Source organism: Mobula birostris, chromosome 10, assembly GCF_030028105.1.
Source record: "Mobula birostris isolate sMobBir1 chromosome 10, sMobBir1.hap1, whole genome shotgun sequence".
In the NCBI taxonomy this organism is placed as follows: Eukaryota; Metazoa; Chordata; class Chondrichthyes; order Myliobatiformes; family Myliobatidae; genus Mobula; species Mobula birostris.
Window position 1 is genome coordinate 22528816 of NC_092379.1, and position 69264 is coordinate 22598079.

The 69264-nt window shown below is 46.9% G+C and overlaps 1 long non-coding RNA gene across 2 annotated transcripts; it reads right to left on the minus strand.

Annotated features, from left to right (window-relative positions):
• Positions 1-16163: 16163 nt before the first annotated feature.
• Positions 16164-55827, minus strand: LOC140204459 (uncharacterized). 2 transcript variants are annotated; one of them, XR_011887624.1, is made up of 3 exons: positions 55744-55827; positions 54699-54746; positions 16164-16249 (listed from the first exon to the last, which is right to left on the minus strand). It is a non-coding gene; the product is annotated as an uncharacterized lncRNA (long non-coding RNA). The 2 variants fall into 2 exon arrangements; XR_011887623.1 differs by lacking the exon at positions 16164-16249 and adding an exon at positions 51887-51998.
• Between the last annotated feature and the right edge of the window lie 13437 nt (positions 55828-69264).

A 69264-nucleotide genomic window follows, 5' to 3' on the forward strand; every position in this document is an offset into this window, starting at 1 on the left:
GTTCTCTCAAACTATGTTGTGTTTAAACTTAGAAAAAATTAACAGGGTTATTTATGATCCCTCTACTAAATTCGAAAAGACTTGGAGGCCATTTATTCAACATTTCCATATGTTGTAATTTGACCTTTTCCAAACTTATTCCATTTCTTTTTAATATATGTCGAGAGGAGTGGAGTCGACAACACTAATGGTTCCTTTTTTTGATGTTACATAACAGCCCATGTCTTTTCTTCCTTAGTTTAGTTGATTAACACTGTTTAGGTAAGTTTTTCTTTTGCGGTATATTTTTACATATTTCTTTTCCTTTTCCATGATTTTATTTCTATATTTCTTTTGAAAATTATATTTGTATCCTGTATGATTGGGAGGTTTAATACCCATGTGTCAACTGGGTTTATATTTAACTATGTTAATTATAACAATGTAATCCCAATAACTTTGTATCAATACTATGGTATGTTTATCATTATGAAACCAATAAAAAGATTGAAAAAGAAAGATGGCCTACTCCTGCCCCTATGTGTTATGTACGACAGACCCCCTAATAGCCACCAGGACATTGAGAAACAGGTATGTAATCTGATTAAGGAAATGTGTAAAAATAATAGGGTTGTTCTCATGGGCATTTAAAAATTTCCGCATATAAACTGGGACCTTCTTAGTGTAAGGGTTTCAGATGGGGCTGAATTTATTTGGTGCATCCAGGAAGGTTTCTTAAATCAGTATGTGCATGGTCCAATGAAAGTAGGGGCCATACTGTACCTGGTGTTGGGTAATGAGCCTGATCAGGGAACTGATCTTTCAGTGGATGAAGAGTGACCACAGTTGTTACGGACCTCATTCAAACCTGTGGGAATTTTTCAAGATTTTTATACTGAACTTTATAGATCTCTGTGTCCAGTAGATTCTTCTAAAGTGAATGCTTTCTTACGAAAGATTGCTTTTCCTAAAATTTCTGTTCAGGATCAAAAAACTCTTGATGCCCAAATTACTGAAGCCGAAATTTGTAAAGCTATTTTCTCAATGCAGTCTGGTAAGGCCCCTGGACGTGATGGCTATTGTGTAGAATTTTATAAAAAATTTGGAAAATTGCATTCTTCGTATATGTTGGAATTATTTAAGGATTCATTTGTGAAAGGTGATTTACCCTCTACTTTTTATGAGGCTTCTATTTCTTTAATTATTAAAAGGGGAAAAGATCCTACTGATTGTGCCTCATGTGGACCTATTTAATTATTGAATGCCAATGCTAAGATTCTGTCAAAGATAATGGCCAATCGGTTGGAGAATATTTTATGTAAAATTATTTTTAAAGATCAAACAGGCTTTATAAAGGGTCGTTATTCTTTTTCAAATGTTTGGAGATTATTTAACACCATATATTTGTCCTCTTTTAAAACTCCACAATGCGTCGTCTCTTTGGATGCTGAAAAAGCAGTCAATTGAGTCGAATGGAAATATTTATTTAATGTTTCAGACAAATTTGGCTTTTTAAATCTCAAAAAATTTAAACATTGTCGTTTAATTTATCGAAATTAATTTTTTAAGCTTTCTTTGAGTGATCCAATTTTTTTACTTTGGACAAATAAAGGTATTAATTGTTTTTTGGATTTATTTAAAGAAGAGAGACTGTTGTCTTTTGAACAATTAATTGATAAATATTCTCTTTCATGCTCACACTTTTTACAATACCTTCAAGTTAGACATTTCTTACAAAAATATTTCAGTAATTTTCCTTACATATTGGATGCCGACCTGTTGGATACTATTACGAGTATGAACCCTTTGATGAAGGGTTCCATTGGAAGAATTTATAATTTACTATTACAATGGGATAAGCATTCTTTATTTAAGATTAAACAAGATTGGGAAAAGGAACTTAATTTGACTCCTATGACGGAGGATTGGACGCGGATTCTGAAATTGGTTAACTCTTCTTCGACCTGTGCTAGTCATTCACTGATTCAATTTAAAATTGTGCATCGTTACTATTTGACGTAGGAGAGATTGTCTAAAGAGTTTCCTAATGTTGATAGTTATTGCGATAGATGTAAAACTGAGACAGCTACACTGACACGCATGTTTTGGTCCTGTTCTATACTGGAATAGTTCTGGAAGTTTTTTTCTACAATTTCTAAAGCACTTAAAATTAATTTACAACCTAACAAATTAACTGTGCTTTTTGGAATAATCCCTCAAAATATCCACGGTATCTTTTTGTCTGACCAACATGGTACTGCATTTGTTACATTAATAGATAGGAGGGCCATTATGTCGAAGTGGAAGGATACATCGGCTCCCATTTTGTCACAATGGTTCTCTCAAGTGATGCTATGTCTTAGTTTGGAGAAAATTAGAAGTCGAACCTTTGAACCTATGTTTGATTTTCAGAAAAGATGGGGTTCATTTGCACACTGCTATCATTTGAGTTAATTGATAGATTTTCTCCACGATCTAATTGTAAATTTTTGGTACATTTTTTTTCTTGCTGGCAGTTTGATGTTTATCTTTAGAAGCTTTCTGTATGACACATGGCTCCAGGGTTGAACACCTAATGGTTTTTCCTCACTTTTCCTTGCTTAGGGGTTTTATTCTCTTTTCTCATCACCAAAATTTTTTCAATCTTTAAAACAATTTTTTTTTGTAAGACATTGTAAGTGTTGCCTACTTCGATGTACTCTTGTTAATTTTGGACAATAATAAGATTTGAAAAGAAAGAATTGCTGTTTATTGCCAAACATAAAGCCATGGATGAACCAGGAGGTATGTTGTCTGCTGAAGGCTGGATCTGTGTCATTCAAAGCTGGCGACCCGGATCTGTAGCAGAAAACCCGTTGTGACTTATGGAGGCTATTTCAAGGGCAAAGAGACAATTTTGAGCGAGGTTGGTGGCAACATCGGATGTACAACAACGCTGGCAGGGTTTGCAAGACATTACTTTCCACAAAGCAAAACCCAAAAGCATGAATGGCAGCGATGCTTCACTACCAGATGAACTTAACGTCTTCTATGCCCACTTTGAAAGGGAGAATATAACTACAGCTGCAAAGATCCCCGAGATCTCTGTCTCAGAGGCCGATGTTAAACTGTTTTTAAAGAGCGTGAACCCTCTCAAGGCGAAAGGCCCTGATGATCTACCAGGTAAGGCTCTGAAAACTTGTGCCATCCAACTGGTGAGAGTATTCAAGGACATTTTCAACCTCTCACTGCTATGGGAGAAGTTCCCACTTGCTTCAAAAAGGCAACAATTATACCAGTGCCTAAGAAGAATAATGTGAGCTGCTGTTATGACTATCGCCCAGTTACACTCATATCTACAGTGATGAAATGCTTTGAGAGGTCAGTCATGACGAGATTGAACTCCTGCCTCAGCAAGGACCTGGATCCTCCACAGTTTGCCTATTGCCACAATAGATCAACGGCAGACGCAATCTCAATGGCTCTTCACATGGTCTTGGACCACCTGGATAATACAAACACCTATTTCAGAATGCTGTTCATCGACTGTAGCTCAGCATTTAACACCATCATTCCCACAATCCTGACTGATATGTTCCAGCACCTGGCCCTCTGTACCTCCCTCTGCAATTGGATCCTTGACTTCCTAACTAGAAGACCACAATTGGTGATGATATCTCACCTGTGGCCACTCTAAGTCAGATGTTTTGGTCTTGTATAAAGCTAGATAAGTTTTGGAGAGATGTTTTTAAAACGCTACCAAAAGTCTTGGATCTGGACCTACAACCTAATTTACTTACGGCAATCTTTGGCATTATCCCACTGGAAGCAGGAAGTATTCATGTTTCCGCTCAACGTACGATAGCCTTTTCAACTTTATTGGCCAGGAGAGCCATTTTATTGAAGTGGAGGGATTCTAATCCACCTTCTGTCTTTTTTTGGCCTTTCTCCATTATGTCCTGTTTTAGTTTAGAGAAAATAAGTAGTCAGACATTTGATACATCCTTTAAATTTGAGCATATCTGGCGACCTTTTATTCAATATTTTCATTTGATTTGATTTCTTACTCGCCCAATTTTTTTTTTAAGTTTTAGATTTGATCAGAAAGTCTTTCCTTTTTTTTGGTCATATCCTCAGAATGGGCTGCCCAGTCCCTTTTCCCCCCTTTTTTTCTTATAGTTTAGTGGGTTTTTTTCTTCATTTTGAAAATTTAAAGTTTTTTTTCCTCTCTATGAATTGATAAGAGGAGAATTAGTTGTCTTTTTTTAATTATATATATTACATATTTGCTTATTACTATGTTGATTTTGATAATGTCTATTTCATTTTATGTTTGTATTGTTATTGATATATATATATCAGATAAATCTCCTCTTGTTTGTATATAGGCTCTTTTTAAATCAATAAAAAGATTAATAAATAATGAAAGAATATTTCACCTTCGCTGACGATCAGCACTGGTGTAGTTCAGGGGTGTGTGCTTTGCCCACTGCTCTACCTTCTCGATACCCATGACTGTGTGGCTGGGCATAGCTAAAACAGCATCTATAAATTTGCCAGTGACACGACCTTTGTTGGTGGAATATCAGGTGGAGACAAGACAGTGGACTGGAGTGAGATATGCCAACTACTGGAGTGCTGTTGCAGTAACAACCTTGCACTCAACGTCAGTATGATGAAAGAGCTGATTGTGGACTTCAGGAAGGGTAAGACGAAGCAACACATCCCAATCCTCATAGAGGGATTAGAAGTGGGAGAGTGAGTGGTTTCAAGTCCCTGGGTGTCAAGATCGCTGAGAACCTAAGTTGGTCCCAACATATCGATGCAGTTTTACAGAAGGCAAGACAGTGACTGTACTTCATTAGCAGTTTGAAGTGATTTGGTTTGTCAACAAAAACATTCAAAAACCTCGACAGATGTACGGTGGAGAGCATTCTGACAGGCTGCGTCACTGTCTGGTATGGGGAGCTACTGCACTGCACTGAAAGAAGCTGCAGTGGGTCGTAAATCTCCAGCTTGCATACTAGCCTACAAAGTACCCAGGACTTCAAGCAGCGGTGTCTCAGAAAGACAGTGTCCATTACTAAGGACCCCCAGCACCCAGGGCAAGCCCTTTTCTCACTGTTACCATCAGAAGCCTGAAGGTACACACTCAGCGATTCAGGAACAGCTTCTTCCCCTCTGCCATCCGATTCCTAAATGGACATTGAACCCTTGAACACTACATCACTCTTTTAATATATATTATTTCTGTTTTTGCACGATTTTTAATCTCTTCAATACACATATACTGTAATTGATTGATTTTTTTTCTTCTTCTTTTATATTATGTATTGCATTGAACTGCTGCTGCTAAGTTAACAAATTTCACGACACATGCCGGTGATAATAAACCGGATTCTGATTCTGATTGTGATTCTATTTGCAGATAAAGATAGGTGTGGTCCTTGTGGAAGAGTTTTAAATTGAGGTCAAGCTATTTACAAGGGCATTTGGCAGGAACTAATAAGTGTTAATTGGGAACATCTTTTCTCTGGCTGACCACATCAGACATGTGGAGGGTGTTTAAAGAGCAATTGCACAGAGTGCAGGAAAAGGTATGTTCCTGTCAGAAGGAAGGATGAGCATGGAAAGACAAGAAAACATTGGATGTCTCGGGAAGTGATGAATTTAGTCAAGAAGAAAAAGAAAATGTATGTAGAGCTTCAGCAATCAGCACATGAGGAGTATAAAGAAGCCAGAAAGGAACTAAAGAGAATGAAGAAAGCCAGGAGAGGCCACAAAGTGTCCTTGTCAAGTAGGATTAAGGTGAGTCCCAAGGCATTCTCGTGGTAAACCATATATATATGTTGTAACTGGGTTACCTGTCTGGACACGCCCCTCTGCTGACTGTCCATGTGGCTCCTCCCACAGACCCTGAATAAAGGCGATTTCGCCATTGCTCCTCCTCCTCAGTCCAGGGGCAGACACTCAGCATGGAGGTCACATTTTACCATGAATAACAGCCTTTCAGTATTTACACTACTTCCAGTCTTTTGGAGTAATTAAAGGTGCATCAATTTTACTCGCAGTAATTTTAAAGCATGGAACATCCTCTGAGACCCGACAAATTAGATCTCGACCCCCAAACACCTGAAGCTGGAAACGCTTTCGAACTCTGTCTGGCTTGCTTCGAATCACACCTAGAGGCGATTAAAGCAACCGACTCCACAGCGAATCACAGACTTCCACTCTCCAGGGTCAGTCCACGGGTCGACTCGATGATGAGAGACCAGCCGAGCTACGACGGCTCGACAAAACTTGCAGCAGGCAAACAACGTCTACGCATGGCATCGCTTAGCGACTAGCCACCAGCGGCCCGGGGAATCAAGTGCTGAGTTTGTCCGGGCTCTACAGACGCCCGTGCAGGCCAGTGATTGCCAGGGACTGACGGCAGGATAGCAGCACGCAGAGCTCCTAGTGAGAGATGCCTTCGTCATGGGGACCAGGTCAGTGTATGTGCGCCAGCGGCCATTGGAAAAAGCTGATCTTACCTTATGTTCGGCGATCAAGTTGGCCGATACGCTGGAGGCCGCTCTGCACAACTCTGAGGCTCTCCAGGCACGCGATCCCCTGATGGCCTCGTGGGCGCTGCAGACCCCACAACCCACCGGTGAATCGACCTCGGCTGCTGTCAGTCGCGAGTCCGTGAAGTGCTACTTCTGCAAACTCGAGAAGCACCCCCGGAAACGCTGCCCGGCCCGAGAAGCTCCAGCTGCGGAAAGAAGGGCCACTTCGCCAAGGTCTGTAAGTCCAAACTACGAGCGGGATCGAGCAGCGCCGCGTGCGAGACATGGGGGTTGCCATCTTACCTGCACGCCGCCACCCCGTGTGAGACATGGGGGCGGCCATCTTGGTCAGCGCCACCCCCCCAACCACCTACGACCAGCGGGTGCTCACGGGGCACCCCACCGCGCCGGACCAAGACAGCGACTCAACCCTGGCCTCCATGACCCTTGATCAAAGTGCTCCCCACCAGCTCGCAAGGTCAATGATGGACATCCTGGTGGAGGGGCGCAGGACAAGCTGCCTGTTTGACATGGGCAGCACGGAGAGTTTTATACGGCCGGTAAGTCAGAGGATTGCCATGGCTTCCGGGTCGCATATAACAGACATCTGGGGGGCGTTGTGTAGCGACGCTAGTGGTGCAGGGCACAGAATATGGAGACTTTACGTTACTGGTCATGCCTCAACTGTGTGCCCCTGTGCTATTGGGGCTCGACTTCCAGAGCCACCTGAAAAGCGTGACAATGGAGTATGATGGGCCCCTCCCACCAATCACTGTCGTAAATCCCCAATTTTGTAGGGATACGTCACATACCCCGCTACTGACCACCCCGACACACTGACCCGCACATCCCACCCAACACCATGCCAACTGCCGCACTACCAACACCACTTGCGGCCTCTCCACCCTCAAGATCCCTCCCCCACCGCTGTTCGCCAACCTGACCCCTGACTGTAAACCTGTGGCAACTAAAAGCAGGAGGTACAGCGCGGGGGACAGAGCCTTCATTAAGTCGGAGGTGCAGCGGCTGTTCAGGGAGGGGGTCATTGATGCAAGCACAAGTCCTTGGAGGGTGCAGGTGGTCGTTGTTCAGAACGGGGAGAAAAATAGGATGGTCGTGGACTATAGCCAGACCATCAATAGGTTCACGCAGCTTGATACGTACCCTCTACCCCGCATCACGGATATGGTCAATCAGATAGCACAGTACAAGGTGTACTCAACCATAGACCTAAAATCCCCTAAAATCCGCTTACCACCAGCTCCCCATCCACTGGGGGACACCCTTACACCGCCTTCGAGGCGGACGGCAGGCTTTATCACTTCCTGCGCATCCCCTTCGGTGTCACAAATGGTGTATCTGCCTTCCAGAGGAAAATGGACCAAATGGTGGACCAGTGCCAACTGAAGACCACGTTCCCATGTCTGGATAACATCACCATCTGCGGTCACGACCAGCAGGATTACAACCACAATCTCCGAAAATTTCTCCAAGCAGCCAAAGCTTTCAATCTCACCTATAACAAGGACAAGTGTGTGTTTGGGTCCACCCGACTTGCTATCCTTGGGTGTGTCGTGGAGAATGGAGTCATTGGCCCTGACCCTGACCGTATGCGCCCCCTGTTGGAACTCCCCCTTCCCAACACCCTCAGAGCCCTCAAAAGGTGCCTGGGCTTCTTTTCATATTACGCCCAACGGGTCTCTAACGACGCAGACAAGGCCCGCCCCCTGGTCAAGTCCACCACATTCCCCCTCTCAGCCGAGGCCCCCGCGGCCTTCAGCCGCATAAAAGGGGACATTGTCAAAGCAGCAATGCATGCGGTGGATGAGGCCATTCCCTTCCAAGTAGAGAGTGACGCCTCCGACTTCGCACTGGCTGCTACCCTCAACCAGGCGGGAAGACCGGTGGCATTCTTCTCCCGTACCCTTCAAGGCCATGAAATTCAGCACTCCGCGGTGGAGAAAGAGGCCCAGGCCATAGTGGAAACTATTAGGCACTGGAGGCACTATCTCGCCGGCAAAATGTTCACCCTGCTAACTGACCAGCGCTCAGTCACATTCATGTTTAATAACCAACAGCCAGGCAAAATCAAAAATGATAAAATTCTGAGGTGGAGAATCGAACTCTCCACCTTCAACTATGACATCATGTACAGGCCTGGGAAGCTCAACGAGCCCTCCGATGCCCTATCCTGGGGAACGTCCGCCAGCGCGCAGATCGACCGGCTATACGCCCTACATGTAGATGTTTGCCACCCGGGGGTCTCCCGGCTTTTCCACTTCGTGAAAGCCCGGAACCTGCCTTACTCCCTTGAGGAGATCAGGATGATGACCGGGGACAGCCAAGTCTGCACAGAGTGCAAAGCACACTTCTACCAACCCAAAAAGGCACCACTCATCAAGGTCACCTGCCCTTTGAGTGACTAAGTGTTGACTTTAAGGGCCCCCTTCCCTCCACTGACCGCAATGTGTACTTTCTTAACATAATCGACGAGTACTTGCGGTTCCCCTTCGCCATCCCCTGCCCCAACACCACAACCATGTCAGTTATAAAAGCCCTGCACAAGCTCTTCACTCTGTACGGATACCCATGCTATATCCACAGTGACAGGGAGTCCTCGTTTATGAGTGACGAGCTGCGCCAATATCTACCGGCTAGGGGAATTGCAACCAGTAGGACCACGAGCTATAATCCCCGGAGGAATGGACAGGTGGAGAAGTGGAAGGCCACACTCTTAGCCCTCAGGTCAAAGGGACTGCCGGTCTCCCGCTGGCAGGAGGTCCTTCCCGAGGCACTCCACTCCATCCGCTCCCTGTTATGCACGTCCACCAATGCCACCCCTCATGAGCGGCTCTTTTCTTTTCCCAGAAAGTCGACCACTGGGACCACCATATCAACTTGGCTGACGTCCCTGGGACCAGTGCTGCTCTGGAAACATGCGAGAAGGAATAAATACTCCCCGATCGTTGAGAGGGCTCACTTACTTCATGCGAACCCCCAGTATGTCTATGTGGTTCTATCTGATGGGCGGGAGGACACGGTCTCCATCCATGACCTGGCGCCCGCAGGAGTCGATATTTCTTATGGTGGGGGAGCCTAAGAACAGAGGTCACAGCCTCAGAATAGAGGAACATCCATTTAGAACAGATATGTGCAGGAATCTCTTTCACCAGAGAGTGGTGAATCTGTGGAATTCATTGCCACAGACAGCTGTGGCAGCCAAGTTATTGGCTTTATTTAAGGAAGAGAATCATAGACTCTTAATTACTCAGAGCATGATGGGATACTGGGAGAAGGCAGGTGATTGGGACTCAGGGGAAATGGATCATCCATGATGAAATGCTGGAATAGACTCGATGGGCCAAATAGTCTGCTTCTGTTCCTATATCTTAACTTATGGTCTTACACAGGACCTAAAACATTCGCCTAACTATAGATCACCTGAAAGGTCTGAACTGGTATTCGGATTCTTGTTTTGGGGTGACCTTGGAGAATACTGACAGACACCTCTGAATGGGGTTCCATCTCCAAGAATGAGGACAGATCATCTGTTATTTAATTCTCCTGTCCTTTCAAGTTAAGGTCGGTGTTTCAACTTGTCACACAGAATATCATACTGTCTTGTCTATATTTCAAGTTCAACAGTGACCAGCAGATACATTGAACAGAGAACATAGAAATCTACAGCACGTTACAGGCCCTTCAGCCCACAATGTTATGTTGACCACTTAACCTACTCTCGAACCTGCCTAAAGTTTCCTGACCGCATAGCCCTCCATTTTTCTAAGCTCTATGTACCTATGTACCAAAGAACACAATCAGGCTCATAAGGCACGACTACCCGCTTGACAGGCCATGCTGACTATCCCTAATCAGATTATGTCTCTCCAAATGCTCATAAATGCTGCCTCTCAGGATGTTCTCCAACAACTTACCCAACACTGTAGAAAGACCCACTGGTCTATGATTTCCTGGATTATTTCTACTCCATTTCTTGAACACGGAAACAACATTCATAATCCTCCAAACCTCCAGTACTTAGGCGGAAACAGGCGAGGCGAGGGAGGTTTGGCATTCATTTTCTGTTGTTATTTGAGAAGAGGGGCAGTATGAGTGTGAGGGCAGTTTGCTGTTCTCGGTGTCGGATGTGGGAGGCCCTGGAGTCTACAAGCCTCCCGGACGTCTACATCTGCGCCAAGTGCATCGAGATGCAGCTCCTAAAGGACCGCATTACGGAACTGGAGCTGCAGCTCGATGACCTTCGTCTGGTCAGGGAGAGTGAGGAGGTGATAGAGAGGAGTTGCAGGCAGGTGGTCACGCCGGGGCCACGGGAGGCAGACAAGTGGGTCACGGTTAGGAGGGGGAAGGGGAAGAGTCAGGTAATAGAGAGTACCCTGGTGGCTGTGCCCCTTAACAACAGGTACTCCTGTTTGAGTACTGTTGGGGGGGACAGCTTACCCGGGGGAAGCGACAGTGGCCGTGCCTCCGGCACAGAGTCTGGCCCTGTAGCTCAGAAGGGTAGGGCAAGGAAGAGGAAGGCAGTTGTGATAGGGGACTCGATAGTAAAGGGGTCAGATAGGTGATTCTGTGGACGCAGTCCAGAGACCCGGATGGTAGTTTGCCTCCCTGGTGCCAGGGTCCGGGATATTTCTGATCGTGTCCAAGATACCCTGAAGTGAGAGGGTGAGGAGCCAGAGGTCGTGGTACATATAGGTACCAATGACATAGGTAGGAAAAAGGATGAGGTCCTGAAAGGAGAATATAGGAAGCGAGGAAGGGAGTTGAGAAAACGGACCGCAAAGGTAGTAATCTCGGGATTACTGCCTGTGCCACGCGGCAGTGAGAGTAGGAATGCGATGAGGTGGAGGATAAATGCGTGGCTGAGGGATTGGAGCAGGGGGCAGGGATTCAAGTTTTTGGATCATTGGGACCTCTTTTGGCGCAGGCGTGACCTGTACAAAAGGGACGGGTTGCACTTGAATCCGAGGGGGACCAATATCCTGGCAGGAAGATTAGCGGGGCTACTGAGGTGACTTTAAACTAGAATGGTTGGGGGGTGGGAATCAAATTAAAGAGGCTAGGCGTGAGGAGGTTAGTTCACTACAGGGGGATGGGAACCAGTGCAGAGAGGCAGAGGGGTGTAAAGTGAGGGTAGAAACAAAAAGTACTATGGAGAAAAGTAAAAGTGGCAGGCCGACAAATCCAGGGCAAGCATTAAAAAGGGCCACTTTTCAGCATAATTGTATAAGGGCTAAGAGAGTTGTAAAAGAGCGCCTGAAGGCTTTCTGTGTCAATGCAAGGAGCATTCGTAATAAGGTGGATGAATTGAAAGTGCAGATTGTTATTAATGATTATGATATAGTTGGGATCACAGAGACGTGGCTCCAGGGTGACCAGGGATGGGAGCTCAACGTTCAGGGATATTCAATATTCAGGAGGGATAGACATGAAGGAAGGGGAGGTGGGGTGGCGTTGCTGGTTAAAGAAGAGATTAACGCAATAGAAAGGAAGGACATAAGCCAGGAAGATGTGGAATCGATATGGGTAGAGCTGCGTAACACTAAGGGGCAGAAGACGCTGGTGGGAGTTGTGTACAGGCCACCTAACAGTAGTAGTGAGGTCGGAGATGGTATTAAACAGGAAATTAGAAATGTGTGCAATAAAGGAACAGCAGTTATAATGGGTGACTTCAATCTACATGTAGATTGGGTGAACCAAATTGGTAAAGGTGCTGAGGAAGAGGATTTCTTGGAATGTATGCAGGATGGTTTTTTGGACCAACATGTCGAGGAACCGACTAGAGAGCAGGCTATTCTGGACTGGGTTTTGAGCAATGAGGAAGGGTTAATTAGCAATCTTGTCCTGAGAGGCCCCTTGGGTAAGAGTGACCATAATATGGTGGAATTCTTCATTAAGATGGAGAGTGACATAGTTAATTCAGAAACAAAGGTTCTGAACTTAAAGAGGGGTAACTTTGAAGGTATGAGACGTGAATTAGCTAAGATAGACTGGCAAATGACACTTAAAGGATTGACGGTGGATATGCAATAGCAAGCATTTAAAGGTTGCATGGATGAACTGCAACAAATGTTCATCCCAGTTTGGCAAAAGAATAAATCAAGGAAGGTAGTGCACCCATGGCTGACAAAACAAATTAGGGATAGTATCAATTCCAAAGAAGCAGCATACAAATTAGCCAGAGAAAGTGGCTCTCCTGAGGACTGGGAGAAATTCAGAGTTCAGCAGAGGAGGACAAAGGGCTTAATTAGGAAGGGGAAAAAAGATTATGAGAGAAAACTGGCAGGCAACATAAAAACGGACTGTAAAAGCTTTTATAGATATGTAAAAAGGAAAAGACTGGTAAAGACAAATGTAGGTCCCCTGCAGACAGAAACAGGTGAGTTGATTATGGGGAGCAAGGACATGGCAGACCAATTGAATAATTACTTTGGTTCTGTCTTCACTAAGGAGGACATAAATAATCTTCCAGAAATAGTAGGGGACAGAGGGTCCAGTGAGATGGAGGAACTGAGCGAAATACATGTTAGTAGGGAAGTGGTGTTAGGTAAATTGAAGGGATTGAAGGCAGATAAATCCCCAGGGCCAGATGGTCTGCATCCCAGGGTGCTTAAGGAAGTAGCCCAAGAAATAGTGGATGCATTAGTGATAATTTTTCAAAACTCGTTAGATTCTGGACTAGTTCCTGAGGATTGGAGGGTGGCTAATGTGACTCCACTTTTTAAAAAAGGAGGGAGAGAGAAACCGGGGAACTATAGACCGGTTAGCCTAATGTCGGTGGTGGGGAAACTGCTGGAGTCAGTTATCAAGGATGTGATAACAGCACATTTGGAAAGTGGTGAAATGATCGGACAAAGTCAGCATGGATTTGTGAAAGGAAAATCATGTCTGACGAATCTCATAGAATTTTTTGAGGATGTAACTAGTAGAGTGGATAGAGGAGAACCAGTGGATGTGGTATATTTGGATTTTCAGAAGGCTTTTGACAAGGTCCCACACAGGAGATTAGTGTGCAAACTTAAAGCACACGGTATTGGGGGTAAGGTATTGGTGTGGGTGGAGAGTTGGTTAGCAGACAGGAAGCAAAGAGTGGCAATAAACGGGACCTTTTCAGAATGGCAGGCGGTGACTAGTGGGGTACCGCAAGGCTCAGTGCTGGGACCCCAGTTGTTTACAATATATATTAATGACTTGGATGAGGGAATTAAATGCAGCATCTCCGAGTTTGCGGATGACACGAAGCTGGGTGGCAGTGTTAGCTGTGAGGAGGATGCAGGGTGACTTGGATAGGTTGGGTGAGTGGGCAAATTCATGGCAGATGCAATTTAATGTGGATAAATGTGAAGTTATCCACTTTGGTGGCAAAAATAGGAAAACAGATTATTATCTGAATGGTGGCCGATTAGGAAAAGGGGAGGTGCAACGTGACCTGGGTGTCATTATACACCAGTCATTGAAAGTGGGCATGCAGGTACAGCAGGCGGTGAAAAAGGCGAATGGTATGCTGGCATTTATAGCGAGAGGATTTGAGTACAGGAGCAGGGAGGTACTACTGCAGTTGTACAAGGCCTTGGTGAGACCGCACCTGGAGTATTGTGTGCAGTTTTGGTCCCCTAATCTGAGGAAAGACATCCTTGACATAGAGGGAGTACAGAGAAGGTTCACCAGATTGATTCCTGGGATGGCAGGACTTTCATATGAAGAAAGAATGGATGAACTGGGCTTGTACTCGTTGGAATTTAGAGGATTGAGGGGTGATCTGATTGAAACGTATAAGATCCTAAAGGGATTGGACAGGCTAGATGCAGGAAGATTGCTCCCGATGTTGGGGAAGTCCGGAACGAGAGGTCACAGTTTGAGGATAGAGGGGAAGCCTTTTAGGACCGAGATTAGGAAAAACTTCTTCACACAGAGAGTGGTGAATCTGTGGAATTCTCTGCCACAGGAAACAGTTGAGGCCAGTTCATTGGCTATATTTAAGAGGGAGTTAGATATGGCCCTTGTGGCTACGGGGGTCAGGGGGTATGGAGAGAAGGCTGGGGCGGGGTTCTGAGTTGGATGATCAGCCATGATCATAATAAATGGCGGTGCAGGCTCGAAGGGCCGAATGGCCTACTCCTGCACCTATTTTCTATGTTTCTATGTTTCTATAACAATGTATTACTGGGCCGTTAATGTGCGATATATGTCCTTTTGGTTACACTGGGTTGATAAAAACGATCGGGCAATTTGGGTAGACTTGGAATTGAAAGCTGTGAAACAGTTTTATTTAACCTCGTTATTGGGAGCTGCTTTACCTATACAATTAGCTAAAGTTGCTAATTTAAATTCATATCCTGTGATTAAGCATTCTTTACAAACTTGGCTCCAGTTCTGCAATTTTTTTAATCTTAAAAAATTTAAACTTTGTAGTTTAATTTATCGAAATTAATTTTTTAAGCTTTCTTTGAGTGATCCAATTTTTTTACTTTGGAAAAATAAAGGTATTAATTCTTTTTCTGGATTTATTTAAAGAAGATAGACTGATGTCTCTTGAACAAATAGTTGATAAATATTCTCTTTCATACTCACAGTTTTTACAATACCTTCAAGTTAGACATTTCTTACAAAAATATTTCAGTAATTTTCCTTACATATTGGACGCCGACCTGTTGGATACTATTACGAGTATGAACCCTTTGATGAAGGGTTCCATTGGAAGAATTTATAATTTATTATTACAATGGGATAAGCATCCTTTATTTAAGATTAAACAAGATTGGGAAAAGGAACTTAATTTGACTCCTATGACGGAGGATTGGACGCGGACTTTGAAATTGGTTAACTCTTCTTCGACCTGTGCTCGTCATTCACTGATTCAATTTAAAATTATACATCGTTAGTATTTGACATAGGAGAGATTGTTTAAAGAGTTTCCTAATGTTGATAGTTAGTGCGATAGATGTAAAACTGAGACAGCTGCACTGACACATATTTTGTTCCTGTTCTATACTGGAATAGTTCTGGAAGTCAGTTTTATTCTACAATTTCTAAAGCACTTAAAATTAATTTACAACCTAACAAATTAACTGTGCTTTTTGGAATAATTCCTCAAAATATCCACAGTATCTCTTTGTCTGACCAACATGTAACTGCATTTGTTACATTAATAGTTAGGAGGGCCATTTTGTTGAAGTGGAAGGAGACATTGGCTCCCATTTTGTCACAATGGTTCTCTGAAGTGATGCTATGCCTTAGTTTAGAGAAAATTAGAAGTCGAACCTTTGAACCTATGTTTGATTTTGAGAAAAGATGGGGTTTATTTGCTCGCTACTATAATTTGAATTAATTGATTGATTTTCTCCACGGTCGAATTGTAAATTTTTGGTAGATTTTTTTTCTTGCTGGCAGGTTGATGTTTATCTTTAGAAGCTTTCTGTCTGACGCGTGGCTCCGGGGTTGGACAGCAGGTGGGTTTTTTTCCTCACTTTTCCTTGCTTAGGGGTTTTTTCCTCTTTCTTTGTCACCAAAATTTTTTCAATCTTTAAAACAATGTTTTCTTTTTCTTAAGACATTGTAAGTGTTGCCTACTTTGACGTAATCTTGGTAATTTTGGATAATAATAATAATAAGATTTGAAAAGAAAGAATTGCTGTTTATTGCCAAACATGAAGCCATGGATGAACCAGGAGGTACGTTGTCTGCTGAAGGCTGGATCTGTGGCATTCAAGGCTGGCGACCCGGATCTGAAGCAGAAAACCTGTTGTGACTTATGGAGGCTATTTCAAGGGCAAAGAGACAATTTTGAGCGAGGTTGGTGGCAACATCGGATGTACAACAACTCTGGCAGGGTTTGCAAGACATTACTTTCCACAAAGCAAAACCCAAATGCATGAATGGCAGCGATGCTTCACTACCAGATGAACTTAGCGTCTTCTATGCCCACTTTGAAAGGGAGAATATAACTACAGCTGCAAAGATCCCCGAGATCTCTGTCTCAGAGGCCGATGTTAAACTGTTTTTAAAGAGGGTGAACCCTCTCAAGGCGAAAGGCCCTGATGATCTACCAGGTAAGGCTCTGAAAACTTGTGCCATCCAACTGGTGAGAGTATTCAAGGACATTTTCAACCTCTCACTGCTATGGGAGAAGTTCCCACTTGCTTCAAAAAGGCAACAATTATACCAGTGCCTAAGAAGAATAATGTGAGCTGCCTTTATGACTATCGCCCAGTTGCACTCATATCTACAGTGATGAAATGCTTTAAGAGGTCAGTCATGACGAGATTGAACTCCTGCCTCAGCAAGGACCTGGATCCTCCACAGTTTGCCTATTGCCACAATAGATCAACGGCAGACGCAATCTCAATGGCTCTTCACACGGTCTTGGACCACCTGGACAATACAAACACCTATTTCAGGATGCTGTTCATCGACTGTAGCTCAGCATTTAACACCATCATTCCCACAATCCTGACTGATATGTTCCAGCACCTGGCCCTCTGTACCTCCCTCTGCAATTGGATCCTTGACTTCCTAACCAGAAGACCACAATTGGTGATAATATCTCACCTGTGGCCCCTTTAAGTCATATGTTTTGGTCTTGTATAAAGCTAGATAACTTTTGGAGAGATGATTTTAAAACACTATATAAAGTCTTGGATCTGGACCTACAACCTAATTTACTTACGGCGATCTTTGGGATCATCCCATCGGAAGCAGGAACTATTCCTGTTTCCGCTCAACGTATGATAGACTTTTCAACTTTATTGGCTAGGAGAACCATTTTATTGAAGTGGAAGGATTCTAATCCACGTACCGTCTTTTTTGGCCTTCCTCCATTATGTCCTGTTTTAGTTTAGAGAAAAGAAGTAGTCGGACATTTGATACATGCTTAAATTTGAGCAAATCTGGCGACCTTTTATTCAATATTTTCATTTGATTTGATTTCTTACTCGCCCAATTTTTTTTTTGAAGTTTTAGATTTGATCAGAAAGTCTTTCCTTTTTTTTTGGTCATATCCTCAGAATGGACTGCCCAGTCCCTTCTTTCCCCCTTTCTTCTTATAGTTTAATGTTTTTTTCCTTCATTTTGAAAATCTAAAGTTTTTTTTCCCTCTATGAATGATAAAAGGAGAATTAGTTGTCTTTTTTTAATTATATATTACATATTTGCTTAATACTATGCATGATTTTGATAATGTCTATTTCACTTTCTGTTTGTATTCTTATTGATATATATATTTTAGAGAAATCTCCTCTTGTTTGCATATAGGCTCTTTTTAAATCAATAAAGAGATTAATAAATAACGAAAGAATATCTCACCTTCGCTGACGATCAGCACTGGTGCAGTTCAGGGGTGTGTGCTTTGCCCACTGCTCTACCTGCTCGATACCCATGACTGTATGGCTGGGCATTGCTAAAGAAGCATCTATAAATGTGCCAGTGACACGACCTTTGTTGGTGGAATATCAGGTGGAGACAAGAGAGTGGACTGGAGTGAGATATGCCAACTACTGGAGCGGTGTCACAGTAACAACCTTGCACTCAGCGTCAGTACGACGAAAGAGCTGATTGTGGACTTCAGGAAGGGTAAGACGAAGCAACACATCCCAATCCTCATAGAGGGATCAGAAGTGGGAGAGTGAGTGGTTTCAAGTCCCTGGGTGTCAAGATCGCTGAGAACCTAAGCTGATTGCAACATATCGATGCAGTTATACAGAAGGCAAGACAGTGACTGTACTTCATTAGCAGTTTGAAGTGATTTGGTATGTCAACAAAAACATTCAAAAACCTCGACAGATGTACGGTGGAGAGCATTCTGACAGACTGCGTCACTGTCTGGTATGGGGAGCTACTGCACTGGACTGAAAGAAGCTGCAGTGGGTCGTAAATCTCCAGCTTGCATACTAGCCTACAAAGTACCCAGGACTTCTTCAAAGAGCAGTGTCTCAGAAAGACAGTGTCCATTACTAGGACCCCCAGCACCCAGGGCAAGCCCTTTTCTCACTGTTACCATCAGAAGCCTGAAGGTACACACTCAGCGATTCAGGAACAGCTTCTTCCCCTCTGCTATCCGATTCCTAAATGGACATTGAACCCATGAACACTACATCACTCTTTTAATATATATTATTTCTGTTTTTGCACGATTTTTAATCTCTTCAACACACATATACTGTAATTGATTGATTTTTTTCTTCTTCTTTTATATCATGTATTGCATTGAACTGCTGCTGCTAAGTTAACAAATTTCACGACACATGCTGGTGATAATAAACCGGATTCTGATTCTGATTGTGATTCTATTTGCAGACAAGGATATGTGTGGTCCTTGTGGAAGAGTTTTAAATTGAGGTCAAGCTATTTACAAGGGCATTTGGCAGGAACTAATAAGTGTTAATTGGGAACATCTTTTCTCTGGCTGACCACATCAGACATGTGGAGGGTGTTTAAAGAGCAATTGCACAGAGTGCAGGAAAGGTATGTTCCTGTCAGAAGGAAGGATGAGGATGGAAATACAAGAAAACATTGGATGTCTCGGGAAGTGATGAATTTAGTCATGAAGAGAAAGAAAATGTATGTTGAGCTTCAGAAATCAGCACATGAGGAGTATAAAGAAGACAGAAAGGAACTAAAGAGAATGAAGAAAGCCAGGAGAGGCCACAAAATGTCCTTGTCAAGTAGGATTAAGGTGAGTCCCAAGGCATTCTTGTAGTAAACCATACATATATGTTGTAACAGGGTTACCTGTCTGGACACACCCCGCTGCTGACTGTCCCTGTGGCTCCTCCCACAGACCCTGAATAAAGGCGATTTCGCCATTGCTCCTCCTCCTCAGTCCAGGGGCAGACACTCAGCATGGAGGTCACATTTTACTGCGAATAAAAGCCTTTTAGTATTTACCCTACTTCCAGTCTTTTGGAGTAATTGAAGGTGCATCAACTTTACTCGCAGTAATTTTAAAGCATGAACCATACCTGAGACCTGACAAGTTAGACCTCGAACCACAAACACCTGAAGCTGGAAACGCTTTCGAACTCTGGCTGGCTTGCTTTGAATCACATCTGGAGGCGATTAAAGCAACCGACTCCACAGCAAATCGCAGAGTTCCACTCTCCAGGGTCAGTCCACAGGTCTATACGATGACCAGAGACCAGCCGAGCTACGACGGCGCGATGAGCGCACTCAAAGGACAATACCTGCGGCTGGTAAACACCGTTTGTGCGCAGCATCACTTAGCGACTCGGCACCAGCAGCCCGGGGAATCAAGTGCTGAGTTTGTCCAGGCACTACAGACGCCCGTGCAGGCCTGCGATTGCCAGGGACTGACGGCAGGACAGCATGCAGAGCTCCTAGTGAGAGACGCCTTCATCACGGGGACCAGGTCAGTGTATGTGCGCCAGCGGCTATTGGAAAAAGCTGATCTTACCTTACGTTTGGCGATCAAGCTCGCTGATACGCTGGAGGCCACTCTGCACAACTCTGAGACTCTGCAGGCACGCGATCCCCTGATGGCCTCGTGGGCGCCGCAGACCCCACAACCCGCCGGTGAATCGACATCGGCTGCTGCCAGTCGCGAGTCCGTGAAGTGCTACTTCTGCAGACTCGAGAAGCAACCCCGGAAACGCTGCCTGGCCCGAGAAGCAACCTGCTCCAGCTGTGGAAAGAAGGGCCACTTAGTCAAGGTCTGTAAGTCCAAACCGCAGGCGGGATCGAGCAGCGCCGCGTGCGAGACATGGGGGTCGCCATCTTACCTGCTGCCATCTTTCCTGCACGCCGCCACCACATGCGAGACATGGGGGTCTCCATCTTGACTGCCGCTGTCTTCCCTGCACGCCGCCACCATGTGTGAGACATGGGGGCGGCCATCTTGGTCTGCACAACCCCCCACCGCCTATGACCAACGGGTGCTCACGGGGTACCCCACCACGCCGGACCAAGACAGCGACTCAACCCTGGCCTCCGTGACCCTCGACCAAAGCGCTCCCCACCAGCTCGCAAGGTCAATGATGGACATCCTGGTGGAGGGGCGCAGGACAAGCTGCCTGTTTGACGCGGGCAGCACGGAGAGTTTTATCCACCCGGACACGGTGCAGCATTGTGGACTTGTGATACGGCCGGTAAGTCAGAGAGTCGCCATGGCTTCCAGGTCGCAAAAACAGACATCCGGTGTGGGGGGGGGGGGGGGGGTTCTGTAGCAACGCTAGTGGTGCAGGGCACAGGATATCAAGACTTTACGTTACTGGTTATGCCTCAACTGTGTGCCCTTGTGTTATTGGGGCTCGACTTCCAGAGCCACCTGAAAAGCGTGACAATGGAGTATGATGGGCCCCTCTCACCAATCACTGTGGTAAATCCTCAGTTTTGTAGAGATATGTCACGTACCCCGCTACTGACCACCCCGACACACCGACCCGCACATCCCACCCAACACCATGCCAACTGCCCCACTACCGACACCACTTGCGGCCTCTCCACCCTCAAGATCTCTCCCCCACTGCTGTTCGCCAACCTGACCCCCGACTGTAAACCTGTGGCAACTAAAAGCAGGAGGTACAGCGCGGGGGACAGAGCCTTCATTAACTTGGAGGTGCAGCGGCTGCTCAGGGAGAGGGTCATTGATGCAAGCACAAGTCCTTGGAGGGCGCAGGTGGTCGTTGTTCAGAACGGGGAGAAAAATAGGATGGTCGTGGACTATAGCCAGACCATCAATAGGTTCACGCAGCTCGACGCGTACCCTCTACCCCGCATCGCGGATATGGTCAATCAGATAGCACAGTACAAGGTGTACTCGACCATAGACCTAAAATCCGCTTACCACCAGCTCCCCATCCACCGGGTGGACTGCCCTTACACCGCCTTCGAGGCGGACGGCAGGCTTTATCACTTCCTGTGCATCCCCTTCGGTGTCATGAATGGTGTATCTGCCTTCCAGAGGGAAATGGACCGGATGATGGACCAGTGCCAGCTGAAGGACACATTCCCATATCTGGATAACATCACCATCTGCGGTCACGACCGGCAGGATCACGACAACAACCTCCAAAAATTTCTCCAAGCAGCCAAAGCTTTCAATCTCACCTATAACAAGGACAAGTGTGTGTTTGGGACCACCCGACTTGCTATTCTTGAGTGTGTCGTGGAGAGCGGAGTCATTGGCCCTGACCCCAACCGTATGCGCCCCCTGTTGGAACTCCCTCTTCCCACCTCAAAAGGTGCCTGGGCTTCTTTTCATATTATGCCCAATGGGTCTCTAACTACGCAGACAAGGCCTGCCCCCTGGTCAAGTCCACCACATTCCCCCTCTCAGCCGAGGCCCGCGCAGCCTTCAGCCGCATAAAAGGGGACATTGTCAAAGCAGCAATGCATGCGGTGGATGAGGCCATTCCCTTCCAAGTAGAGAGTGACGCCTCCGACTTCGCACTGGCTGCTACCCTCAACCAGGCGGGAAAACTGGTGGAATTCTTCTCCCGTACCCTTCAAGGCCCTGAAATTTGGCACTCCACGGTGGAGAAAGAGGCCCAGGCCATAGTGGAAGCTATTAGGCACTGGAGGCACTATCTCGCCGGCAAGAAGTTCACCCTGCTAACTGACCAGAGCTCAGTCGCATTCATGTTTAATAACCAACAGCCAGGCAAAATCAAAAATGATAAAATTCTGAGGTGGAGAATCGAACTCTCCACCTTCAACTATGACATCATGTACCGGCCTGGGAAGCTCAACGAGCCCTCCCATGCCCTATCCCAGAGAGCATGCGCCAGCGCGCTTATCGACGGCTATACACCCTGCATGTAGATCATTGCCACACGGGGTCACCCAGCTTTTCCACTTCGTGAAAGCCCGGTACCTACCTTACTCCCTTGAGGAGATCAGGACGATGACCAGGGACTGCCAAGTCTGCACGGAGTGCAAACCGCACTTCTACCGACCCGAAAAGGCACATCTAATCAAGGCCACCCGCCCTTTGGGTGACTGAATATTGACTTCAAGGGCCCCCTTCCCTCCACCGACCTCAATGTGTACTTTCTTAACGTTATCAACGAGCACTCGCGGTTCCCCTTCACCATCCCCTGCCCCGACACCACTATCACGTCAGCTGTAAAAGCCCTGCGCAAGCTCTTCACTCTTTTCGGATACCCGTGCTGTATCCACAGTGACAGGGGGTCCTCGTTTATGAGTGACGAGCTGCGCCAATACCTACTGGCTAGGGAAATGGCAACTAGTAGGACCACGAGCTATAATCCCCGGGGGAATGGACAGGTAGAGAAGGAGAATGGCACAGTGTGGAAAGCCACATTCTTAGCCCTCAGGTCAAAGGGACTGCCGGTCTCCCGCTGGCAGGAGGTCCTTCCCGAGACACTCCACTCCATCCGCTCCCTGTTATGCACGTCCACCAATGCCACCCCTCATGAGCGGCTCTTTTCTTTTCCCAGAAAGTCGACCACTGGGACCACCCTACCAACTTGGCTGATGGCCCCGGGGCCAGTGCTGCTCCGGACACATGCGAGGAGCAATAAATACTCCCAGATGGTCGAGAGGGCTCACTTATTTCATGCGAACCCCCAGTATGCGATGTGGTTTTACCTGATGGGCGGGAGGACACGGTCTCCATCTGCGACCTGGTGCCCGCAGGAGCACCGGGCCCCGACCCTGAACACTCCGTGGTGACTATTAACCCCGTATCCACCGATATCTGTACCCACCGGACACCGCGCACTCCAAGCCCCACACAGACACCACACGACACTCCCATACCGGACGTGACGCACACGCACGAGGGATTACCAACACCTAACGTGCTGACACCTCAAGTCAGGCCGGAGCCAGCACAACCGCCGTCGCCAGTGCAATCACCACCGGTGCTACGTAGATCACAGCGACGGACTCGACCGCCTGACAGACTTGACCTGTAAATATGCTTTTTTAAAATATTGTCAGTCACTTCACCCCACAGGACTCTTTTTTAAAATAAAAAGGAGGAGTGAATGTGGTAAAACATATATATGTTGTAACTGGGTTAACAGTCTCGACACGCCCCTCTGCTGACTGCCCCTGTGGCTCCTCCCGCAGACCCCTGAATAAAGGTGATTTCACCTTGCTCCTCCCCCTCAGTCCAGGGGCAGACACTCAGCATGGAAGTCGTATTTTACTGCGAATAAAAGCCTTTCAGTATTTACCCTACTTCAGTCTCTTGGAGTTATTGAAGGTGCTTCATTATCCTAATTCTCCGCACCCCATGTCCAATCAAACTGTGGGTACAGGAGCTTCTCCATTCCATGCACAATCTCCCTTTAATGTCTCAGCTGAAAGCAGTACCTCTGTCCCTCTGTACGACAGTGAACAGCCAAGTCAGCCTGAATTTCTGTTCTCACATCACTGAAAAGTGACTCAACAGCATCGGTGCCCTGGAACAGAACTCACTGTGGAGACCAAAGCCTTTGGCCTGCTCGGTGTTTAGCTGAAGGAAACTTTGTGCATCCAGCAGCATCCCCCATCAGAGAGTGTGGAGCTGTTGGTACAAGTACAGGTGACTCAGAACTGGAGATCGACCATGTACATGTTTTAATCTGATGTCAGAACAGAAACAACTTAACAATGGAATTTCCATAGAAACAATTCAATATTGCGATGTAACTACATAAAATAATAAACAGTAATAAAGTCATGAAATATTATTAACACTAAATTTAAAAATCAATCCCAATCTTGTGGGATCTATCTGAAAACAATACAGTGATGGATCCATCATGATACAACATAACCGTGGATGACTTTTCGTTATTCGTTCATGGGATGTGAGTAGAACAACATTTCTTTCCCATCCCAACTGCTCTTGAACTGGGTGGATCACTGGGCCATTTCACAGTGCAGTTAAAGGTCAATTACATTACTGAGAGCCTGGAGATATATACAGGCCAGACCAGGTAAGTCAGCAGATTCCATTCCCTGAAACACATCAGTCATGCATTTAGACACCAATTCATTTCTCAAAGCCAGAGTTACATGTTTAAAAAACTGACTTTAACATTCCAGCTGCCATGATGCGATCTGACTTTACATATTTTCATCACCAACTCGGCCTATTGATTAAATTCTCAGTAACTCTCACTCGCATGGTACCATATCTGTTGCTCTGCAGCCAGACTCTCTCCCACTCTCACGTTTCAGCCATCTGCAAAGCCAGGAAGTGCAACAACTGAGGACCTTACCTTGCCACTGGCCTCTGCTCCCCTCTGGGAATGTTGGCTCCCGACCCTGGCCTGCCTCTCCTTCTTGCCCTCTGTGAGTACGTGCTGCCAGTCCTCCAGTATAATTTACACTCTTCACTGCTCACAGCAACAGCTTAGTCTTCTGCTTCCTGTTTGTGTCTCTGCTTCTCTCTCTCTCCCAGCTAATGGCTCTGACAGTCTGTTTGTACAAAGTACAGGCTGCTTGTCAGAGCCAGCTTCTGTCCCCGTGTGCTATGGGGCGGGAGGGAGGAATGCGGCAAAAAATAGGAGCTTTGAAAAGTCTTAAATGAGCTTTGAGAAGGTGGAAAGAGAGAGAGAAAGGTCAGTTTGAGAGAAAAATGCAAGGAAGGGAATGAAGGGAGAGATCACAGAGTAAAAGGGAGAGACCCTCCACGGCCAATGTACTGGACTAATATACAAATCCAAGCCACGTTCCTCACTTCCTGCTCTGCAACCTGTGTTTTAGCACTGGGAATCTCCCCCACTATCTGAATGTGTGTGTGTGTGTGTCCAAAACCGTATCCAATTATATTTTCACACAACACTGAATTAGGGGGCATTTCCCTGGAGATGGACTGAGAATTGTTCCTTTGAATCTTATCCTGGTCCAAATGACTGCTGATACCTGGATGAAGAAGTCATCTCACTGATAGGAATTGATCCCATATTCCTGAATATTGGATGACAGGTGACACTGAAATAGACGGTATTGTGGGCAGTGAAAAAGGTTAGCAACAATTACAGCGGGATCTTGATCAGCTGAGTAGGTGGACTGAGGAATTGCAAATAGAGTACAATTCAGATGAGGATGTCTCTGAGTGATGGCAGAACATTCTCAGTGGGGAGGCTGAGCAGATAGAAGTGGTTGCACACATTGGTTCAAATGACAATAGGCAGAAAAATGGATGTGCTGCTGTGGAGTGAAAATAGGGAGTTGGAGAACAGGTTAAGATGTAAGACTCCATCAGTGATAATCTCTGGATAATTCCCAATGCCGTGTGCTGGGGAGGTTAAAAATTTAACACATTGTACATTAGTACATTGCTGAGACCTTGCACAGGGAGCAGGAATTCAGTTCTCCGCCCTTTCAGATGTTTTCTGGGGTCTGTTCGGATAATTTTGGGCCTTAATTTAAGAAGGGTTGCAAAAAAAAAATGCTAGGAACTATGGACCGTGAACCCAATATCAATGGTAGGAAGTTAATATAATTAAGCAAAATTCAGTGGAAAGTTAGATTGGGAAGATTTTAAAAACCAGGAGAAGTAAACGAAAAAGATCTTAATGAAGCAAAAGATGGAATATGAAAATAAGCTAGCCAATAATATTAAAGAGGATACCAAAAGTGTCTTCAGATACATAGAGTGTAAAAGAGAGGTGAGAGTGGATATCAGACCACTGGAAAACAATGCTGGAGAGGTAGTAATGGGGACAAGGAAATGGTGGACAAACTGGACAAGTATTTTGCATCAGTCGTCACTGTGGAAGAGACAAGCAGTATTGTGGAAGTTCGAGAGTGTCGGGAGCAGAAGTGAGTGAAGCTGCCATTACTAGGGAGAAGGTTCTTGAGAATCTGAAAGGTCTGAATGTAAATAATTCAACTGGACCGATGGTGTACACCCCCGGGTTCTGAAAGAGGTGGCTGAAGGGATTGTGGAGATATCAGTGATGATCTTTCAGGAATCACTAGATTCTGAAATGGTTCCGAAAGCATGGAAAATGGTAAATGTCACTCCACTCTTCAAGAAGGGAGAGAGGCAGAAGAAAGGAAATTATAGGCCAGTTGGTCTGACCTCAGTGGTTGGGAAGATGTTGGAGTTGATTCGTTTTGGAGTACATGGAGGCACATGATAAAATAGGCACAGTCAGCATGGTTTCCTCAAGTGAAAATCTTGCCTGGCAAATCTGCTGGAATTCTTCAAAGAAATACAAAGCGGAAAAGACAGAGGAGAATTAGTGGATGAAGTGCACTTGGATTTTCAGAAGGCCTTTGACAAGGTTCCACATGTGAGGCTGTTTAAAACGTTACGAGCCCATGGTATTTCAGGAAAGATATTAGCATGGATAAAGTGGCTGATTGGCAGGAGGCAAAGAGTGGGAAGAGGAGCTTTTTCTGGTTGGCTGTCGGTGACTAGTGGTGTTCTGCAGGGTTCTGTGTTGGGACTGTTTCATTGAACATATAATGTTGATGACTTGGATGACGGAATTGATGGCTTTGTTGCAAAGTTAGCAGATGATATGAAGATAGGTGAAGGGGCAGGTAGTTTTGAGGAAGTAGAGAGGCTACATAAGGATTTAGTCAGATTAGGAGAATGAACATTCAATATTAACCTTCCTTTTAAAATTGTAAGAAAACAATTTACATATTTGGGTGTAACAATCCCAAAGAATTATAAAGATCTGTTCAAAGAAAATTTTCTAACCTCAATGATTTATGTGAAAAAGACACTTTCTAATTGGTTGCCTCTCTCTTTATCATTGATTGGTCAAATTAATTCTATTAAAATGAATATTTTACCTACATTTATATACCTTTTTCTAGTTGCACCTGTTTTTATTCCTAAGTCTTTTTTTGATTCTTTAGATTCAATTCTTTCTTCTTATATATGGAAGAACAGAAAACCTCGATTAAATAAAGCGCATCTTCAAAAAATTAAAAAGAATGGAGGCCTTGCTCTGCCCAATTTTAGGTCATATTATTGGGCAATTAACATACGAAAGCTCACGTTCTGGTTATATTATATTGATTGTGAGGATTGTCCAATATGGGTCTTTTTTGGAAGCCAGCTCTGTTGCAAAATTTTCTATTATCTCTCTTCTTCGATACTCTCTTCCTTTATCTTTAAATAAATTAACTAACAGTTTGGTGGTTAAACACACTTTGAGGATCTGGCTACAGTTTAAAAAACATTTAAGTTTATTGAGATTTTCTCTTTCTAGTCCTATTTTTTTCTAATTTTTTTTAACCATCTACAACCGATCTGTATTTTAGAGAATGGGATAGATTAGGCATTAAACGATTTCAGGATCTGTTTGTTGGAGGGTATTTTTCTTCTTTTGAGCAGCTCTCAGGGAAATATAACATCAAATACCCACTTTTTTCAATATCTACAGATTAGAGATTTTTTAAGATCTAAACTACATACATTTCCCACCAGCCCGGAAAAGAACATAATAGACGTAATTTTTAACTTGAAACCTTTTGATACTGGCTCAATATCTTATATTTATGGTCTGTTGTTGGGACTGAGAATGGCTCCTTTAGACAAAATTAAAGAAAGATTGGAAAAAGGATTTACAGACTTCATTATCTGATGAGATCTGGAGGGCTGTTTTCAAAATAGTTAACTCTTCATCATTACGTGCTCATCATTCCCTCCCACAATTTAAAGTGGTACAGAGGGCTCATATGTCTAAAGACAAGCTCTCTCGTTTTTTTGCAGATATATCTCCTTATCGTGACAGATGTAATAATGGAGAGGCTTCATTAATTCAGATGTTTTTGTCATATTCAAGCCTTGAAAAATGTTGGAAAGATGTATTCCAAACTTTTTCTGTACTTTTTAAAGTTAATTTTAAACCCAATCCTTTGACTGCCTTATTTGGTATCGTTGAAGAAAGACTATAATTTTGGAGCCTTCTCATTTGAGGGTACTGGCTTTTATTTCTCATATGGCTAGGAGGGCGATCTTGCTTAAATGGAAGGAGGTTGCTCCCCCCCACACATGCTCAATGGTTATGCGATATTATGTCATGTTTAAATTTACAGAAGATTCGTTGTTTGATTTCTGATTCTAATCAAGATTTTCAAATGTTATGGGGACCCTTTCTGAACTATTTTGAAAATCTTTGAATTGTTATTGTTATTAAAATATAGATCTGGTCTACTATTATAAAACACTATATCGTACTCTATTTTTTTTGTTTTTTTTTAACCACCCAGCTTTGTCTTGGTAGGGGTTGTAGATCTTTTTATAACATAATTAACTATATTATTGTATTTCATAATTCAATTTATTTAATTTGATTGATCATGAATATGGGAAACCATGATGGTATCAGTGTGATTTATATATAGTGCATTATGTGCTACCTTATACTGATTTATAATAAGTATCCTTATGAATTCTGTATTTATGTATATGAAATTTAATAAAAATATTGGAAAAAGAATGAACGAATAGAAAATAAGTTACCTCAAACTGTCTACCAGGAGGGGGCATCACTTCCCTGGCTATCGATTGACTCATTATAGAGCCCAATGGCCGAGGGTATGAATGACCTCATGTAGCTCTGTTTGCAGCAGCACACTTGTCTTAGTCTATTATTAAAAGTGCTCCTCTGTTTCGCCAAGGTGGCATGCGGAGGGTGAGAAACATTGTCCAGAATTGCCAGGGTTCTCCGATGGGCCCTTTGCTCTACCACAGCCTCCAGTATATCCACTTTGACTCCTATAACAGAGCCAGCCTTTCTAATCAGTTTATTGAGCCTGTTAGCATCACCCATATTGATCTCATTGCCCCAGGACACCACCCCATAGAAGACTGTACTAGCAACAACAGACTGGTCGAACATGTGAAGGAAAGGCCTGCATCCTCCAAAGGATCTCACTCTCCTCAGGAAGTAGAAGTAACTCTGGCCCTTCCTGTGGAAGACATTCGTTTCTACATTATTGACTCTCCACTCATACCCCTGATCCTCGGTTACCCTTGACTGTCCCAGCATAACCCATCCATGAACTGGAGGGAGAGGAGAATCATTGCTTGGTCCAGTCATTGTAAGACAGTTTGTTTGTGGCATGGTATTCCAAGTCCCAGACTCTCCTGTGACCAACGACCAGTAATGGGGCAGCCTCAGACCTTCTGGACACCTAGTCCTGCCCTCAAGGATGTACAAGCTGGTTCCAGCCAGTGGGACTGTGAGAGTCCTGAACACTCTTGAGTCGGGATCCCACAGGAACTAGAGAGAGGGAATCTCTAGTTCAGGAGAGGACCAAAGAGATGCCCAAACAGTCTGGGGAACTTGCAGACAAGTTTAAGGAATCCAGGTGCCAGGTGTCAAGGAAGGGAAAAGACTGCTTTACACTGAACCATGAAACCAATTTCCAGGAGGGAAGGAACCCTCTGTAATGCCTCGCTGCCATTGCCTGAGGATTTAGACGGGGATTTGGACTCCGATTTGGCCCGTTTCCATGAATGATCTTTGAGCATAGGGAGGGGTCTCTGAGGTCGATTGAATCACTCATGCTGCCCAAGGCTCAGGAGTCATTCTCACAGGAAGGTCTGAAGGAGAGAGCAACACCCAAAAGGGTCGAAATCCTTTCATTCCACAAGGAGTTTCAGGAGGTCTTTGGCAAGAGACAGGCCTCATGCCTTCCCCCGCACTGACCCTACCACTGTGCGATTGACCTGCTGCCCATTTCTTTACCCCGCAGAATTGATTGTACCTGCTCTTGGGCCCAGAGAGAAGTGTAATGGAAGACCATATGAAGGAAGGTCTTGCCATGGGCTTCATTCAGCCCTCCACCTCACCTGCCTGCGCAGGCTTCTTCTTCGTACAAAACAAGGGTGGGACCCAGCGGCCGTGCATTGCTTATAAGGGATTAAACTGCATGACAGCCAAAAATCACTACCCACTACCATTCATGAAAACGGCATTCGAGATGCTCCACGGAGCGAGCGTGTTCACAAAACTAGACGTACGGAGTGAATACAATCTGGTCCATATAAGGGAAGGCGATGAGTGTAAAACTGCATTCAGTACACTGATGGGGCACGACGAGTACTTGGTTATGCCCTTCAGCCTTGTGAATGCTGCAGCCATTTACAAATGACATGCTCCAGGATCCTTTCCATAAGTATGCCTTAGTTGACTTGGACGACATCCTTATCTTCCCAAAACCCATGAAGGAGAACGTTGTTTATGAAGGGACATTTTAAAGAGATTTCCAGAGCATGAACTTTATGTCAAGTTGGAGAACTCCGAGTTTCACGTGATGACTGTTTCATTTTCGAGGTTCGTCATCTCCAGTGGCAATCTCAAGGTGGACTCTTTGTTTGGGCATCTCTTTGGTCCTCTCCTGAACTAGAGTTTCCCTCTCTCCGGTTCCTGTGGGATCCCGACTCAAGAGTGTCAGGACCCACACAGTCCCATTTGCTGGAACCGGCTTGTCCATCCTTGAGGGCAGGACTAGGTGTCCAGAAGCTCTAAGGCTGCCCCATTACTGGTTGTTGGTCACAGGAGAGTCCGGGACTTGGAACACCATGCCACAAACAAACTGTCTTACAATGACTGGACCAAGCAATGATTCTCCCCTCCCTCCATTTATTGGATGGGTTATTCTGGGACAGCCAAGGGTACCCAAGGATCAGGGGTATGAGTGGAGAGTCAATAATGTAGAAACTAATGTCTTCCACAAAGAGGGCCAGAGTTACTTCTACTTCCTGAGGAGAGTGAGATCCTTTGGAGGATGCAGGCCTTTCCTTCACATGTTCTACCAGTCTGTTGTTGCCAGTACAGTCTTCTATGGGGTGGTGTCCAGGGGCAATGAGATCAATATGGGTGATACTAACAGGCTCAGTACACTGATGAGAAAGGCTGGCTGTGTTATCGGAGTCCAACTGGATATACTGGAGGCTGTGGTGGAACAAAGGACCCATCGGAGAACCCTGGCAATTCTGGACAATGTTTCTCACCCGCCGCATGCCACCTTGGCTGAACAGAGGAGCACTTTTAGTGGTAGACTAAGACTAGTGTGCTGCTGCAAACAGAGCTACATGAGGTCATTCATACCCTCGGCCATTGGGCTCTATAATGAGTCAACCTATAGCCAGGGAAGTGATGGCTCCCTCCTGATAGACAGTTTGAGGTAACTTATTTTTTATTCTTTCTGCTTTTAATATTTATATCTGTGTACTTGTAATGCTACTGTGACACTGTAATTTCCTTTGGGATCAATAAAGTATCCATCTCTCTATCTGTCCTCATCTGCAAATCCACAGTCTGTCCACAGCTGGATCTGTCCAGAACCTGGAGGACGACCGTCCAAGACATTTGCAGACATGGGTTGACTCAACTCTCGCTGCAGTATGTCGAACCAATGGGCTGTTCTTAAATCCAAAAAATTACCCGCTGCCCTAGTACACTGAAGTCCCCACCTGCCTTAAGTTGTTACCCTGGAAAACTCTGCCTTCAGCACGAACCCAGAATCAGTGGGAAGGGAGTAGTGACTACCAGCATCACTGTCCTCCCGATACTGGACGTCTTAGCTGTCCCAACAGTTGCAGCCTGGGACATACAGCCCGCTGGTGACATACTTCCCTGCAGGTAAACCAGCGATCTCGATTCCGATCCCGGGATCTCTCATCGGCAGAGAGTCTCATGCAACTGAGCTGCACAGGTTCGACTGGATCTTGAGCAGGTGACAGGCTGGTTATGGTCTAAGGCTGGGGAGTGGAACTATGATGTGTAGGAACCGGCCTTGGAGTGGCTCCCTTTGATTTCCTGAAGTGGTCCCACTTTCGCTCTGACAGATAATTATTGAGATGGATGGACTGGTCAATCAGAACTTTTGAGTTCTCTGCTGGCTCTGCTGAGGCGAGGGAATACTTCAGTTCATCTTGGAATTCATGGCGGTGTGACGGCCAAGATCTCCCTGTTCCAACCACTCTCCTGGGCCAAGATCCAAAATTCGACTGTGTAGTCGGCCGTGGACTATACCCCGTGCTGAATCTTCATCAGGCGGCCCAAGGCTCGCAGGCTCCTCTGGGGTGATGAAATACCTTCCTCATGGCGGCCATGAATTCCTCTGAATCCGAGCAGATCTCTGACTGAGTCCCCAGTGCATAGTAGCCCAGGTCAGGGTCTTCCAGTCACGAGAGAGGTAATGAAGGCCACTTTTCCGTGCTCTGAAGGGAACTGAGATGGCTGTAGTTTAAACACTAATGAGTATTGTGTGAGGAAGCTGTGGCAAGAACCTGGGTACCATCGAATCTTTCCAAGGATGGAAGAAGTGCTGGCTCCACAGAAGAAATGACTGGCTCTCCTGAGTGAACTTGGCTTCCTCTTTATGCAAGTTGATGTATGGTTACCTGGAGGTTCTGGATCTCCAGACCTTGTCTGGAAATCACTTCACTGCAGCTGGCCACAGTGCAGGAAAGATTTTGATATCCCACTGGGTCCATGTTGGCTCAATCGTACTGAGATGAGAGTCCTTGATGAGGATGGTTTGGACCAATTGCTGGGGTATGCGAAGCAAGATTTTATACGCTGTATCAAACTAGATTTGGACACAAAGCAAACACGAGATGATATCACTAGTCACCTTACAATTGAGCACCAAAACTAATCAGCTGTTCCTTACAAACAAGAGAAAATCTGCAGATGCTGGAAATCCAAGAAACACACACAAAATTCTGGAGTAACTCAGCAGACCCCTCATCGTGATGAAGGGTCCCAGCCTGAAACGTCAACTATACTCTTTTCCATAGATGCTGCTTGGCCTGCTGAGTTCCTCCAGGATCTCGATGATATTCCATGTGGCATCAAATATCTGTTCAGTCATTCATTATATAGTCAATTCTTAGCACCAAAACCAGGACTACCAATTAGCGGGATCATCCTGAATCCTAAAAGGGGCCGTGCCAGCTATCCGTACTCTCGAGTGTTCGTGTGTCTGAATCCCGGAAGTTGGTGCAGTTGGGAGTGTCTCATAGCAAAGACTTCTGGCTGCTCACCCTCACCCTTGAGATTGCCATGGGCACAATTTGAGACATCCCTAAGCCTGGCAGTAGTGATACAACCTACCATCTGCATGTCTCTACTGCGCCCACAGAACCTCATCTCTGTTTCTCTGACCGAGGAATCTCCTATCAACACTGCAGACCTCTTGATATCTCTGCTCTTCTGAGCCACATCACCAGACTCAGTGCTAGAGACCCGGTCATTCTGGCTCCCCACTGGAAGGTCGACCCCTCAGTAGTATGAAAAGTTAAACACTTATTATTGAGGGGAACAGCCACAGGTGCTCTCTGCACTGGTTGTGCATTTCCCCTCCTTCTGACAGTCACCCAGTTGTTGAGACTTCAGAAAGCACTGGTGAGGCCAACTTGGATTATTGTGAGCAATTTTGGCCCCATATCAAAGAAAGGATGTGGTGACATTGGAAAAGGTTCAAATGAGATTCACAAAAATGATTCCTGGATTGAAAGGCTTGTCATATGAAGACCGTTTGATGGCTTTGGGCCTGTGTTCAGTGGATTTCAGAAAAATGACCTCATTGAAACAGATCAAATGTTCATATTCATGAGACATAATCTCCCACACACACAACCTTGTTTACTAATCCTCATCTACCCCAGTTTTTTGAAATAGCTCTCAAGCTTCAGAACTCCTCCATTAAAATCATGATATAGCAGAATTAGGCCATTTTGACCCATCGCGTCTGCTTCGACATTTCATCGTGGTTGATCCATTTTCTCTCTCAGCCCCAACCTCCTGACAGTCTCCTGCAACCTTGGGGTTATTACCTCCCTGTAGCTCCTGTCTTTCACCTCCTCATTCTTCCGTACGAGTCGAAGGTCATCGAGTTGCAGCTCCAGTTCCTTAATACATTCTCTCAGTTGCTGCAACTGGGCGCACCTGGTACAGATGTGTTCACCTGGGAGACTGGAGTCTCCCAGACACCCCACATCCCACACAGAATGCAAAACACTGCTCCTGGAGCCATTCCCACTAAACTACTAGTCCTAATAGATCAGTAATGAAGAAATGAGAGCAGAAAGAGAGAAACCTTATGGTCTTACGGAAGGTGAAGCAGGGACTAAACAGAGGAAACTCATGAAACATAATCTCCCACACGAAGAGCCTTACTCACTAATCCTAATCTACCCCAGTTTTCTGGAATAGCTCTTAACTCTCAGAACTCCTACGTTAAAAGCTTAAGATATAACAGTAGAATTAGACCATTTGGCCCATCGAATCTGCTTTGCCACTTCATCATGGCTGATCGATTTTCCCTCATCCCCAATCTCCTGTCTTCTTCCCGTATCCCTTCTTGCCCTAACTAGTCAAGAATCTATCAACATCTGCCTCAAAACACTTTGCCCCTACAGCCGTCTGTGGCAGAGAACTCCACAGATTCACCACTTCTCTGAAAGAATTTTGTCCTCACCTCTGTTCTGGCAGGACACCCCTCTATTCTGAGGCTGTGTCCTCTGGTCTTAAGACTCTCCCACCATTGGATACATCCTCTCCACAGCCGCTCCATTGAGGCTTTTCAACATTCGATCTGTTTCAATGAGATCACCCCTCATTCTTCTGAAATCCACTGAGCACAGGCCCAAAGCCATCAAATGGTCTTCATATGACAAGCCTTTCAATCCCGGAATCATTTTCATGAATTTGCTTTGAATCCTTTCCAATGTCACCACATCCTTTCTTTGATAAGGGGCCCAAAATTGCTCACAATACTCCAAGTTGGCCTCACCAGTGCTTTCTGAAGTCTCAACATTACATCATTGCTTTTACCTTCTAGACCTCCTGAAATGAATGCTGACATCACATTTGCCTTCCTCACCAATGATGCCACATACAAGTTAACCTTTAAGGAATCCTGCACAAGGACTCCCAAGTCCATTTGCACATCAGATTTTTGAATTTTCTCTCCATTTAGAAAATAGTCTATCCTCTTATTTCATCTGCCAGAGTGCATAACCAAACCCTTCCAGACACTGAATTCCACTATATTCCATCTGCAATTTCATTGCCCATTCTCCTAATCTGGCTAAATCCTTCTGTAGCCTCTGTAATTCCTCAAAACTACCTGCCCCTTCAGTTACCTTCGTATCATCTGCAAACTTCACAACAAAGCCATCAATTCCATCGTCCCAGTCATCGACATTTGTTACATACTCAAGGAGATGTGTTTCTTTTCTGTGAGAATGATGTAATGGTCTTTTGGAGGTCACCTGATGTGATTTTCCCACCGATGTGAGGTCACGTGATGACGTGACCCATGACTATATAAGGGTCGACCCAGGTGACGCAGTAGGGTTTTTTAGTTTGTAGATTTCCACGTAGAGCGTGTTGTGTCTCCGTTTGTTGCGCGTTTGTTTTTGTGACACAGTTTCATGTTTAAAACGGAGTACTGCGTTCTCTAGAAAAATACCATATTGTTGGACTGGAAATTTTTGCTAGATGTGTTGATTTACCCAATTCCAACAGTAGAAGGGAGGGTGAAGAATTTATCAAAGTACAGAATCGAAGGATCGAGAGAAGTCGGCATCGTTTGGCAGTTTAAGGATCGACCTTACTGAGTCTCCGTTGGAGAAGTACGACCTGCATCGAGATAACTCTTGCCAAAAAGAGAAAGGAGTTCATGCAAAAAGGTGCTCTCTCTCTCTAAAGGAACTTAAGGTCAGTTGATATAAACTGTTTATTTTCGATATCATGAATCCTGTGGACAGAACCAGCAGGAAAGTTGCGTGTGTGAAGAAATCCTTCTCCAGAGAAGTCTCTCCCAATTGAACGTGTAAAACTGTTGGACTTCCTCGAAGTTATCGCTTTAAGAACTATATCTGACTGTATCACTTTAAGAACTGTTTTCGCATTTAACGCTTTGAGAACCAGAGCCGAGTGGCGAGCTGGTGAACGGCTGCATATCTGTTAACTTCCAGTTAAAGATTTTGTTTATTTTTTCCCTTATCGTTTATCCGTGTTTAATAAATGTTTGGTTGTTTTTATATAACCTGTCTCGATTGATATTCATTGTTGCCGGTTACATTACACATTACATGTTCAATGAAACAGTCCCAACACAAAACCCTGTGGAACACCACCAGTCACCCACAGCCAACCAGAAAGGCTCCTCTTCTCACTCTGTGCCTCCTGCCAATCAGCCACTTTATCCATTCTAATATCTTTCCTGAAATACCATGGGCTCATAACTTGTTAAGCGGCCTCATGTGTGGCACCTTGTCAAAGGCCTTCTGAAATTTCAAATGCACAGCATCCATTAATTCTCCTGTGTTTTTTCTGCTTTGTATTTCTTTGAAGAATTCCAAGTTTCATCAGTCAGGATTTTCAATTGAGGAAACCTTGATGACTGTGCCTATTTGTGCCTCCAAGTACTCCAAAACGAATCAACTCCAACATCTTCCCAACCACTGAGGTCAGACCAACTGGCCTATAATTTCCTTTCTTCTGCCTCTCTCCCTTCTTGAAGAGTGGAGTGACATTTACAATCTTCTATGCTTTTGGAACCATTTCAGAATCTAGTGATTCCTGAAAGATCATCAGTAATATCTCCACAATCCCTTCAGCCACCTCTTTCAGATCCCTGGGGTGTGCACCATCGGTCCAGGTGAATTATTTAACTTCAGACATTTCGGTTTGTCAAGAACTTTCTCCCTAGTAATGGCAGCTTCACTCCCTTCTGCCCCCGACCCTCTCGAACTTCCACAATACTGCTAGTGTCTTCCACAGTGATGACTGATGCAAAATACTTGTGCAGTTTGTCCACCATTTCCTTGTCCCCATTACTACCTCTCCAGCATTGTTTTCCAGTGGTCTGGTATCCACTCTCACCTCTCTTTACACTTTATGTATCTGAAGACACTTTTGGTATCCTCTTTAATATTATTGGCTAGCTTATTTTCATATTCCATCTTTTGCTTCTTTAAGACTTTTATTGTTGACTTCTGGTGGTTTTTATATCTTCCCAAACTAACTTCCCACTGATTTTTGCTCTATTATATTAACTTAATTCCACAGATATTGGGTTCACTCGTCCATAGTTCCCAGCATTTTATTTTTATTTGCAGCCCTTCTTAAGTTAAGGTGCAAAATTATCTGTGCACATTACGTCTGTCCCAGAAAACATCTGAAAGGTCCGGAGAACTGAATTCCTGCTCCCTGTGCAAGGTCTCTGCAATGTCCTCATCTACAATACGTCAATTTTTTAACCTCACCAGCACACGGCACTGGGAATTATCCAGAGATTATCACTGATGGAGTCTTACATCTTAACCTGTTTTCCAACTCCCTGTATTCACCCCACAGCAGCACATCCACTTTTCTGCCTATTGTCATTTCAGCCAATGTGTTCAACCATTTCTATCTGCTCACCTTCCTCACTGAGAATGTTCTGCCATCACTCAGAGACATCCTCATCTGAATTATACTCTATTTGTAATTCCTCAGCCCACCTACTCAGCTGATCAACAACCCACTGTAATTGTTGCTAACCTTTTTCACTCCCCACAATATTGTGGGGACCCACTTTCCAGCACACACGAACCGGCTCACAAAACGACGCGCGCCGGCAGAGAGGCCGGCCCCCAAAAACAGCGCCAGGCCATCTTCACCAGTGCGGGAAAATCCCGCGTGCGGAAAGGGTCTGGGAATATGCATTCCCCACAGCAGTCCAGCCCGGGGAGGGCGGGAAGGGGAAGGCTTTAAAGAAGGCCGCGAAGTTTGAATAAATCTTTTTTATCGCAACTCCAACTCACCGACTACGTGTCGTTATTCTAGCGGTGTGTAGCACACCGCTACAATTGGTGACCCTGACGGCCCAAACGATATTTGGACCAGAGATGACCAACGCCGCATCTGTTCATGCAGTTTCGTTAAAACTGCCAAGCTTCTGGACGCTGCGACCCCGCTTATGCTTCAAACAAGCAGAAGCCCAATTCCACATTCGGCCGATAACCTCCAATTCCGCTCATTACTACTACGTGGTGAGCTCGCTCGACCAGGAGACAGCTGCACAAGTTGAGGAGTTTATACAGTTGCCCCCGGAGGACGGCAAATACACAGCATTCAAAGCCCTGCTCATAAGGACTTTTGGACTCTCACGGCGCGAGCGAGCTGCCCGCTTACTGCACCTGGATGGTCTGGGCGACAGGCTGCCGTCGGCATTAATGAACGAAATGCTGGCCCTGGCTGAAGGACACAAACCCTGCCCCATGTTTGAGCAGGTGTTCCTAGAGCAACTGTCCGAGGACATTTGCCTGCTGCTGTCCGACGCAGATTTCAGCGACCCCCGGGAGGTGGCGGCCCGGGCAGATGTGCTGTGGAATGCCAGGAAGGAGAGAGGGGCGTCTGCACAGATCACCAAGCCGCTTGCCCAACGGCAGACCAGACCAGGCCCGGCAGCAGAGCCTACAAAACCCGGCGACGGGAGTGAGGAGCCCAACGACCAATGCTGCTTTTACCACCAGTGGTGGGGCACAGGGGCCCGCCGCTGTAGACCACCCAGCAAATTCCCGGGAAACGCAGGGCAGCCGCCGCTGATCGCTACGGCAGCTAGCCATCAGGACAGCCTCCTGTATGTCTGGGACAAGCAGTCAGGACGCCGCCTTTTGGTCGACACCAGAGCGAGGATCAGCGTTTTACCTCCCAGTTACAACACCCGCAACAGAGAACTGGGACCCACCCTGAGGGCAGCACAATACGGACCTACGGCACCCACATGGTGCGGCTACAGTTCAGCTCCAGCCGGTTCACGTGGGACTTCACACTGGCAGCAGTGGCCCAACCACTCCTGGGGGCAGATTTTCCACAAGCTCACAGCCTGCTGGTTGACCTGCAACGGAAGCAACTAGTCCACGCCAAGACTTTTCAAACATTCTCCCTGAGTGAAGCCAAGTTGCCAGGCCCACGCCTGGACTTCATCACGCTGTCCAACGACGAATTCACCAGGGTCTTGGTGGATTTCCCATCAGTTCTGACACCGCAGTTCACGGCCGCCATGCCCAGACACAGAGTACAGCACCACATCCCGACCCAGGGACTACCCCTCCACGCCCGTAATCGAAGGCTCCCACCGGACAAGCTCCGACTGGCGAAGGAGGAATTCAAGAAGATGGAGGAATTGGGGATCATACAATGCTCCAACAGCCGATGGGCCTCCCTCCCATCTTCTTGGGGAGCTGTGCTGACTGAGCTGGGAGAAATCGAGGCAAAACTACTGGATAAAGTTCGTGGAATACTTTGGAGGTGGCTCTAAAAGTCTCTTGGACAACTGAGTGAGTGACGGCGCTGGTGTGGAAACTCGGTGTGGAGTTTTACTGCTGGTTTGGGCTGGGTTTGTTGGCGGCTGCTAACTGCGTAGCTCCCAGCTGCGGCCGCTGGCAACTCGCCAGGAAGCCGGTTCGCTCCAAAACCGGAGGCAAACGCCGTCGTTCCCCCCCATTGACATCGGGGCAACGTTCCTCCTCCATTGTTTTCCTGATTTTCGTCCGGTGTTGGTGCCGGAGCATCTGGAAGGACGTTTCGGCCTCTCCCGGCCTGGGTCTCTGCAAGTCCGACGGAGCCTTTCCTGGCGCCGAGCCAGCGAGGAACTGTCGACTGCAAACTTTCCCGGCCAGTTATTCGACTCGTTCCAGGACTTCTAACCGGCACCGCTGTAGGATTCTCGGACTGGAAAGAGCGCCAGCATGCCGGACCGGTCTCCAGGGAGTCGCGGGCCTTCGGGGAGTTACGCAAGGGCGGCTGCCTCCCCGGCCTCGGACAACGCCCTGTTTCGGTCGGTGAAGGTGGAACGTGGGGTGCAATGTATTTTGCGCCCTGGAATGACACTAGAAAAGTGTACGGAGGCAATGGAGGACCTTGTTGGGAAAGGTGGTATTCTGGCCACCGAGAAGGAGTTCGGAAAGGCGGTGTTTTATCTGGCGAATGAAGAGCTAGTGCACCGGGCCCTAAGCAGGGGAGTCACGGTAGACAACATCCTTTTACCTATGGAGCTGGTGACGGCCCCCACGCAACGTATCGTGCTTGGGCATGTTAAGCCTTTCATTCCAGATGAGGATTTGCTTCCCCCACTGGCCCGTTTAGGGCAAGTAAGGTCGGAGATCACTGCCATCCGACACGAATTTAAGAGACGCACCCTCCGCACCGTAATCTCTTTCTGGCGTCAGGTATTCATGCAGCTGGAAAGGGAGGATGATGTTGAGGGCCGGTTTACTGTCCAGCACGAGGGAGTGGATTATCAGGTGTACTGGAGCTCCGAGCGCCCGCGGTGCCATGCGTGCAGGGAGGTGGGGCACTTTCGGAGGGACTGTCCTGCCGCCCGGAACCCGAGGGAGCCCTTTTCGGGCACCAGTGCCCCAGCTACCTCTGCTCCTGATCCTACTCCTGCGCGTGCGTCTGCGCCTGCATCTGACCCTGCCCCCGCCCGTGATCCTGCCCCAGCCCCTCACCCTGCCCCTACCCCTACTCCTACGGTTGGGTCGGTCCCTGCTCCTCTCCCTGTGGTTCAGGTGGGGGACGGGGTGGAGTCTGTGCGGAGTAAGAAGGCAAAGGGGAAATCCAAACACAGTAAGAAGCGGGCCTTTCAGGCCGCAGAGCTCACGCCCATTTCGCCTGAAGTGGAGCGTGGGACTCGGGGAGGTGCGCAAGCAGACGGGGCGATGGAAACAGAAAGCGCCGCCCCATCGGTGAAGCCTGCACCTGTGTGCTCCTCCGGCGTGAAGAGGAGAAGGGAACGTTCCCGCAAGAGGGCAGGGGATGTAGATGCGGGGGAGTCCCAGGAAGGGGTGGGAATCCGGGTAGGGGTTGGTTCTAAACCTGAGTCCCCAGATGTAGCCACCAGTCCTGGGGTAGATGGTGTGGTTGTGCAAAAAGCTTGTCATAGCCCTGTTTGCACAAATGAGGCAGCCCTGGAGGCCTCCACCCAGGACCTACAAGTCAGCGCCTCTCTGGAGGCCAGTGTACCGAATAATGTAAGAGGAGACGAGACAAAGCTCTCTCATTCTCAGCACCAGGCTGCTTGTGAATCCCTTGGACCAAAGGTGCCGGGTTCCCCTCTATGCCTGCCCCCTGGGGAGGCCGATATTCTGTGCACGTCGACCCCAGCAATTAATGACTTGCAGGAAGTCCCTGGGGATTGTCCCTCCACTGTCGCAAATGTGGATGAGGCTGATGCGACGGTGGAGCGGGCAGGTAAGAGCGAGGTGCCCGCTGCGCGGTATGGGTCACAAGCGCAGCCATCTTTTGGAACATGCGGGGAGGCCGATGGGGATTCTGTCTGCAGTGACGGGTTGGAGGGGGACTCTTTCGATAGTGAAATAATGGACATCCTCACCCCTCCTGAGAAGTCCCCATTGATACCTGTAGAGAAAATTAAGCATTTTATTCTCACCTCTGAGGGTGCCAAGCGCCGGCCTCAACTAGCCTCGCTTCGCTGGCCCAGCATGCCGAGGCTGGTGAGGTCCCTGCGAGTCATCCTCGGACGAAAGGGAAAGGGAAAGAGGAATGCGGTGGCGGGGAACGACAGACGGCAACTAAAATCTTTCCTAGATGACCTAGTAAGGGACATCAGAGGGAGAAGCAGCCTCGCTCCAGGGTGTCGCTGGTACCGCTCGAGCCCGGAAGGCAAAAAGTAACCTTGCTTTCTTTCCGGACAGTGTGGTGGAGGACGCCTCCGCTCTCACCGAAATGGGCACAGCTGCTGAGACCTAGTGTGCTCCCGCCATGAAGCTTACCATAGCTAGTCTCAATGTAAACGGCAGCAAGGGTCCTCTTCGCAGGCATAACAATCTCTCAGTCCTCAGGGCTGGGCGGTATACGGTGAGTTTCCTGCAGGAAACCTATACCATCCCTGGGGACGAGTCTGCTTGGCTCCTGGAGTGGCGGGGCGGGGTCTACATGAGCCACCTCAGCTCCATTTCTAGCGGGCTGGCGATCCTGTTGGCCCCGACCTTCCAGCCAGTAATTAAAAGAGTCCAGGACGTTGTGCCCGGCCGTCTGCTCCACCTGGTTGTGCGCCTGGATGGCGTACCATTGCATTTTATCAATGTGTATGCTCCCAGGCGCGGTGTGATGCAGACGCGCCTATTCTGCCAGCTGTCCACCTTGCTGAGCTCCATCGATCGTGGGGATTGCGTCATCCTCGGGGGAGATTTCAATTGTACCCTCGAGGCGGAGGACCGTTCGGGCCTCCAACGCGACCCAGCATCGGCAAAAAAGTTAAAGGAGCTAGTCGGCTCCTTTGACTTGGTGGACAGCTGGCGGAATCTTCACCCCAACTCTAGCGCCTTCTCGAGAAGGTCTAGAGAAGGAGGTTCCAGGATAGACCGCATTTACATCTCTCGGGCCTACGTCTCCCGCGTGTCGGCGTCCTCCATGCGGCCGGTGTCGTGCTCGGATCATCACCTTGTGTGGATGGAATTTATTCCACTACACCCTCGGGTGGGATCCGGATATTGGCATTTTAACAACCGGCTGCTGGAGGACAGCCGATTCCGGGATTCGTTCCGAGCTTTCTGGGTCTCCTGGAAGGAGAGGCGGAGAGAGTGCTGCTCCCTACGGCTATGGTGGGATGTGGGCAAAGCCCACATCCGGTTTTTATGTCGGGAGTACACTAGGGGGTCGACAAAGAGGCGGAGCTCTGAGGTTGAGCGGCTTGAGAGAGCGTTGCTCGACCTGGAGTCCCGCCTCGGTCCGACCGCTGGAGACCAGCAGCTGTGGCAAGAATACCAGGAGAAGGACGCACTAAGGAACCTGCAGCTTCAGCAGTCCCGAGGTGCGTACGTGAGGTCACGGATCCAAATGCTGCAGGATTTGGACCGTGGCTCACCCTTCTTCTACTCGTTGGAAAGGTGGCGGGGAGTTCAAAAGCAGCAGGTGGAGCTGCTGGCTGCCGATGGCTCCTCCATCACGGACCCTGATGGAATTAACAACGAGGTCCGTTCATTCTATCGGTCCTTATTCTCGCCTGATCCGTCAAATGCGGAGGCGTGTAATGAGGTCTGGAAGGATTTGCCTAAGGTCAGCCCAGAGGACGCAGTGCGTCTGGATGCCCCCCTGACTCGGGAGGAGCTGTCCACTGCCCTTCGGCAACTCCGGAGGGGCAAGTCCCCTGGTTTGGATGGACTGAGTGTTGAGTTTTATCAGGCTTTTTGGGATGTCCTGGGGGATGATTACAGCCTTGTCCTAGGGGAGAGCCTAGCTACCGGAGAAATGCCCCTCTCATGGCGAAGAGCTGTTGTGGTCCTACTGCCCAAGAAGGGAGACCTCCGCCTGCTAAAGAACTGGCGGCCGGTCTCCCTCTCGTGCGCGGACTACAAGATCTTCGCCCGGGCAATGGCCAACCGTCTGGGTTCGGTAATTGGACAGGTGGTCCATCCTGACCAATCTTACACAGTCCCGGGCCGCTCCATCCAGGACAATGTCCACCTAGTACGGGACCTGATCCACCTACTCCAGGAGACTGGGACCCCGGCAGCGTTTCTTTCTCTTGACCAGGAGAAGGCTTTTGACCGGGTGGACCACAGTTTCCTGGTGGGCGGGGGGTACAAAAGCAGCTAGGAAAGGTGGCGGGGAGTTCAAAAGCAGCTAGTGGAGCTGCTGGCTGCCGATGGCTCCTCCATCACAGACCCTGATGGAAAGGTGGCGGCTTTTGGGCTCGGACCACACTTTGTGGCCCGAGTTCAGCTCCTGTACTCTGCCGCAGAGTGCCCAGTTAAGATTAACGGATCATTGACAGGACCTATCCACTTCCGAAGAGGAGTGCGTCAAGGGTGCCCCATGTCCGGTCAACTGTATGCGATCTGTGTCGAGCCATTCCTCGGCCTTCTTCGGCGAAGGCTGACAGGTCTGGTTCTGCGCGAACCGGACATGGGGGTCGTCCTCTCGGCCTACGCCGATGACGTACTCCTCAAGATGACAGACCCCTGTGACCTGCGGAGGATGCGCGAGTGCCAAGATGTTTTCTCGGCGGCATCCTCCGCCAGGATCAACTGGGTGAAATGTTCTGGACTCTTAGTAGGCCAGTGGCAGGTGGACTCCCTGCTGGAGGAGATGAGAGATTTTGAGTGGAGCACCAGACGTCTTCTCTATCTGGGAGTCTACCTGAGTCCTTCTGGGGAGAGCTGGCTGGCGAACTGGCAGGACCTGGAGACAATGGTCATGGCCCGGCTAGGGCGCTGGTCAGGCCTTCTCAGGGTGCTTTCCTATCGAGGCAGGGTGGTGGTCATAAACCAGCTGGTGGCTTCCATGTTGTGGTACCGGATGGTCACCTTGACCCCCCCCCCGCCCCTTTTGTCGCAAGAATGCAGAGGAAGCTAGTGGACTTCTTCTGGGGAAACAGGAAGCACTGGGTCTCTGCAGCGGTTTGGAGTCTCCCAGAAGGAGAGGGCGGACAGTCGCTGGTGTGTGTACGTACACGACTGGCGGCTCTCCGCCTCAGGACTCTGCAGAGATTCCTGTATGCCGAGCACCCTCCCAGGTGGCACGTGTTGGCGACTTTCTTCCTCCGGAGGGGCTGCTGTCTTGCCGAAGATATGCAGCTACCACCGGCGGGCGTTAGCCGTGCTGCTTTGCAGAGGCTGCCCGGCTTCTATCAGGACCTACTGAGAGTCTGGAACATGGTTGCCTCAGGCCGGGAATCCCCTCCTCTGGCAGAGGGCGGGGTCCTGGCCGACCCTTGTCCTGTCTCAACGGATGTCAGTGCGGCTCAGGTGTGTGGAACGACTCGGGCTGAGCTGCTCGTCGGGCCCAGGCCCCGCAGCCTTGCCCGAGAGACGAATCCACACAACTTGAGCCGTCTTTCATCGACACCCACAATCCCATTCAGGGATGCAGGCAGGAGGCACCTTTATGGGCTGCTGCTCCACACCCTCCACTTCCTAGCATTTGTCCACCGTCCCGACATGCCATGGCAGTCGGTCTTTCCACCTGGAGGTGAGGGGGGTCCCCAGTGGAAGTCCCTTTACAAGGGAGTCCTTCCCATGCACCTTGGGGATCTCGGCTGGAGGGTGCTGCATAAAGCGGTGCCCTGCAAGAAGTTCTTTAGTTTGTACACGGATCTCCCAGCCGCGTGTCACTTCTGCGGGCTGGAGGAGACCGTGTACCATATGTACATGGAGTGTGTGAGGCTGCAGCCCCTTTTCGCGTTTTTGCGTGGGCTGCTTCTCGCCTTCTGGTTGCATTTCAGTCCCACCCTATTCATATATGGTCATCCAGTAAGGAGGGGGGCACAGAGGGATGAGGATGTCCTTGTCAACTTGCTCCTGGGGCTGGCGAAAATTGCCATCCGTGGCTCCTGGAAAAGGGTGGCAGGAGGTTCTCCCCGGGCAGACTGCCTGGCTATGTTTAGGGGGTATGTTCGTGCCCGGGTGAATATTGAAAAGGAATACGCACAGTCCACGGCGACCATCGAGATGTTCCAGGACCGTTGGGCTCCGCGAGGTGCAAATGCCATCATTGATGAGGATGGCAATATATTGGTTTAACATGTATTGTCTGTTTGTAGTGTAGTAAATGTGTTAGTCACTGGGTTTGTAAATATTGTATAGCACCGACATTTGTAATAAAGAATTTTGTAAAAAAAAAGGCTACGGGGGCTGGAGACCATGCGGCGACTACCGCAGGCTGAACGAGGCTACAACTCCAGACCGCTACCCTGTGCCACACATTCAAGACTTTGCAGCAAACCTACACGGCGCAAGGATCTTTTCCAAGGTAGACCTCATCCGGGGACTACCATCAAATCCCGGGACATCCGGACGACATCCCCAAAACAGCACTCATCACCCCGTTCGGCCTTTTCAAATTCCCCCGAATGCCACTCGGCCTAAAGAATGCCGCAAAGACGTTCCAGCGGCTAATGGACGCAGTGGGACGCGACCTGGACTTTGCATTCATCTATTTGGACGACATCCTCATAGCCAGCAGTAGTCGTCAGAAGCATCTGTCCCACCTCCGTCAACTCTACGCCCGACTGAGCGAATTCGGCCTTACAATCAACCCGGCCAAATGCCAATTCGGATTCGACACCATCGACTTCCTGGGCCACAGGATTGCTAAAGACGGGGCAACCTCTCTGCCCGCCAAGGTGGACGCAGTCCGCCACTTCCCCCGACCCAACACAACCAAAGGCCTGCAGGAATTCGTGGGTGTGGTGAATTTCTAACACCGTTTCCTCCCCTCAGCAGCCCGAATCATGCACCCCCTGTTCACCCTGATGTCGGGTAAGGGCAAGGACATTACCTGGGATGAAGAGGCCGCGGCCGCTTTCATTAAAACCAAAGAAGCCTTGGCAAACGCCACAATGCTAGTGCATCCCAGAACGGACGTTCCTACTGCCCTCACGGTGGACGCATCCAACACAGCAGTCGATGGCGTGCTGGAACAACTCATCGAGGGTCGCTGGCAACCCCTGGCGTTCTTCAGCAAACACCTACGACCACCCTAACTCCAAAACAGTGCTTTCGACTGAGAGCTATTGGCACTATACCTGGCAATCCAGCATTTCAGATACTTCTTAGAAGGTAGGCCCTTCACCATGTTCACGGACCACAAACCGCTTACATTTGCGTTCACGGTGTCCGACCCCTGGTCGTCCCACCAGCAGTGACATCTGTCCTACATCTCCGAATACACGACGGACATCTGGCATGTCTCGGGAAAGGGCAACGTCGTGGTGGACGCACTATCCAGACCTACCATACAGGCCCTGTCCCAGGGGGTGGACTATGCAGCGCTGGCGGAGGCACAGCAGGCAGACGATGAGATCCCTAGTTACAGAACTGTGGTCTCCAGTTTGCAGCTCCAAGACCTCCCCGTAGACCAAGGTGAGAGGACCCTACTGTGTGACGTAGCTACCAGCCAACCCCACCCCATTGTCCCAGCAGCATGGCGGCGGCGAGTTTTCGACTCCATTCACAACTTAGCGCACCCCTCCATCAAGACAACTGTCCGGCTGGTCGCCAACAGGTTCGTGTGGCATGGACTTCGTAAACAGATCAGTGAATGGGCCAAAGCGTGCATGCAGTGCCAAACAGCCAAGGTGCAGCGGCACACCAAGGCTCCGCCACAGCAGTTGGAACCCACCCGCCGGAGGTTCGACCACATTCATGTGGATAACGTGGGGCCCCTGCCAGTGTCGCGAGGAGCGCGGTACCTCCTAACTATGATAGACCAGTTCACCAGATGGCCAGAGGCGGTCCCGCTCCCCGACACCACCTCTGAATCCTGCGCCCGAGCACTGATCGCAACCTGGGTAGCACGCTTCGGGGTACCAGCCCACATTACCTCCGTCAGAGGCGCCCAGTTCACCTCCAGCCTGTGGTCAGCTATGGCCAGCCTTTTAGGAACACAGCTACACCACACAACTGCCTACCACCCACAGTCGAACAGACTAGTGGAGCGTTTCCACCGTCACCTGAAGTCGGCTCTCATGGCCCGCTTGGGAGGGCCTAACTGGGTGGACGAACTTCCCTGGGTCCTGCTCGGAATCCGCACGGCACCCAAGGAGGATCTACACACCTCGTCGGCCGAGTTGGTGTACGGCACATCCCTGGTAGTCCCAGGAGAGTTCACACCAGCCCCAAGGGAGCAAGAGGAAGAACCCGCAACAGTCATGGACAGACTACGTGACAGGCTCAGTAACCTGGACCCCATACCCATTTCACAGCACGGACAGAGCCCGACCTGCGTACCCAAAGACCTGCAGAACTGTAAGTTTCTTTTTGTATGACGGGGCGGACACCGGCACCGCTACAGCGGCCCGACGAGGGGCCGTTTAAGATGATCAGGAACAACGGGTCCACGTTCGTGCTGGACATTGGGGGAACAGAGGAGGTTTTCACAGTGGACCGACTCAAACTGGCCCATGTAGACTTGGCACAGCTGGTACGGGCTCCCACCCCTCGTTCTGGACTTCCCCAACATTGGGAACAATCTTCCTGCATCTAGCCTGTCCAATCCCTTTAGGATCTTATACGTTTCAATCAGATTCCCCCTCAATCCTCTAAATTCCAACGAGTACAAGCCCAGTTCATCCATTCTTTCTTCATATGAAAGTCCTGCCATCCCAGGAATCAATCTGGTGAACCTTCTCTGTACTCCCTCTATGTCAAGGATGTCTTTCCTCAGATTAGGGGACCAAAACTGCACACAATACTCCAGGTGCGGTCTCACCAAGGCCTTTTACAACTGCAGTAGTACCTCCCTGCTCCTGTACTCGAATCCTCTTGCTATGAATGCCAGCATACCATTCGCCTTTTTCACCGCCTGCTGTACCTGCATGCACACTTTCAATGACTGGTGTACAATGACACCCAGGTCTCGTTGCACCGCCCCTCTTCCTAATCAGCCACCATTCAGATAATAATCTGTTTTCCTGTTCTTGCCACCAAAGTGGATAACTTCACATTTATCCACATTAAAGTGCATCTTCCATGAATTTGTCCACTCACCTAACCTATCCAAGTCACCCTGCATCCTCGTAGCATCCTCCTCACAGCTAACACTGCCGCCCAGCTTCATGTCATCCGCAAATTTGGATATGCTGCATTTAATTCCCTTGCCTAAGTCATTTCTATATATTGGAAACAACTGGGGTCCCAGCACTGAGCCTTGCGGTACCCCACTAGTCACTGCCTGCCATTCTGAAAAGGTCCCATTTATTCCCACTCATTGCTTTCTGTCTGCCAACCAATTCTCTATCCACATCAATACCATACCCCCAATACCGTGTGCTTTAAGTTTGCACACTAATCTCCTGTGTGGGACCTTGTCAAAAGCCTTTTGAAAATCCAAATATACCACATCCACTGGTTCTCCCCTCTCCACTCTACTAGTTACATCCTCAAAAAATTCTATGAGATTCGTCAGACATGATTTTCCTTTCACAAATCCATGCTGACTTTGTCCGATGATATCACCGCTTTCCAAATATGCTGTTATCACATCTTTGATAACTGATTCTAGCATTTTCCCCACCACCAACATCAGGCTTACGGGTCTAAAATTCCCCGGTTTCTCTCTCCCCACTTTTTTAAAAAGCGAGGTTACATTAGCCACCTTCCAATCCTCAGGAACTAAACCAGAATCTAAAAAGTTTTGAAAAATTATCACTAATGCATCCACTATTTCTTGGGCTACTTCCTTAAGCACTCTGGGATGCAGACCATCTGGCCCTGGGGATTTATCTGCCTTTAATCCCTTCAATTTACCTAACACCACTTCCCTACCAACATGTATTACCCTCTGTTCCTCCATCTCACTAGACCCTCAGTCCCCTACTATTTCCAGAAGATTATTTATGTCCTCCTTACTGCAGACAGAACCAAAGTACTTGTTCAATTGGTCTGCCATGTCCTTGTTCTCCATGATCAATTCACCTGTTTCTGTCTGTAAGGGACCTACATATGCCTTAACCAATCTTTTTCTCTTCACGTATCTATAAAAGCTTTTACAGTCAGTTTTTATGTTCCTTGCCAGCTTTCTCTCACAATCTTTTATCCCTTTCCTAATTAAGCCCTTTGTCCTCCTCTGCTGGACTCTGAATTTCTCCCAGTCCCCAGGTATGCCACTTTTTCTGGCTAATTTGTATGCTTCTTCTTTGGAATTGATACTATCCCTAATTTCCCTTGTCAGCCACAGGTGCACTACCTTCCCTGGTTTATTCTTTTGCCAAACTGGGATGAACAATTGTTGTAGTTCATCCATGCAACCTTTAAATGCTTGCCGCTGCATATCCACCGTCAACCCTTTAGGTATCATTTGCCAGTCTATCTTAGCTAATTCACATCTCGTACCTTCAAAGTTACCCTTCTTTAAGTTTAGAACCTTTGCTGCTGAATTAACAATATCACTCTCCATCTTAATGAAGAATTCCACCATATCATGGTCACTCTTACCCAAGGGGCCTCGCACGCCAAGATTGCTAACTAACCCTTCCTCATTGCTCAGTACCCAGTCTAGAATGGCCTGCTCTCTAGTTGGTTCCTCAACATGTTGGTTCAGAAAACTATCCCGCATACATTCCAAGAAATCCTCTTCCTCAGCACCCTCACCAATTTGGTTCACCCAATCTATATTTAGATTGAAGTCACCCATTATAACTGCTGTTCTTTTATTGCATGCATTTCTAATTTCCTGTTTAATGCCATCCCCAACCTCACTACTATTGTTAGGTGGCCTGTACGCAACTCCCACTTGCGTTTTCTGCCCCTTAGTGTTATGCAGCTCTACCCATATCGATTCCACATCCTCCTGGCTAATGTCCTTCCTTTCTATTGCGTCAATCTCCTCTCTAACCAGCAATGCCACCCCACCTCCTTTTCTTTCATGTCTATCCCTCCTGAATACTGAATATCCCTGAATGTTGAGCTCCCATCCTTGGTCACCCTGGAGCCATGTCTCTGTGATCCCAACTATATCATATTCATTAAATCTGCACATTCAATTCATCCACCTTGTTACGAATGCTCCTTGCATTGACACACAAAGCCTTCAGGCTTGCTTTTACAACACTCTTAGCCCTTATATAATTATGTTGAAAAGTGGCCCTTCTTGATTTTTGCCCTGGATTTGTCGGCCTGCCACTTTACTTTTCACCTTACTACTTTTTGCTTCTACCCTCATTTTACACCCCTTTGTCTCTCTGCACTTGTTCCCATCCCCCTGCCACATTAGTTTAAATCCTCCTGCACAACAGTAGCAAACGCTCCCCCTCGGACATTGGTTCCAGTCCAGCCCAGGTGCAGACCGTCCTGTTTGTAACGGTCCCACCTCCTCCAGAACTGGTCCCATTGCCCCAGAAATTTGAAATTTCAAGCCACATATTCATCTGAAATATCCTCCTATTTCTACTCTGACTAGCACGTGGCACTGGTAGTAATCCAGAGATTATTACCATTGTAGTCCTACTGTTTAGTTCACCTCCTAACTCCTTAAATTCACCTTGTCGGGCCTCATCCCGTTTTTTTCCCTATATCGTTGGTACCAATGTGCACCCTCCCACTGCAGAATGTCCTGCAGCCGCTCAGAGACATCCTTGACCTTTGCACCAGGGAGGCAACATACCCTCCTGGAGCCTCATTTGTGGCCGCAGAAACGCCTATCTATTCCCCTTACAATCGAATCCCCTATCACTACAGCTCTCCCACTCCTTTTCCTTCCCTCCTGTGCCGCAGAGCCATCCATGGTGCCATGAGCTCGGCTGCTGCTGCCTTCCCCTGATGAGACATCTCCCCCAACAGTATCCAAAACAGTATATCTGTTTAGGAGGGAGATGACCTCAGGGGACTCCTGCACTACCTGCCTACTGCTGTGCTGTTCAGTGGCCACCCATTCCCTTTCTGCCTGTGTAGCCTTTACCTGCGGTGTGGCCAACTCACTGAACGCGCTATTCACGACTTTCTCAGCATCGCGGATGCTCCCGTATGAATCCAGTCGCAGCTCCAGCTGCTCAATGTGGTCTGCCATTGCGGAAAGTTGATTAGCAAAAGGGATACCAGAGGATCATGGGACGGGAGGCCTAGGGAGAAAGAAAGGGGGAGGGGGAAGCCCAGAGGATGGGCAAGGAGTACAGTGAGAGGGACACAAGAAGAAAATGGAGAGAGAGAAAAAAAATTAATAATAATAAACAAACAAATATCGGATCGGGTACAAAGGGGAGGTGGGGCATTAACGGAAGTTAGAGAGTCAATGTTCATGCCATCAAATTGGAGGCTACCCAGACGGAATATAAGGTGTTGTTCCTCCAACCTGAGTGTGGCTTCATCCTGACAGTAGAGGAGGCCGTGGGTAGACATATCAGAACGGAAATGGGACGTGGAATTAAACTGTGTGGCCACTGGGAGAACCTGCTTTCTCTGGCGGACAAAGTGTAGGTGTTCAGCAAAATGGTCTCCCAATCTGCGTTGGGTCTCACCAATATATAGAAGGCCACACTCGGAGCACCAGACACAGTATATCACACCAGCAGTGTCACCTCACCTGGAAGGACTGTCTGGGGCCCTGAATGGTGGTGAGGGAGGAAGTGTAAGGGCAGGTGTAGCACTTGTTCCGCTTACAAGGATAAGTGCCAGGAGGGAGATTGGCGGGAAGGGACAGGAAGGGACCGGGGAGGGGGGTTGAATTGACAAGGCAGTTGCGTAGGGAGCGAGCCCTGCGGAAAGTAGAAAGTGGGGAGGGGGAGGGAAAGATGTGCTTGGTGGTGGGATTCCGTTGAAGATGGCAGAAGTTACAGAGAATTATGTGTTGGACACAGAGGCTGGTGGGGTGGTAGGTGAGGACAAGGGGAATTCTATTCCTAGTGGGGTGGCGGGAGGATGGGGTGAGAGCAGATGTGCGTGAAATGGGAGAGATGCGTTTGAGGGCAGAGTTGATGGTGGAGGAAGGGAAGCCCCTTTCTTTAAAAAAGGAAGACATCTCCTTCGTCCTGGAATGAAAAGCCTCATTCTGAGAGCAGATACGGCGGAGACAGAGGAATTGAGAGAAGGGGATTGCATTTTTACAAGTAACCGGGTGGGAAGAACACTAAGAAGGTCTCAGTTTATATTCAGGAATTTTAAATTTCCCATGTCAACAACCCCATTATTTTTACACATTTCCTTAATCAGATTGCATATCTGTTCCTCAATGTCCTGGTGGCTATTAGGGGGTCTGTAGAGCAGGAGTAGGCCATCTGGCCCGTCGAGCCTGCTCTGCCATTCAATAAGATCATGGCTGATCTGGCCATGGACTCATCTCCACCTACCTGCCTTTTCCCCATAACCCTCAATTCCACGACTATGCAAAAGCCTATCCAACCTTGTCTTAAATATATCTACTGAGGTAGCCTCCACTGCTCATTGGGCAGAGAATTCACACAGATTCACCACTCTCCAGGGAAAAGCAGTTCCTCCTCATTTGCGTCCTAAATCTACTCCCCCAAATCTTGAGGCTATGTCCCCTCGTTCAATCCCTTCAATCCCATCAGTGTGATTGCACCCTGCCTATTCCTGAGTTTCACTGAAATGGACTCAGTTTTTGACCTCTCCATTATGTCTCCTCTGAGTGCAGCTGTGATATTGTCCCTGACTGGTAATGCAACACACACCCTCTTTATCTCCTCTTCTATCTTTTCTAAAACTTCAAAAACCTGGTACATTAATCACCCATTCCTGCCCCTCTCTCAACCAAATTTCAGTAATGGCTATAACATCGTAGTTTCATGTTCTAATCGATGCTTTAATTTCATCACCCTTACCCATAATACTCCGAGCTGTACCCAGAATGATTCTACACCTTCCCATATGTCACCTCTTTCTAATGATTCGATTTAATTTTTTCCCAACGTAGCCACACCACGCCTTCGGCCTACCTGCCTGTCCTTTCGATACAATGTGTATCCTTGTATATCAAGCTCCCAGCTATAATCTTCTTTCAGCCATGATTCAGTGACGCCCACAATGTCATACGTGCCAATCTGTAGCTGTGCTACAAGTTGATCTACCTTATTCCGTATACTGTCTGAATTCAAAGATAACTCTTTCAATCCTGTATTCATCGCATTTTTTTGATTTTTGTACCCCTTTTGCATTGCAACTCATCCCATTGACTGCAGTTTTGCCCTGTCATCAGCCTCTGCTTGCTAGCAGTCTCACAAACACTGCCTTTGCTTGTAAACCAACAACTCGATCCTCAGCCTTCTCTCTCTCCATTAAATTATCTATTAGAATTAGAAACTGCGGATACCGTTAAATTTTTAGGAATTTAGTTTGATAAAATACTCAAATGGTCAACACATATTAAAGAAATAATAACCAAAAGTCAGAAAGTGCAAAATGTTATGAGGTGTTTAACAGGAAAGGAACGGGGAGCTGATAGGAAACCCTTGAAAGCAATATATAGGATTAATAAGATCAATACTGGACTAAGGAAGTATGGTATATGGACCAGCATCACACTGTGTGCTCAATAAACTGGATATAATTCAAATTCAAGCATTAAGGTTAATCAGTGGTGGCAATGCAGGTGGAGTTGGGAGAGACACCTCTGGAACTGAGAAGGTCACAGCTTGTGTTAACATATTGGGTAAACCTACAAGGGCCTGGAGAACATCATACAAGTAAACAGCTTTTAGACCGATGCTGGGAAAAGGAAAGAAGGAAATTCAGAAATTTTGCACGGACTATTGAAGGGAAAGCAGAAAGGACAGGAATTAGTAACAAGGCAGCGAGTGATACAGTACCTTTTCCTGGGCTGACTCCATGACTGTGTGAAGCATCAGAGGTGGATCCTAAATTATTCAGAAAGAGATGGAAAAGTAGAGAAGTCAACTTAAATCAAGATATAGTTGAATGTTACGTAAACAATAATAATTATGGATATTTACAAAATTACACAGATGTTTCAAAAACAGTAATAGTAGATTAGGGGTAGGACTGGTCGTGCCTGATTTTAACATGAAAAAGCAGGTGAGGATAAATGATGATTTCTCAGTGTATACAGGTGAAATGACAGCTGGACTACAGTATTTTCTTTGCAGTGGGTGGAGGAAGTGAGTCTGACGAGATTTGTAATATTGTCTGATTCAAGCACAACAATCAGGAGTCTAAAAGATTTACATTCAGTGGCAAAACCAGACATTGTATGTGGGATAATACAAACCTTATTTCGACTTGAAATAGTATCCAGAGAGAAGTGGGATGGTTGAGGAACGCAGGAAAGAGCAGGAGGGAGGAAGTGATAATATCGAGACTGAGGTTTGGGCACAGAGGGTTAAAGTGCATTGTTTTTCATAATACAAAAAATGGGAGGTGTGAATATTGTAATCAACAAGACATAATCAGAAAAGCGAATAGACCAATTAAAAGTTATCACAAAATAAAATACGATTTAAAATTAACAGCATTTTCCTGAAAGAATCACAGGATTATTGCTTTAAATAGTAGTGCAGTTACTTCAGAGCACAGGTCTTTTTTTTGTAAAAATTGATACAAATATAAATATGTGGGTTAAAATTCGTTGACCCACACTCTAGTTCAGAAGGGGCAGCAATGGACCTTAAAGCTTTTTACCAACCGCCATAAACGCCTCAGAAACCTATCGGCTATTGAAAGGCCTCGATGGGGTTGATGTGCAGAGGATGTTTGCGAGAGTGTCGGGATGTAAACATACCCAGACCATTCCCGCCTTTCGCCGTTTGCCCAAAGAAGAGCGACTAAGGCAGCAACAGAGTAAACGTCAGGCAGATACAGTGAACCAGACGTCCAGCTTCCTGTTCCGTTCCTTACCGCCATTGTTTAAAAGGACCTACGGGTCCTGACAAAGGGTCTCGGCCCGAAACGTCGACTGTACGTCTTCCTTGAGATGCTGCCTGGCCTGCTGCGTTCACCAGCAACTTTGATGTGCGTTGCTGCGGCCCTCCCACCTGTTTTACAGAGGATGAGAGACACATGCAGACCGCCTGCCGCTGTTGGTTGCTTGGAGGCGGCACCTTCCCACCCATTGTTTTGCGCGCAGAGCCGTCATACGACTTGCTCTGCCACTGGTCAAATTGTTTTAAGTCATGCGGAGGTTGAATTATTATTTCCGCACGGTATTTCTGAAGCCTCGAGGAACATTGAGAGCGAATTTGCCATTTGATGGTCACATGTTGTGTTGTTTTTAAAAAAGAAAACGATGTTTAATGGCAGTTGCGATTCTCTTCCAAATAATGACATGGAGACACCCCGTACCCAAACGCCCTTGCGCGTAGAATAAGCTCTATCTCGAGTGGAACTGGACACGAAGTAGGGTTGAGATCTTTCATGTGGACTGAAAGACAGAGGGGAGGTGACCGGGGTAAAGAGGCGAGGGAAGGGGTAGAGCAGGTGCTGTCAGGTGATAGGGGCCGCCAGGTGAGCGGGTGGACGGGCAGATGGGGAATGGAATAGTGGCAAAAGGCTGAAGATAATGGAATCTGATGGGAGAGGAAGGTGGAGCATGAACTAAAGGGAGGGAGGTGCGGAGGGCAGAGGGGAGTAGTGGGGACGGGAACCAGTGGGATGAGTGTGTGGGTTGTGTCACGGACTGGTATGGAAACACCCTTGAATGGAAAAGCCCACAAAAATGCATGGATACAGTCCACTCCATTACAGGTAAAGCCCTTGTTGTGACTGTGAACGAAGTCACCAGGGAGACACTGAAGCTGGTGGTGATAGAAGTTTTTATTCAGCAAAACAAGCAGCAGGCATCATACTCCAGACACTCTTGGAAAAAGAGGCCTGCCTGACCCAATATTACATGACATTTTTATATGCTAAATATGAAATGTAACAGCAGGACAATTCTGTATTTACAATGCATCCAGAATGCTCCCTTTGAATCATATATAATTTTCAAATACCTCCATCTTCACATCCACACTCCAGACACCCAAAATGAATGTTAAGTCCCCTGACTCTGGGCCACATTCATGCTCATGCAAGTATCTGGGGTCGAATCTGGAGTTTCCTTGTTTGCAATCTACCCCATTCTGCAGCTCCAAGAACACCATTGTTCTGGGTGCAATTTAAACTGAATCTACAATCCATGTTCAATTTGAAGACTGGTTACTGTGGAAATTAGTATTTACTACATACCATCACTCCAGAATACGTCCTCACAGCCATCCACACGGTTAAGCACATCTCCAAGGGGTGCTGTTGCAGGAAAGCAGCATCCATCATCGAGCACATCCACCATCCAGGACATGCTCTCTTCTCACTGCTGCCATCAGGAAGAAGGTTCAGAAGCCTTGTGTCCCAGACCACCAGGTTCAGGAACAGTTATTACCACTCAACCATCATGCTCTTGAACCAGAGTGGGTAACTTCACTCACCCCAACACCAAACTGATTCCATGAGACCATTAAGATATTGGAGCAGAGTAAGGCCATTCGGCCCATCGAGTCTGCTCCACAACCTGTGGACTCACTGTCAAGGACTCTACAACTGATGTTCACAATATTACTTATTTATTATTATTTTGTTTAATTTTTCATATTTGCATATTTTCTTGTCATTTGAACATTGGTGCATTATCCATCTTCGTTGTTTGCAGATTTTTGTTGAATCTATTCTGTTTTTTAAATATTTACTGTGACTACCTGCAGAAAATCCGTATACCACTTTGGATACTTTTGTGGGGATGACCTCCCGGAGGAATGCCACGGCAAAGCGGGTTACAGGCACTGAGCATGGGTCTGTGGTGCAGAAGGGAAAGAGAGAGAAGAAGGGAGTGGTAGTGATTGGGGACTCAATAGTGAGGGGAACCAACAGGAGATTCTGTGGACGTGAATGGGACACCCGGATGGTATGTTGCCTCCCAGATGCCAGGGCCAGGGACGTCTCAGATTGTGTCCACAACATTTTGCAGGGGAAGGGAGAGGAGCCAGATGTCTTGATACATATTGGTTCCAATGACATTGGAAGGAAAAGCAAAGAGGTCCTGAAAAGAGATTTTGGAGAGCTAGGCAGAAAGCTGAGAAGCAGGATCTCCAGGGTATTAATTTCTGGATTACTGCCTGTGCCACGTGTCAGTGAGGGTATAAACAAGATGATTTGGCAGATAAATGCGTGGCTGAGAAGCTGGTGCAGGGGGCAGGGCTTCAGGTTCTTGGATCGTTGGGATCTCTTCTGGAGGAGGTGTGATCTGTTCAAAAGCAACGGGTTGCATCTGAATCCGAAGGGGACCAGTATTCTCGTGGGCAGGTTTGTTAGAGCTATTGTGCAGGATTTAAACTAATTTGGCTGCGGGGTGGGAACCGGAGTGATAGGACTCAGGATAGGACGGATGGTGAAAAAGTGAAGATAGTGTGCAGTCACCGTCAGGAAGGGCAGGCAGGTGATGGGATATTGTCACAGCTAACAGGCTGAGTATCAAAACGTTAGGGATGCAAAATCAAAAAGGGTAGCAAATATAGCATTCAGGGTGTTGTATCTCAATGTGCAGAGTATAAGAGATAAGGTGGATGATCTTGTTGCACTGCTACTGATTGACAGGTATGATGTTGTGGCCATCACTAAATCATGGCTGAAGAATGGTTGTAGTTGGGAGCTGAATGTCCAAGGTTACACATTGTATCGGAGGGATGGGAAGGTAGGCAGAGGGGGTGGTGTGGCTCTACTGGTAAAGAATGGCATCAAATCAGTAGAAAGATGTGACATAGGATCAGAAGATGTTGATTCCTTGTGGGTTGAGTTAAGAAATTGCAAGGGTAAGAGGACCCTGATGGCAGTTATATACAGGCCTCCCAACAGTGGTTAGGAGGTGGACCACAGATTACAACAGGAAATAGAAAAGGTGTGTCAAAAGGGCAATGTTATGATAGTCATGAGAGATTTTAACAGGCTGGTCAATTGATAAAATCAGGTTGGTAATGGATCTCAAGAGAGTGAGTTTGCTGAATGCCTGGGAGATGGCTTTTAGAACAGTTTGTCATTGAGCCTACCAGGAGATTAGCGATACTGGATTGGGTGTTCTGTAATAAACCGATAAAATTGATAAAATCGATGATCTCAGGGTGGCCAGCAACCTTGGCTGGCCACGGAAACAGCCGAATCCATATCTAGCTCAGAGTGGCAGGGCCACTCAGCTGGCCCCGGAAATGGCCAAATCCATACCACGATGACTGCTCCAACTACAGACAAGGTTCCATGAAGCAGTGGTCCTCCATAAAGGCCCAGAAATCATGAATGGCTGCTCTAGCCTTCCACCAGCAGGTTGCTCTAAGAGGATACTAACAAGAAAAACCAGCACCCACACTCGATCCCAGGGCCACTTATATTCCCAGCCCCCAAGACAAGCATCAGGTGCCTTTGATTAAGCCCAACTGAAACAAGGGACAGCCAGAAGACCCGGAGTCTGGAGCCCACGGACCGGACCATGAACCGGAATGCAGACTTCATGGACTGGACCATGAACCGGAATGCAGACTTCATGGACCGGACCATGACAGATTATACGTTATTAGGAGTTTGAAGCGATTTGGCATTTCAACAAATACGCTCAAAAGCTTCTATACAACACACACAAAAAATGCTGGTGAACACAGCAGACCAGGCAGCATCTATAGGAAGTGGTACAGTCGACGTGTCGGGCTGAGACCCTTCGTCAGGACTAACTGAAAGAAGAGATAGTAAGAGATTTGAAAGTGAGAGGGGGAGGTGGAGATTCAAAATGATAGAAGAAGACAGGAGGGGGAGGGATGGAGCTAAGAGCTGGAAAGTTGATTGGCAAAGGGAATACGAGGCTGGAGAAGGGAGAGGATCATGGGATGAGAGGCCGATGGAGAAACAAATGGGGAGGGGAGCCCAGAGGATGGGCGAGGAGTTATAGTGAGAGGGACAGAGGGAGAAAAAAGAGAGAGAAAAAAACAATAACAATAATAAATAAATAAATAGATAGATAGATAGATAGATAAATAAATTAAATAAGGGATGGGAGGTGGGGCATTAACGGAAGTTAGAGAAGTCAATGTTCATGCCATCAGGTTGGAGGCTACCCAGCTGGAATATAAGGTGTTGTTCCTTCAACCCGAGTGTGGCTTCATTTTGACAGTAGAAGAGGCCGTGGATAGACATAGCGGAATGAGAAGGGGATGTGGAATTAAAATGTATGGCCACTGGGAGATCCTGCTTTCTCTGGCGGACAGCCTTCCCATCCTCTGGGCTCCCCTCCCCCTTTCTTTCTCCCTAATCCTGATCCTCTCCCTTCTCCAGCCTCATATCCCTTTTGTCAATCAACTTTCCAGCTCTTAGCTCAATCCCTCCCCCTCCTGTCTTCTCCTAACATTTCGGATCTCCCCCTCCTCCCACTTTCAAATCTCTCACTATCTCTTCTTTCAGTTAGCCCTGACGAAGGGTCTCAGCCTGAAACGTCGACTGTACCTCTTCCTATAGATGCTGCCTGGTCTGCTGCGTTCACCAGCATTTTTTGTGTGTGTTGCTTGAATTTCCAGCATCTGCAGGTTTCCTCGTGTTTGCAAAAACTTCTGTAGTTGTTCCGTGGTGTCTCAGGAAGACAGCGTCCATTATTAAAGACCTGTAGCACCCAGGGCTTGCACTTTTCTCACTGTGATCAGAGTCATAGTCATTGTCATAGTCATAGTCATACTTTATCCATCCCGGGGGAAATTGGTTTTCGTTATAGATGCACCATAAATAATAAATAGTAATAGAACCATAAATAGTTAAATAGTAATATGTAAATTATGCCAGTAAGTTATGAAATAAATCCAGGACCAGCCTATCGGCTCAGGGTGTCTAACCCTCCAAGGGAGGAGTTGTAAAGTTTGATGGCCACAGGCAGGAATGACTTCCTATGATGCTCTGTGCTGCATCTCGGAGGAATGAGTCTCTGGCTGAATGTACTCTACATTACGTAGTGGATTGGAGACATTGACCAAGATGGCACGCAACTTAGACAGCATCCTCTTTTCAGACACCACCGTCAGAGAGTCCAGTTCCATCCCTACAACATCACTGGCCTTACGAATGAGTTTGTTGATTCTGTTGGTGTCTGCTACCCTCTGCCTGCTGCCCCAGCACACAACAGCAAACATGATAGCACTGGCCACCACAGACTCGTAGAACATCCTCAGCATCGTCCAGCAGATGTTAAAGGACCTCAGTCTCCTCAGCAAATAGAGACGGCTCTGACCCTTCTTGTAGACAGCCTCAGTGTTCTTAGACCAGTCCAATTTATTGTCAATTTGTATCCCCAGGTATTTGTAATCCTCCACCATGTCCACACTGACCCCTTGGATGGAAACAGGGGTCACCGGTACCTTAGCTCTCCTCAGGTCTACCACCAGCTCCTTAGTCTTTTTCATATTAAGCTGCAGATAATTCTGCTCACACCATGTGACGAAGTTTCCTACCGTAGACCTGTACTCAACCTCATCTCCCTTGCTGATGCATCCAACTATGGCAGAGTCATCCGAAAACTTCTGAGGATGACAAGACTCTGTGCAGTAGTTGAAGTCCGAGGTGTAAATGGTGAAGAGAAAGGGAGACAAGACAGTCCCCTGTGGAGCCCCAGTGCTGCTGATCACTCTGTCGGACACACGTTGTTGCAAGCACACGTACTGTGGTCTGCCAGTCAGGTAATCAAGAATCCATGATACCAGGGGAGCATCCACCTGCATCACTGTCAGCTTCTCCCCCAGCAGAGCAGGGCAGATGGTGTTGAACGCACTGGAGAAGTCAAAAAACATGACCCTCACAGTGCTCGCTGGCTTGTCCAGGTGGGCGTAGACACGGCTCAGCAGGTAGACGATGGCATCCTCAACTCCTAGTCGGGGCTGGTAGGCAAACTGGAGGGGATCCAAGTGTGGTCTGACCATAGGCCGGAGCAGCTATCATCAGGTAGGAGATACAGAAGCCTGAAGGCACACACTCAGCGATCAGGAACAGCTTCTTCCACTCTGCCATCCGATTCCTAAATGGACATTGAAGCTTTGGACACTACCTCACATTTTTCATGTACAGTATTTTTGTTTTTGCGCATTTTTTAATAATCTATTCAATATACGTAATTGATTTACTTGTTTGTTTATTATGTTTTATTTTATTTATTGTTATATTTTTTTCTCTCTCTGCCAGATTATGTATTGCACTGAACTGCTGCTGTGAAGATAACAAGTCTCATGTCACATGCTGGTGATAACAAACCCGATTCTGATTCTGATTCTGAACTGGAGGTGATCAGGGAGTTTAAGGTAAAGAACCCTTAGGAACTAGTGATCACAATGTGATTGAGATCAACTTGAAATTGGATAGGGAGAAAGTAAAGTCTGACATAGCAATATTTCAGTGGAGTAAGGGAAATTACAGTGGTATGAGGAGTTCACCAAAGTAAATTGGAAGGAGCTGCGAGCAGGGATGTCAGCAGAGCAGCAATGTCATGTGTCTCTGGGAAAAATGAGGAAGGTGCAGGACGTGTGTATTCCAAATATGAAGAAATACTCAAATGGTAAAATAGTACAACTGTGGCTGACGAGGGAATTCAAAGCTGATGTAAAAACAAAAGAGAAGGCATACAACAAAGCGAAATGATTGGGAAGACAGAGGATTGAGAAGTTTTTAAAAACCTACAGAGAACAACGAAAAGAATCATTAGAAAGGAAAAGATAAAATACAAAAGCAAGCTAAAAATAATATCAAAGTGGATAGCAAAAGCTTTTTGTAGTATGTAGAAATTAAAAGAGAAATGAGAGTGGATACAGGACCACTACCAAATGAGGCAGGAGAAATAATAATGGGGAACAAGGAGATGGCAGATGAATTACATGAAAATTTTGCATCAGTCCTCACTGTGGAAGACACCAGCAGTGTGCCTGATGTTGTAGTGTGGGAAGGAAGAGAAGTGAGTGCTGTTACTATTACAAGGGAGAAGGCTGAAGACCTAAAAGATCATAAGTCACCCAGACCAGAGAAACAGCACCCTAGCGTTCTGAAAGAGGTCGCATTAGAGATTGTGGTGGCAGTGGAAATGATCCTTCGAAAATCATTGGACTCTGACAAGGTGCCAGAGGACTGGAAAATTGCAAATGTTACTCCACTCCTTAAGAAAGGAGTAAGGCAGCAGAAAGGAAATTATAGAAACGTTAGCCTGACCTCAATGGTTGGGAAGATGTTCGAGTCAATCGTTAAGGACGAGGTGACGGAGTACTCGGTGACCCAGGACAAGATAGGACAAAGTCGGCGCGGTTTCCATCAGGGAAAACCCTGCCTGACGAACCTGTTGGAATTCTTTGAGGAGATTAAAAGGAGGATCGATAAAGGGGATGTAGTGGATGTTGTATATTTGGACTTTCAGAAGGCCTTTGACAAGGTGCCACGCATGAGACTGCTTCACAAGTTAAGAGCCCATGGTATTTCAGGAATGTTACTAGGATGGGTGGAGCATTGGCTGATTGGAAGAAGTCAGCGAGTGGGAACAAAAGGATCCTTGGCTGGTTGGCTGCCAGAGACTATTGGTGTTCCGCAGGGGTCAGTGTTGGACCCACATTTTTTATGCTGTATCTAAATGATTTAGATGATGAAATAGATGGCTTTGTTGCCAAGTTTGCAGATGATACAAAGACTGGTGGAGGAACAGGTAGTGTTGAGGAAATGGGTATGATGCAGAAGGACAGATGGAGTTGGAGAATGGGCGAGAAAGTGGCAAATGAAATATAATGTTGGAAAATGAATGATCATGCACTTTGGTAGTAGAAATAAATGAGTGGAGTATTTTCTAAGCAGGGACAAAATCCAAAAATCTGAGATGAAAGGGACTTGCGAGGCCTTTTGCAGAAGACCCTATAACCATATAACAATTACAGCACTGAAACAGGCCATCTCGGCCCTTCTAGTCCATGCCAAACGCTTACTCTCACCTAGTCCCACCGACCTGCACTCAGCCCATAACCCTCCATTCCTTTCCTGTCCATATACCTATCCAATTTTGCTTTAAATGACAATATCGAACCTGCCTCTACCACTTCTACTTGAAGCTCATTCCACACGGCCACCACTCTCTGAGTAAAGAAATTCCCCTTCGTGTTACCCTTAAACTTTTGCCCCCAACTCTCAACTCATGTCCTCTTGTTTGAATCTCCCCTACTCTCAATGGAAAAAGCTTATCCACGTCAACTCTATCTGTCCCACTCATAATTTTAAATACCTCTATCAAGTCCCCCCTCAACCTTCTACGCTCCAAAGAATGAAGACCTAACTTGTTCAACCTTTCTCTGTAACTCAGGTGCTGAAACCCAGGTAACATTCTACTAACTCTTCTCTGGACCCTCTCCATTTTGTTGACATCTTTTCTGTGATTCGGGGACCAGAACTGTACACAAGACTCCAAATTTGACCTCACCAATGCCTTGTACAATTTAACATTTCATCCCATCTCCTATACTCAATGCTCTGATTTATAAAGGCCAGCGTACCAAAAGCTTTCTACACCACCCTATCCACATGAGATTCTACCTTCAGGGAACTATGCACCATTATTCCTGGATCACTCTGTTCTACTGGATTCTTCAGTACCGTACCATTTACCATGTATGTCCTATTTTGATTAGTCCTTCCAAAATATAAAGGTAAACTTTCAAGTCAAATCGTCACTTTTTATTGTCATTTCGACCATAACTGCTGGTACAGTACACAGTTAAAACAAGACAACGTTTTTCAGGACCATGGTGCTACATGAAACAATACAAAAGCTACACTGAACTACGTAAAACAACACAAAAACTACGCTAGACTGCAGACCTACCCAGGACTGCATAAAGTGCACAAAACAGTGCAGGCATTACAATAAATAATAAACAAGACAATAGGCACAGTAGAGGGCAGTAGGTTGGTGTCAGTTCAGGCTCCGGGTATTGAGGAGTCTGATGGCTTGTGGGAAGAAACTGTTACATAGTCTGGTCGTGAGAGCCTGATCGCTTCGGTGCCTTTTGCCAGATTACAGAAGGGAGAAGAGTTTGTATGAGGGGTGCGTGTAGTCCTTCATAATACTGTTTGATTTACGGATGCAGTGCGTGGTGTAAATGTCTGTAATGGTGGGAAGGGAGACCCTGATGATCTTCTCTGCTGACCTCACTATCCGCTGCAGGGTCTTGCGATCCGAGATGATGCAATTTCTGAACCAGGCAGTGATGCAGCTGCTCAGGATGCTCTCAATACAACCTCTGTAGACTGTGGTGAGGATGGGGGTTGTGAGACGGACTTTTCTCGGCCTTCGCAGAGAAGGCTGGGCTTTCTTTGCTATGGAGCTGGTGTTGAGGGACCAGGTGAGTTTCTCTGCCAGGATGATTCGGTGGTGAGGAAGGCAATGCAATGTTAACATTCATTTCAAGAGGTCCAGAATACAAGAGCAGGAATGTGATGCTGAGGCATTATAAGGCACTGGTGAGGCCTCACCTTGAATATTGTGTACAGTTTTGGGCTCATCATCTTAGAAGAGATGTGCTGGCATTGGAGAGGGTCCAGAGGAAGTTCACAAGGATAATTCCAGGACTGAAAGTGTCATAATATGAGGAGCACTTGATGCTTCGGTGTCTGTACTCGCTGGAATTCAGAAGGATGAGGGGGAATCTCATTGAAACCTTTTGAAAATTGAAAGGCCTAGACAGAGTAGATGTGGAAGGGCTGTTTCCCATTATGGGAGAGTCTAGGACAAGAGGGCACAGCTTCAGGATAGAAGAACGTTCATTCAAAATAGAGATGTGGAAAAATTTCTTCAGCCAGAGGGTGATGAATCTGTGGAATTTATTCCCACATGCAGCTGTGGAGGCCAGAACTTTGTGTGTATTTAAGGCAGAGATTGATAGGTTCTTGACCGGACATGATATCAAAGGTTGTGGAGAGAAGGCTAGGAAGTGAGGTTGAGGAGGAGATAAAAAAAGGATCAGCCATGATTGAACAGTGGAGCAGACTAGATGGGCCAAATGGCCTAATTCTGCTCCTATGTCTCATGGTCTGAAATAAATCTCAGGGTAGTGTATGGCGGCATCTATGTACTCTGATAATACCGTTAAGGAAGGGGTCCAGGTACCGAAGGTTAGGAACCCCTGCTCTGAATCCTATCAATTCATGTACTTGTCCAAGTGCTTTTTTAGTGTTGTTCTTGTATCTGCCTCACCCACATCATCAGGCAGCTGATTCCATCTGCAGACCGTCCTCTGGTTGAAAAACTCGTTCCTTCTGTTCCCATCAAATCTTTTAACTCTGTCCTGAAAACTGTGCCCCCTGGTAGGTGATGGGTGGGAGTGACAAAAGGCTGAAGATAATGGAATCTGATGGAAGATGAAGTGAGGCCTCAACAGTGCTTTATAAAGTCTCAACATTACATCCTTGTTTTTATATTCCAGTCCTCTGGAAATAAATGCTAACATCTTATTTGCCTTCCTCACCACAGACTCAACCTGCAAATTAACCTTCAGAGAATCCCGCTCAAGGGCTCTCAATTCCTTTGTGCCTCAGAATTTTGTATTTTCTGTGTCCACCTGGTCAAAAGTTAAAGCTTTAATTTCTTCTACAAAAGAGCATGACCATACAATTGCTGACACTGTATTCCATCTGTCACTTCTTTGCCCAGTCTGCTAATCTGCTTCAGTCTTTCTGTAGCCTCCCTAAAAACTACCTGCCCCTCCCCATGACAAACTCGCCAATAATTTCCTTTCTTCTGTCTCTCTCCCTTCTTGAAGAGTGGAGTGACATTTGCAATTTTCCAGTCCTCCATTCCAGAATCCAGTGCTTCTTGAAAGATCATTACTAATGCCTCTATATTGTCTTCAGCCACCTCTTTCTGAATGTTGTGGTGTACACCATCTGCTCCAGGTGACTCATCTACCTCAGTTTCTCAAGAATCTTCTCCATGGTAATGGTAGCACACTTCATGACCCCTGACACCTGGAACATCTACCATGCTGATTGTGTCTTCCACAGTGAAGACTGATGAAATGTATTTATTCAGTTCTTCGGCCATTTGCTTGTCCCTCATTACCACCCTCCCAGCATCGTTTTCCAGTGGGCCGATATGACCTCTCACCTCTCTTTTACACTTCATATATCTGAAGAGACTGTTGGTATCCTCATTAATATTATTGGCTAGCTTACTTTCGTATTCCACCTTTACCTTCTTACAGACTTTTTTAGTTACCTTATGCTGGTTCTCAAAAGCTTCCCAGTCCTCCAACTGTCATGGTCTTGTCCGTGAAGTCAGCATTCCGGTTCACGGACCGGTCCATCAATCCGTATTCCAGGTTTTCCCTGTTTTCCCCAGTTCCATTGGGTGCCTTAACTGACGCGCCTGATTCTTGTTTTGGGCTGGCACATAAATACCTCTCAAACCAAGGATTCCCTGCTGGACTGTTCCCTCCCCCTTCCTTCTGAAGCCCTGCCCGCATCCCCGTCAAGTTCAACTGCCAGAGTGAGACCGGAGCCTTGCCATGCCAAGATAAGGAACTATTTATTGTTGAGTTTGGAACTATCTCTTTGTGTCCCCGTGTTTAGTGACTGTGTCAAAGACGAGTCCTGTCCCCAAGGAGGGGTCCCGGCTCTGTGTTCTGTGTTCCAAGTTCCAGGTGCTGTGTTCCAGTCCTGTCCAAGTCTAGGCTTCCTGTTCTTGTCCAGTCCAGGAGTCCCTTGGCAGTTTACTTCGGCAGTTCCCTCGGCAAGTGTCCTCGGCAGAGAGGGTCCTGGCCCTGTGTCCCAGAGCTTACCAAGCCGAGTTGAAGAGACACGTCCTGTCCTGGAGTACCTCGTCCAATTCAATTCCAAGGCTCTGTGCTCCAAGACCAGGTCCAGGCGCTGTGTTCCAGCCTGGTCCAAATCTGAGCTTCATGTCCTCATCTAGTTCCGGTTCCTTGCCCAGTGCTGGGGTATCCCATCCTGTCCTGTAGCCACGTCATGTCCTTGCCAAGATGCTAGTCCCGAGTTCCAGCCTAGACCCGGGTTCCAGTTCCGAGTCAAGACCCAGGTTCCGGGTCCTTGTCCAGTTTCTGTTTCCGGAGTTCCGTGTTCCTAGTCCAGGCTCCTCGTTTCTAGTTCCTTGTCCAGGTCCTCTGTTTCTAATCCAAGTCCTAGCCCAGGCCCTGAATCCTAGTCTCATCCAGGGCCTGTGTCAATGTCCAGTGTTGTTTCTTCCTTACTCACCTTCCTATCTCGATAAACCTAGTCTCTGTCTTGCTTTTGGGTCCGCCATCCATGCACAGCTTATAACACTAACTTCTCAGTAATTTCTGCTCAGTTATGTGCCCTCTCTTTGACTTTATGTTGGCCTTGACTTTCCTTGTTCGGCATGGCTGAGTCACCTTGCCTTTAGAATACTTTTTCCTTTTTGGAATGTATAGATCTTTTGCCCTCTGAATTGCTTCCAGAAATTCCAGCTATTGTTGCTGTACCATCATCCCTGCCAGTGTTCTTTTCCAATCCATTATAGCAATCAACTCCTCTCTCATGCCTCTATAACTTCCTTTGCTCCACTGTAATACTGATACATCTAACTTTAGCTTCTTCTCAAATATCACGGTGAATGTCGTCATTTTATGATCATTAGCCCTTCAGGGTTCTTTTACCTTAAACTCTCTAATCAATTCCAGTTCATTGTACAATACCCAATACAGAATAGTCAATCTGCCTGCAAGGATATGGGAACTCTCGGGCTCAGGTGTAACCTATCCCTTTTGTACATGTTAAATCTTCCCCAGAAGAGGTCCTGATAATCCATAAATCTGAACCCATGCCTCCTGCACCAGTTCCTGAGCCAGACATTCACCTGCAAATCAGCCTATTCTTACCCTCATTGACATGTGGCTCAGGCAGCAATCCAATGATTACTACCCTGGAGGTTCTGTTCCTCAGCTTTCTACCTTGCTTCCTAATATCTCTCTTTGGGACCACCTCACCATATCTACCTATGTCATTTGTGCCAATGTGTACAAAGACTGTGACGAGAGTCCTTGATGAGGATGGTTTGGACCCAGTTGCTGGGGTATCTTTGTGCCCAAAACATCATTACCAATTAGCAGGACCATCCAGAATCCTTAAAGGGGCTGCACCAGCTATCTGTACTGCGAAGAGTCAGAGTCGATTTTCCGGAAGCTGGGGCTGTTGGGTGCGTCTCATAACAGGACCCATCATGTACGCTGATTTCTGACGACCCTGGCTGCTTGGAGAGGCAGTGATGAGAGTTGTGGAAGAGAGCAGGATCTCAGATATCTCTATCAGGAACCCAGCACCTCTCCTGGAGTCCGAATACTTCCCAGTCCATGAGGTATTGTCAAATACCCAGAG